We start from the raw sequence: 72,089 nt of genomic DNA, 5'->3' as shown, positions 1-72,089 counted from the left end.
ACTCTTCCTTTCATCTTGATAAGAAAGGCATGTCCCACAACCTCCAGCGTGCGGCAGTCCAGATGAAAAAACAAAAAAGTTTCTTATACAAGCTTTCCTTAATCTGCAATTGTACATTTTTGATTTAACATTTCTCATTTCTGAAAAAACTGTGATTAAAATAATAAAATATCATATAATGAAGTCTGTAGAGCTATTAGAAATTTTTCAGAGAAAGAAGCTTTGGAAATCAATTATACTCATACCAAGATTTAAATTTCCGAATCTTCGGGTACAAACCCTGTAGTTAAATCTCGATAAAAGATAGTTCTCACGAGTGTAGTGGTTTACTCATTAAGGTACCTGGGCTGCAAGGCCTTGCATCTAATCGAACATATTTACATTCCTAATTATACATCAAAGAACTTAGATATTGTTTTAAATAACAAAAATGAGTAAAAATGTTTCATAAATTAAAATATAAATTAATTTTTATAATAATTTATATGAGTTAAATATCAAATTAAAAACTGATCAAATGAAATAATCGTGAGAGGGGGCAATTCCAATTCGATCGTAGGGCGAGTGGTTTTCGAGCTGGTTACAGATAGCTGGAACATAAACTTGGAGCTTATAATATTTACATACATACAGTAAAAGAAATGCTAACTGGCAAAAAATGCATACGCATCCATAAAAATACAAAAGATACAAAGCAAGAAAAATAACAAAATTACATAATATAGGTTGTTAAAATTGCTATAGGCCTTTTGCTATTCGTGAGATTATTAACTTTTTCGAGACAGGTGGCTACTATATTGTTAGTTGTGTTCCCTGTTTGAAAGTCCTCAAAAGGTTAAAATCATAATTACACATTTTAATTCCTCCTTTGCCTTCATGAAAATTTATAGCCGAAATGTAATCTAGTTTAGCAAGTCCTTAGTTGAACAATTTTGAGTTCCTCGTGAATACGGTAATTTCTCACATACCAGAAAGAGTTTGTTATCTGACGCAGAAAACAATTCTAAACCATTTGTAATCTTTTCCGATTCATTTTGCAGGCATGCACCCAGCCTGGACATTATAATAAAGCATGGGAAGCAGAATAGATTTATAAATATGTAACATATTACCTGTAGATAGAACGCTGTTTCAAGTAATTATGCGGTAGAGTTTAGCTTTATGAACTCGGAACATCTGTGCAATAGATGTAACGTGCGGGGTATATACGTCAGAGACTAAGGATCACCGCAAGGTTAGGGACTAGAAACGATAGTGAGGAACATGAAAATTCCTTATATTTCTCTACACTTACAGTGTGAATGGAGAATACGAATGGAGAATACAAAATGCACCTAGTTTGGCAAATCTTGGAGGTCAGGAATTATAGTTCGCCACATTTTAATCGAGCGTTACTGTAAAATTTTGAGAATTTTTAGAAGCTGGGTAACGGAAGAAATAAGGTAATTTCTAACACTTGAAGACTAATCTTTGGCCGTTTACTCTTCTGCTTTGACAGCGGCTTCCCTTTTCAGCAAGCCAGCGGTGTAAAGGCATTTTCACTGAGCTGCCGGTTAAGATTCTCTCCTAGTTCTGACCTACTCTACTTGCCATACAATTTGCATGAACTTCTAGTCTGAATGAGTAATGTGACGAATCAAGGCATATAGGAAAGAAACTAACATAAAGTTTATATGTTAGTAAAACATACATCATAAATGTCACGAATTAAATAAACATTTGCACAAATCACACACAGATTTAGATGAGAGAAACGTAATTTACGTATAAGTAAGTTGGCATTCTTTTAATGAAATAATAATGGAATATGAAGAATTAAATATAAAAACGCTCAAATTCTTTGCATTTTGAGTATAGTTCATATTTTTTAACCTTTAAGGTATTTCTCCCACCTTCTTAGTGTGCGTGCGCGATGTAGTGATCTGCACGCTGGACGCAAATTCCAGAGGTCCGTGGTTCGATTCCCGGCGAAGGCGTTGCTAAATTTTCATCTTGCCTGCTTCCACAATCAACTTAATATCTCTACTCTGGCGCCCGAACTAAAAAGGGTGGTGGATGATGATTCTCCACCTCCATGATTTGGCGATTGGGTCCCCTAAACACCAGTCGTCCTTTAAAAGGGGGAATATATAAGGTATTTCTCCAGCCTTCTTGGCATGCCTTCGTGGTGTAGTGGTCTGCACGCTGGGCGCGTATTCCATAGGTCCGAGGTTCGATTCTCGGCGAAGGCGTTGCTCATATTTCATCACTCCTTCTTGAAAATAACCTAATGTCTCTACAAACTCTGAGAATTTCGCTGCCCGTCATCTTTCTTTTGGTTACCACATACCAGAATACCATGAAATATCAGTTTTCTTGTGCCGTAGCAATAGAACTCATCCAACACGTAAGCTGATGAAGCGGCATATTTTATGCACAATCATCAAGGGTGAAATATTGGTGGCGGACATGCAATAGGGTCATTTGTAGTTTATAGTGTTCTTTCAGGAGCAAGGAAGCGCTATTTAGTGGATAAATGCTATTAAATATATTAGCTTCATTGGATTTAAGCCCTATATTACAAATATACTCACTCTGATAAGAGGAATAATGGCATTAAGATACAACTTAAAAAAATACAAAGGATTCTAAAGCAAAGTTGGAGGGATATTTTGCGAAATATTAATCTGCTGGAAAAAGGTTCGCATTTAAGTTGTGCTACATGTAGTACATAACCTTATGGAAGTCATACTTTAATAATAAATACTCATATTTTTCTTTTCAAATAAGTGGAACCCATATTTAAAATAAAAAATTAATTTTTAGCTAATGAGCGGCAAACAAATATTAACTTTACAGCAAACCTGAACACTGTTTTGTAATATCACAAGCTGTGAGTCACACTGATCATGGCAAAATCTGCAGTCAGCACACCTGGCTAGCCAGAAATTTGTGATTGCCGTGGTATAAAAAAGGTTTTTCATGGAAACTTAGTAAAAGAAACCTCAACTGACGAGAAAAAATAAAAACAAGAAATGCCCCATTCCAAGTAAATGGGAAATGGCAAAATAAAAAGATGTTTCATTTTCCCTCCTCCCTGTTATTCGAATTGGGATATTGTTTCTTATATTTTTTGTCAATTAGCATTTCTTTTATTTGTTCTCCATGAAGGATGCAACTGACTTTAACAGAGCTGGTATAATTATTTCCTCATTTATGTTACTAAAACGCAAGTAGAGCGCGTTTAAAGGATTTTAATTTCTCCTCTCCTTTTTTTAATAAACTATACATATAATAATTTAGGAATGTGAGGTTAAATAATTTTAATCATGGCCGATGGTTGTAAATGATGCTGGCATATAGAATATGTAATTGCGTAGTAGAAAGATGAAACTGTAGACAAACATAGTCGCAGATTTTACACAGTTTATAACTACAAAAAATAACAAAATAATTCTTAAGACGCACATTCCGACTCACACATTTGGTTAATCTTTGGATTATGGTAACTTAACGATTTTTTTGGCGAAACTTTGGCGACCAACCCTGCTACAGCAACTTGCTAGTTTTAGTTTGGACGCTATTTTGTTTTTTTTTTTTCTTTGGATATCACGAAGTAAAGGCTTTTTTTTTTTTTTTTACTCAACATTTTTTTTCCAACATTCTACTAGCCGAATTACGCTTATGCTAGAACTTTTATGGAACAAAAGTGCTTAATCATGACGAAGATTAGGTGCGAAATCGGGAGAAAGTGCAGAATCGCAAACTGCTTGCCGCGTTTTTAAGAATTGCACATACACGGTATCCATGTACACGTCGACCTATTTTCACTTAAAAAAACATCCCAGAATTGCACAAAAATGGCATTGCGCACACTCTTGCTTTATCCATGTACACTGCTAAAGTCCTAGCTAGTAACCTTTATCGCCTTACCAAAATGTCGCCAAACTACCTGTTACCATATTCCAAAGATTATCCACACATTATTATGAGTACAATATGCAATCAGTCTTCCTCACATCTTTGGATATTTACTTCATCTTAAAACAAATACGATGAGAAGAGAGAAGATTTACAGACAGAAATGCTAGCATGCTGCTAGTGAGCAAGTGAGGAAGAGTCACATATTCAAGAAGAAAGCCTGGAAGAGAGTCAAAAGGTTTTGGTAGCCCAAAAAAGTTTTGATTTCAATTGAAATCTTATACGCTGACTGGCTGAAACATTCCTGCGACGCTGCGTATGGCTTATCAGGAAAGAATTTTGATGGTATATTGAAAAACATCATTGGGGGAGAAGGTAAATAAAGCTTATAAAAATACGGTTACTTAAAAGAAAAAATTCTAGGAAACTGCATAATATTCGTTTATCGTTCGCGCTTCAAAGAGGAGGAAATTAACATAAAGCTTAAATGTTAGCAAAACTTAAATCTTAAAAAGGTTTATGTTTTATAACCTTTGAAAATTTCAAATCCTTATAACACATATATTTTTGTTTGATATAATTTTAAAGTCCCATAAAAATATAACATTACGTATTATAATAAAACTAACAAAATCAAATTTTAAATGACAGTATTGGGGGAAAATGTATGCAAATTTATGAAATGGAAAAAATGAGAAATGACAAGTTACATTTCAGTGGATATAATTTTAAACAGTAATCAATTCTTGAACTCTGCTATTTTTTTAGACGAATGGAACGAATTGTTCATATAAAATGCACACACACACACACACATATATTTTAAAGAGAAACAGCATTAATGAAATGGCAGAGGACTTCATGTGTTGAGTGTGGTTTTGAAACAGGCAGGCAACCAGTTGATGTTTACCTCAATATGGTAAATCTAGGCTATTAGCTTTACATATACATAAGCGCAAAGTGCCGATGATTATGGCACCATAATCGAAAAATTATGCTCTAGGCAAGTTACGGTGGCTACCATGACATTTTACTCTGCGACTCCATCGATGAAGTAGACGCGAGTCCGAGCTGGTGATAAAGGCAGATAGAAGATTTACTATAGTGCGGTGCCAGCTAATGGCGATACGAAACATAAAATGGAGAGATCCAAAAGTCCTCAAAGTCCTTAATCAGCACAGCAAAAGAATAATAATACAAATGAAGTGCAATACAAATTAGATACCGAGAGAGAAGGTATAAAATGCATACAAATTTATACAGTAGCGAGAATATTCTCCTACCTCTGTAACTTTAAACGGACTCTTAGTTTGGCAACGTGGAGCATTGCTTGTAAAATGCTCTAAAATGTGCTTATAACTTTAATGCTTTGTTAAATATTTTCAAAATATTAGATCATTCTTGTGAATTCTGATGAATCTGAGATTTTAGAGAAGGAGATGCTCGCCATCTGCTGACGTGTTTACAGAAACGGTTGATGAAACCTCAAGGTGAGTATTTACCCTTCCTTTAATCAGAGCGAGATTTAGATAGGGCCCTAAACTATTTGAGATATGTCTAATCTAAATCAGAGCTATCCCTATCTAAATCAGAACCAGATTTAGATAGGGCCCTAAGCCTTTATAAGTCTTTTATAATATATTTTAAAACTATTTATACTATATTTAAATTGGGGGGGGGGCTAAGCTGTAGTTTTTGTAGCTTATACGTAAATCCAGCCCTGTCTTTATTGAGCATTTTGAAATGTACAGGTTCTGTCACTGTGCAGATTAATATGCAGTATTGTAATGAAATGTGAGTAAACGTTTAAAGGTTTTTTTCAATAGTAGGATGGTAGTCAACTAACTAAGCAATATGAGCACAATCAGAGTTCATAATTTTACTGAAGAAGTTATGAGAACTTGCAAGAATATAAGCTTGTGAATGCAAAATTTCAAGGTCTTGGTGGAATCGTTGATTTGGTATAAACTGTGGCAAAATGGCCCTAAAATAATAAAATTCCACTTCGCAGGGGTTTTAAATACTACGGTGTTAGGTAAATTAAAAAAGAAAACGGAGCTAGAACAGGCACACATCTTTATTCAATTGCGATGAAGGAATTCCAAAATAAAAGTCAAGGAGGTTAGAATAGATGGAGGGAAGGTTCAATTCAAACCGTGAATCTTGGCGGTCATGTTACTATTACTGTTGTGACTTGTGCAAGGAAGTCTGTAATTGCAACTTTTTATTATTATTATTATTATTATTTTGAAGCATAGGAACTTGTGTTACATATGGATGCACGAACCGATTTTCTAGAAAGATTCCTCAAATTATTTTTCACTCTTAAGCATTGATTTTTTTAAGTAATTTGATAAATATGTTGAAAAATATTACAATGGCACGTAATTTTCTTTCCAGATGTGAAAAAAAGAATTTAATCAAAATACTTTTAATATATTTTAATGTTTCTGTTTATAGCTGGTATCTTCCTGCCTTAATATACAGTGATATATGCTGGGATTTAAACTACATAATATGAACGTTTTAGGTAATTCGTTTAATAATTTTCATGAAAAGTAAGAAATCAATTGTTGCTATTGTTATGAATTGTAAAAGTATTAAATAAAGGAATGTTTCTTTTTATGTATTAATTATTATTCATTTTTAAGTTTTGTGAACTGTTATGAATATAATTTGTGCATTTGATCAAGATAAACTGTTCTGTTGTTAACAATTGTTTGCATAAACTTATAAATTTCTAGTCGATATAGCAATAAAAGTAAGTAAAATATTTACATAATTGAACATGTGAAAAGGCGTATCCAAAAATTTATACAGGTATATTTCGGTAATTCAGCTTAATTCAGGGCAATTTTTTTTAGATTCATAAATATGAAACACGCATAAAGTATGCCAATAAATGCTTTTAAAAAAGGAAAAAATGAAATACTATTTGCATCAAGTACTCTCCTGAAATTAGCCATTTCAACAACTGCTATAGCCAATAAAAAATGTGTGAATTTCGGTTTTAGTGTATTTCAATTAAACCTGAAGTATTAAGCATGCTAAAATAAAATAATTTTCTTTCCTACCTCTTAAACATTTGTATATGAAATGAATCTTTAATAAATTATGATAATATTATGAATAAATCCGAAATATCACTTTTTAAAGGAAAAATTGGACAGTACATCCAACAAGTTGTTAATAAAACCTACACAAACTCTTAAAATATGCAAAAATATCATTTTAAAGGCTTTAATGTTATACACATGCATTTAGATTTCGAACTATCTCTTAATAATTTTCTGTAATAGTAAATTACGGATATCATCTTTATTACTTTAAAGTAAAAATTTAAGAATAACGAGGCATTTCATTATAAATTTAACATATCTTTACTGGAAAATACATGCACGGAACAGGTTAGAAACACGTACGTTTCACTGCCGTATTGTAATGTTTTGAAGTTACAAACATGGACGCGGCTTGTTCAGTGGAGTTTCATTCCCCGATAATGGAGGAACTGCGAAACCTCCCTCCTTCTATTCTAACCTCCTTGATAAATGTAAAACTTTTGTTGCCATTCCACGAAAGATAATTTTAAGGAGATATCATTATTCATTTTCAACACAAACCACGATGTGTTAATAATTGTTCCCAGGATTTTGTTTTGAAACATCTTGGTTTTCTTTCTGTAAATCTTAAGCGCTGTTGGACTCAAGCGACGAGGATGGGGTAGTTCCTAAACATTTAATAGAACGAACAACTGGGACAGTTTAATTATTAATCCTGAGGTTCAGATTCACTAGTTGATTCTTCTAACGTCTAAACAAGATGACTCTGAATTTATGTGCGCTAAGTTAAAATTTCCATAAGTCAGGCTAAACAATGTGCAACAAGCTGCAAGTAATTATTTGCAACAAGACGGCTACCGGAATCACATCACGCGACAGATATCATTATGACGTTAACATCATAGCCTTGAAACTATGTTTCCCATCAGTGCCGAAGGAAGAAGCCGTTCTACAGAGGCTGTTCACACATTTTTTAGACGATGTATATTGTATTCACAAAACTAAATTACATAAAATTTTTGCATTTTAAATGTTCTGTTTGACATCCTTTATTCTGAACTATCTTTCGACACCGCAATTTCCAGGATAATAATGTCTTTTGAAATGGCAGAAGAGATATTCTATCCCATTTCTCCCGAACAGATTTCCAGAGTCCTGTTAGGGTTTTAGGACAACGTTTAGATAATGCAGTTTTTAAAAGTCCGAAAGCACAAAAATCCATAAGTGACAAATCGGGAGATTCAGTAGCGATATCAGGTAAGGGTATGGCCTTGATACCGGTTTTCTGTTCCATTTCTTTTAGGAAATTTACAGTGGATTTTGATGTGTGACTGCTAGCTTTGTCCTGACGGAGTCTCACAGATTGATGACAATGTGGGTAAAGCGATGGTATTTCATTCAGAAAAATTGGCGATAAAATATGTTCCTGATAGTATTTGGAGTTAATCTTGACATTTTTTTTGCACTCTCTTTATTTTTAACTTGCCATTATAAGAAAAACCATCAACAATCATGAATCCCTTAGAAAAACTTTCTTTCGATTCTTTGAACCATGTACTTAAATTTTTTCTTCCCTTTTTATAATAATAAATGGCTCTTTTTTTTTGTTTGTTTTTTTTTGTTTTTTTTTTGTTACAATCATTTAAATACACCCATGCTTCATTTATTGTGACAATTGTTTTCCATTTTTCTTTGGATAAGTGTTTCTCATATAGAATTCTGCAGCGTGTCCTGCGTTGAGCGATATGCTTTGGAAGAAGACGATGCACATTGCGTTTTTTCGCTTTCTTAAGATTTAAATCAACGTTTATCATTTTGTTTACAGTGGACACCGAGCATTTTAATGATTTTGCAACTGTCTTTTGACTAGGAGGATTTTCTTTTAACATTAAACAACGTACCTTTGCAATAGTCGAAGATGTTCGTTTTTTCCTTGGATACCTTTTTGGAATTTTTGTCCCACTTGAGTCTCCAATTTGACGTTTTTTTTTTTCCTTTCTTGTTGATGATATTACCTAACGACGCTTTAGATATCACAAAACCATAATTCTCACATCGTTTTTGGATAACGGAGTATGATGCATATTTCTCTTCGGAAAGAGCGTAAATGAAGCCTTCGAACCACTGCTTTGTTAAATTCGCCATTTAGAATAAAAACAAAACTTTCAAGCCACAGACGATAATTTTGATTTAATAAAAGCATAGTACAATTGCAATTACTTCTTTTGCAGCAAACGATTTTTTATTACCGCTTACCAAAATCGTATAAAAAATGTGCGAACAGCCTCTGTAGGTTTAATTTTAGTACCGGTACTCACGAGATTTGCAGAGATTCGGGAGGTGATAAAATTTATATTCTGTATCAGTGGTTTTTCCGAGATTTTGATAGGTTACTGATTTTTTTAACCATAACGGTAAAAATAATGGGTTACTCCTTTTTTATTGAGTTATTGATTGTATAGATATTTTGCAGTCATGAGAGGGAATGATTTCTTATACTAGGATTTTACCGCTCTTCTGTAAGCTACTCTGAGGATTAGCTTGTAGAAAAATGTAGAAAATCTCCCATTATATTTTTTTTTATCGTTCTTGTTTTGAACGAGAGAAATTTTAATATAATGAACGTAATATAGTCGAAAAAAATCGAACGTTTTCGAAAAGTCTTCAAATAATCAGAAATATTTAAAAAATGTGATACAAATTTTCTTTAAAAGATTTGTTTGCCTCCTCTTTCCGATAGTGCACATAGTAAATTCATTAAACGATGATAGGCACCAGAATTCCTTTAAACATAATAAAAATTATAAATCAAAGCGACAAAGAACGTATACAAAATTTGAACTCCAGAATTTATCAGAAAATAGGTTTAAAATCGGTGATAAACTTCCGACTTTAGCAAAAAATATTAAATAAAACTTTATTAAAAAAACAACAGATTACAGCAATACTTGAATTTCCAGGGATGAGCGATGACAGGCCATTAAAGGCAAAAAACACTGAAAGTTTTCGTAACGGTCGCCTGAAAGGATTTGAAGTTTGTACGCTCACGGTGAGCTCACGATCTACCTGTCTGCTATTACACTCACAGCTAGTTTTTTTTTTTTTTTTTTTTTTTAGCTTTATTATTAGCAACATTTTCTTCGTATACAATTCAACAGCAAAATTACAAAAAATTTAAAAAGAACATAGCAGTATATGTTTAGAATTCACGTGCAGCGTTAAGTGTTGGCATACATTTTTCTTTTTTTTCTCCCAGTCTTTTCTCAGTTCATCGTATCAACGTTCAGCTTTCTTACTAAAATGGCTTTACGAAAAAAAAAAAAAAAAAAAAAAAAAAAAAAAAATTACGAAAAAAATTTTTTTTGGTTTTTTATTATTAACAAATCAAGACACATTTAAAAACAACACAGATTTGGAACTTCCGATAGACAGTCTTTAGCAATCTTTAGCAATCTTGCTTTTGAGCAAGAAGAAAGGAGATGAGGACTTTGGCGAACGCCGTTTCCTCCAGTCCGTGAGGAGTTCAATTTCAAAACAAACCTAGACAGTCTTGCGTGGTGGAGATATAAATGTTTTATTCCATACAATGTTGCCGTTGGCCGTTTTGAAATCGCTGACTGTTAATCAAAAATTCATTAAAATCTGAAAGGAATAGGAATCTGAAAGGTTTCGGATTTTAAATTACGTCCAATTTTCTGTTACCTTTATTTATTAAATATCACGTTCTTCGCACTTAAACCATAAAATTCAGTTCAAAAGCAATATCGCAAAATGGTTTTAAATTAAGCATACCTTTAGAAGGTAGGGTGCGAACTGCGCCAAATTTGATCGAAAATCCCCGTCCCCCTCTTTTTTAATCCACGAACTGCGCGACGTTTCCTGTCCTCCATTTCTTTCCAAGAAGATTGGGTGCTACAAAAAGTCGTTTATCGCCATTAATGGGACATTCTATTGAGACTGCAAACCTTTATTTTCGTTTATCAGTATTGTAAAAATTGTGCATGTAAAACAAATATTAATTTAAAGTCTGGCGTGTGCTAAAAAATAAATTTCTTTTACACTCATTTTAAAGTTTTATGATGCTTAAAAGAATGATAAGCCAGATCTTTTTTATTCTCTGTAAGAATTAAAAACTTTCCAAATTGTAGATTTTAGTCACTGATATTAGTTTTGAATAGTAAAATTGATAGATTAATGACATACACAAAACTGATACATAATCAGCGTATCAAATATCGGATTCGTAGCTCACCTTAAATAAGTTTCTTGTCTAGATAAATATTAACAAATCTTCTTAGATAGCAGAATGGTTTTAACTTTCGAATTTACCATTTTAGGTAAACAGTTCTAATTTAATTATAAAAATTATCTTTATTAAATCTAAAAATTGGACTTCTTAAGTCGTTCTAAATTCACACTAATATTATTGCAATATATTCCCGTATTAAGCTTTCCATTTTTAATCACTGAAGTTATTTTAAGATTATTTAACTTTGTTACAAGTTCCATATTTTAATACTAGAAACGTTTAAATATTTATTCTGTTTTCCACCTCATGTACTTTGGCATGCATTTAATTTCTAATACACATTTAATTAATAAATTGATAATTATGAGCGCCATCAGAATTTTTGTAATTAACCAAAAAAAAAAAAAAAAAAAAAAAAAAAAAAAATCAAACTCCCTTATATTTATATCCTGGGATTTTCAGTCTCCCTTTTAATCCATTCCTTTTTCACATATTGTTGCACTGTACACAAGTTTTCATGTATGTAAAATTTATATAATTTGTATTGTATTTATGCCAATTTATAATTAAATGATAATTTTTACAAATTCTTGCTTCATAACTCTAGTTAATAGAAGATGTTTCTAACACCTTGACAAAGCTTAGTCTTCAGCATGTAGCTTATTTTCTAATCTAGTTTCAGGCTGAATTATTTGTAAAATTAGTTACTTGAAATTATTTGTTAACAAAGATGGTCGCTAAATCACGCTAATAATATTTTTAACTGTTGTAATTTATAATGCAACGAGTTCATACGATATATAATATAATTCATTTATAATTTTTTCAGCAGTATTGAAATTAATAGCAGATACTGATAATGTTATACATTTAGATTACAATGATTTAGATTGCTATTGCCTTCTTCACTCATGATTTTATGCTACTTCCTAATATTTCATAATGGCATACAGGTAAGTTTAACTTATTCATTAAACATGTAAATCTCTAATTCAGCCTACTTTTGTTCTTACGTGTGCTGTATCTTCTATTTTCTTTAATATATTGTTCAGCCTAATTTCAAAAGGTCTTATGATCAAGCGGAAAAGTCACTAAACATTGGTAGTTCGACCCGAGTTTCTAGTCCCAGTGATCCCCTAGCTCTTTCTTTTTTTGTACTTATTTACTGTGTAAAAATGTATAGTAAAAATTTCAGTTCATGAAGTAAAAATACTTTTAAAATTTATTCTTTAAAAATATTGCAAAATTTTTCACCTTAGCGTATCTTTTTACAAATCCCTCTGATAAGAAAAAGTAAGGAAAGAAATTAACTTGGTTTCGGTGATTGATACCTCAGTGCAAATTATGTGTAATTTTTTCCAAAAGCATAGAGTTTAGTATATGGATATCAATAAATTATGGATTATTTCTCATCTAATTTTCTTAACATTTTTATTCCAGAATTTTCCTTTCACACTTTAGTGTTTAACTTTATACCTTTTGTATAATAATTTACATTTGTTTATAATTTTACTCGAATGAAAGTGATTATTTAATTTTATAAGCTTTGCTGAAAGCTAAACGAGAAAACAAAATTCTATCACTTGCGGTCAAGAGAGTATTTGATGTAATAATTCTTATATATTTTCTTTGATAGTTTTTATTTAATTTCTTTCAGTTATGCATTACTACATAGTTCTTTTCAAAAAATATTTTTCTGTGCCGCTATGTCCGTATTTCAGTTTCAAGGAATGCGTGCTCCGTGTAGGGTATATAATGCTTAATAAACTTATGATATGAAAGATATCTAAATTCTCTTCTCATTTCTACGGTATTTTTTAAATTTCAACCCCTAAGAAATTTACTCTAGAAATCGTTTTCATGATTTAATATTTTATACTTATTTATTTTATTCATACTTTAGCATTTTCTTTAAGTTTATCCTTTATCATGCTAACCTGTTTTTAAATATTTTTCTCAGCAAATATTCAGAAGCAAATATATTTTTCACCAAGATAGTCAAAGAATCGTTCGGAACTGATTGAAAATTTAGTTATTTAAGTAATATACACTGACTTCCGGTTGTAGGGGTGAAAAAGGTCAGAGCCAATAGTTGTGCTCATGAAGAATGCCTTGTAGCCCCACATGTTGTTACAAAGATGAATTTAATGCCTGAAAGAGTATTACGAAAGTCCTCTGAAAATTTCTTTTGTGTTACAGAGCAATTAACAAAAGTAAATCTAAAGTGATGTATAAAAGAAATTAAACAAACAAAAAAGAAACGATTTTTCACAGACAATTCAGTGTTTCTCATCATTTAATTCAGTTCTTACTTCACGACAAGGCAAAAATACATAAAAACTCAAAATATCTGTATTAATTACGAAGTAAATTTTAAACACTTAGTTCCTGGAATAAATTCCAGAAAAAATTAAGCATGACTTAATTCGCAATAATAATAAAAGAAGGCGTTATCTTTGTTGTTGTCAAAGCATAGTTTCCCTAGATGGGCAACAAATCCACTGTTCATTTATATAAAATATATTTCTTTATTTTTATTTTCCTCTTGGCTACAGTTGGCTTCGAAAAATAAAATTGTAACCCTGTAGGCAACGGGGGAAAGAAATTTTGATCGGCGCAGTTGGACTATAGCAGGACGAGGGGGGGATTTTCATCAGCGCAGTTGGAGTACACACCTTTAGAATTTCCGATACAGAGTCTCGCGCGTTGAAGATAAAAATGTTTTTTCTGTACAGCGTTGCCATTGCTCGCTTTGAAATCCCTGAGTTTGTTAATAAAAAATTCGTTAAAGTTTTACAAAATAAGGAATCGCTAATAAAACAAATTCCAAATTTGGGCTTCCACATGCCCATATTCGCAGTAGGATTACGTCATTCAAAATTCGATGGCTCTATGTACCGTTGTTTTATCACAATGCGAGAAATATACATACATTTACGCAGATTTTTCTTTATTTAATTTCTTCAAATGTAATGCAGGATTCTAACATTTGGTGGCAACAGTTTGAAGAGGGAAGCGGACATATAGCGAACCAACGCAAAACGAAAACAATAGTTCTTCAGGGACAAAGTCCCTTTGGACTAATAATAAATTCGAAATTCAAAATTCGGACTTCTAGGTGCCCATATTCAAATGGAGGACTATATTGTTTAAAACCTGATTGCTCTAGGTACCGTTGTTTTTTCACACTGAGAGAAATATGCATACATTCATGCAGATTCTTCATCACTGAATTTCTTTAAACATAATACAGGGCGATAATATTTGGTGGCAACAATTTGAAAAGCGATACTCCGTTTATAGTGATTCAACGCAAAATACTGTTTCGAGACTAATATCCCCTTACTCCTAAACCATTTCTTGTTGTCTTTTTAACTTTATTATTAAGCACCATTTTCTTCGCGCTTATGCCATATACAATTCAACAACAAAATTACGAACATTTTAAAAGCAGCACAGCAGGATAAGTTTTGAATTTCCGATGTTTTACAGTTTCGCTTAGAGCTTGCCAGTGGAACGCGCACGCGTACGCGAACACACAAACGAACAAAAAAGAAAAAAAAAAAAAAGTTTTACAGATAAATGTTGACATGCACTTTTATATTTTTTTCAGTCTTTTCTCTATTAATGTGATATTCAGTTTTCTTAGTAAGATGGCTTGCAAAACCTTTCTTTATCTTTTTATTATTAACGTTTTGTGCTTGAATTTTATTGATTAAATATCACGTTCTTCACACTTACCCGATAAACAATTCAAATCAACAGCAAAATCCAAAAATATTTAAAAACAGCACACTACCAGAATATCCGATCGACAGTCTCGCTGAAGTTTAAAATGTTTATTAATCAAAAATTCGTTAAAGGTTTACAAAATTTGAAGTTTATAATTCGACATTCAAAATTTGACTTCCAGGTGCACACGTTCGGGTGGAGGATTACGTTATTTAAAATTAGATGGCCCTAGGAACCGTAGTTTTCTCATAATTTTTTCATCAATTCAAATCAACAGCAAAATTCATTATTTAATTTCTTTAAAAATAATACAAGATGATAATATTTCGTGGCAACAACTTGAGAAGCGATTCGTTGTTTATAGTGGATGACGAAAAATCTCATTTCAAGACTAATGGCCCCTTCGGAATAACGCTCTTTTAGAATGAATAAGTTAATTTATAATCAACAGCAGTTTCAGGCTATTAACTGAAATGGTAAAATATGTATGTAGCTCCACTTACAAAATTTCAAGAGAAAACCTGACAAGAACTCATGTTGACCAAGATCCATTTACGTAAAGTAAAAAAGTCTTGATACTGATCCACTTATTATATTTGAGATTTTGGCAGCATTAGGGAAAAGTTCCAAAAAACAGTTTCTTTCTTTATTATTATTATTATTTTTGTTTGCAGTTTTTAATATGATTTCATTTATCTGCATAAATGTTTTTTTTTTTTTCCATCTCAAAACAAAATGATAATTATTCTTGGTTTTGAACAGAATAAAGACTCTCAGCTGGACAATACGATCATCCCGGAAGCATTATATTAATCAAAGCTCCATTGCATTATTCAGGGAAAAAGTTCTTTATATCGTTCATAGAAACCTTCAAAAATCATGTAACCTCCAGAATATTGCAGCAACCAGATGTTGACGCTTCAAAGCAGGGTGACGTGGAACTAGGAACGTTGCTAAGTGCGACGAAAGACTGACGAAACGGGAACTCAATATTTCATCAGCCAATAAGAAAACGCCACGCGTTCTCAATTTCTGTCATTCTGGTGTTTATCGTTGTCGATGCAGGTTGTGTGTTTGCGAAGGCGCCTGTAATTTAACGATATTTTAAAAAACTAATGTCAAGATGCCACAGTTAAGAAAGTTAACAGCACTGTCGGGTAGTATATTACCAAAAATTGAATTTCATTCGAAAAATACGTTTAATTCATATCCAGTAGATCAACATCTGCTATCCCCATCTTATTTATCGATGCTTGTAGATCGAGACAGATCTTTAATAACTACTAGCGAACCAGAAAGTGATGGATCTGAACCCACACAAACTCGACCAAGAAAAAGACAACGGTTGGATCATTTATCTCAAGAAGAGAAAATTTTGCGCAGGTATATATATTTATTTTCAAGCATTTTTATTACGCAATCTTGGTACGGATATATAACAATTGAATTACGTGTGTGTTAGTTAGGCATTCATAGTTATGTACATGTTTGTGGGTATATTTTGCATTATGTAAGGTTTTGTACTAATTGTATGACATTTTCATAACGTATATACTATTCATTTGGTGGACGTGTTGAAACTGAAATTTTTAAATCACGCCTGTTTGAAAGTGTACCGGAAGTTTGTATACTCGAGCAAACCTGATAGCTGCCGCTTGTTATCGGCTAAAATTAATGAAGGATTTCCTTCCAAATATAATAATCTGTCCTTTATAACCAAGAAACATGCTTATAATATTCCAAACTGCCGTTTATGTATTTTAGTTGAATTAAATGCTTTACTTTGCATTATTAATAAACTGAAATAGTTATGTGATTATTTTAAATTTTCTAGCTTCTTAGTAAATTTTTAAAGAAATTGTGATTTCATTTCGAATTTTAGTACATTTTAATGACATTTTGTCTGTTTTTGATTGACCGTATGTTATACTTTTGCAGTAGTACAGATAAGGTACCCTCCTTTAACTACAGTATTGCAGCCGTATTTACACTGGGTGCAATTTCAGATGGATTAAGAGTTTGAGCTTTTTTTGGGGGGGGGGGCATAGGGGCCGTGTATATATGTACTAGTGTTGAAAAACGTGAATTTCTGAGAGAATACAGTTTTTTACTGACATATTGTGTTTGTTGGGGAAGACTCAGATAACCGGCACTTGGCGCAATTTTTTCCGCCATCTTGAATCGGCGAAAATCGCCAAATCCTCGGAAGGATTTTTTTGACGCCAAGAGGGAAATGACGTCAAAAGACGCTTTCCAAAATTTCCCTCCTGAGCCGGACATAGGGGAGAAACCGGTGCTAGGCGAAAATCGCCTGAGGCTAAATACAATAACGCGTTTGCGTTAAAAAGGTAAACAATGTACATAAAATTAATTTAGTTGTTGATATGTTAAAGTTAATCTACATACATGTTTTCACCTTAGTATTTTAGATGAAGATATATATAACTCCAACATTATTAACTTACTTAATACTTTTCTTTTTAAATTCTGACCATTAATTTCTACACTTATCTATAATAATAGTTAAATATGTTTGAAAACATGTTCTTCATATAAATGCAGTAAAGATTATGCAAATGGAATATTTATCACGTAAGTAACGTTAAAAATTTTAAAAGATAAAATATACATGAGTATATTATTTGGAGATACTCAGATAACTCGGATGACATTTTATTTTGATGAACTAAACCGTTCATTATAGATTTACTTTTACTCTCTATATTAAAATAAACTTATGTTAGCATTTTATATAGAATAAATATCTTATATAAAATTATCCATTCATATTATATTACCAACAAATTTATAATAAAATATATGAATGAATGAATGCAAAAATAGGTACAAGAATTTTAACTTACCCCATTGCAGTTGTGCATAACGTATTGTATATCCTTTTATTATATTCTTGTTGATATTTGCAGTTCTTCTAAAAAACAGTTTCTTGAAATATTAACATCTGAGGTTCGTGTTTTGAAATAATTAATCCAAATCACTTTGTTGTACACTTATGAAATGTTCACACTGCATGCAACACAAATCTAGTAGTTATAATCCCTGTCTTGCACTATCCTCCTCATATCAGGTCACACACTCAGAGTCATACTTAACATTCTTAAAAACTGACTGGCTTCAGCATCTGTTTAAAATATTCCATAATTAAAAAGGTGGAGATAAATAGATTCCATTTCCACATCACCTTAGAAGTAGGTTTGCACTTGCTTTAAAAAAACAGAAACTGTAAAATACTCTTAAAGAAGCATGCTAAATATTTCAATTGTTACTTTTAAGTATTAATTTCAGTTTTAAGGAAATGAAAGTTGAATTATAATCATGAAGAAATTGGTTATTACGAAGCATGACATGCATAACAAATTAAGCAATATGATACGTTAAATATTTAAAAATTTTGAAAGTAATTATGTCTGTACATCAAGTGCAAACCTACATCAGGAGGTAGGAATCGTGATGCGTTTTTTTTTTTTTACGGAGGTGTCGCCAAGAGCCATAATCCTCCGAACCTGAAAAATTCAAAAACCAAGGGAGGCAAAAAATGTTTTTTTAAGTATAACAGTCAAGATATTATAAAAATGAAATCACTGTTACAAGAAAAATAAGATACATAATAAAGAAATAATATACAAATAGGGTGTTTACATATTTTTAGAATAATTTTGATCAGAATTTTAAAAAAAATCACACGTGGACTGTTGTGCCTTTAATCTCATAAAGAGCTAAGCTTCCTAAGTGCAAAGCCATCACAACAGATGGAATCTGGAAAGTTATGGACGAGGAATAAAAATCAATACCCATGGAAATATTATGAAAAGCCCTTCTTTCGGAGAAATCATGGGCATTTTCTGGGCAGGCTTGCCGTAAAAAAAGCTATCATATTGAACATATAAAAAAATACTCTTTACATTTTAAACATAATTAAATGGCCCCCAAATTGTTCTAAAAATGTGTAAATGCCTTCTTTAGTATATATTTACATTTAGTACTTACCAAAAATACTTAGGAAATAAATTACATTTTCGAACCTGTAATTCTACTGTATTTATTTATGAAAGGGCTGCAGGATTTTTAATTTCCATACTCTGAAATGCAATTGAGAAACATGCACTTATTACTTTTTTTGCAAAGCTCTTTCTATATATATATACAGGGCGTAACAGAATTTATATCACAAGTTTAAGGGATGACAGAACATGGCAAACTTAATTTTCAGTATACATTGTCAAATGTCATCACAGGAACACAATAGTATGGAGGATGAGATTTTCTTATTGATGGTTATTTACAAGAATTGTTAAAATTAAAAATGGTCAACTGCAATATATAAATCACAACACTGAAGAACCATGGCATAGACTTTAAAAGATGCCCACATCAAGTATTCTTGAATTAACACCAATTGTGCTGATACATTTTTCAAGAGAATCAATATATGTCTCTTAAAAGAAATCCGTCATAGTTGTGGTGCATGTATCACCGTGCAGTTGCTACTTGTACTTTTGAACAGCTGTTGTTAATACCAAATGCTATTTTTAGTAATTATCTGCTTTTAAAAAGCTGTCTGACTTCTGCATTTACATTGCATTGTTTTATGCAAACTGTCTTTTTTGCCATGGTTTATCAGCCTTTAAAGCTGTCATATTTATTGCTAAATGTAAGCAGATAATAATAAAAATGCTATATCTCATTGTTTACTTTTTATGATGCATTTTAGAAAAAGAATCAAGTTCTTAAAATAAATTAAAATGAAAAATTGCTTATTCTTACCCCACATATCATCACCATCTTCAATAAACTGCATTTCATCATCTTGACGGGCAGCTTTTTTTGGTGGCATTAAATCTTCAATATCCTCACTTTGTACTGTTGGCTCATTTATAAATTTCAACTCTAAACCATTTTTTCCATAGCCAGGATATACAGTTTTAATATCTTGTAGGAACTGGTAAATTTTTTCGCCCGGATATTGAAATTGCTTCAAACGAAAACGCTTGTAATAATGAAGGGCCATATACTGTATCAGACTTTGATCATTGCGTCTATTAACAATTGTTCTTTTAAAAATTTTGTTTTCATTTTCTAACTGATTTATCGTATTGAATTTATCCTTTTTAGCTACAAATTCACCTGTAATGGAAATATGTCAATAAGCTTTTGTGTATTCTTGAGGAAATTATTTAACATTAGAAAATTTCTTCATAAACATATTTTTTTAACAAGCTGACTGTAACCGATTAACCAATCATGACCTGTAAAATATTTATTCACAAATTGTTAACTTATTAATATATTCAGATATGAAAACAAAGTGATTTAATTACCTCTGCTGTGATTTGTTGTCTTGTGAACAGCTCCAGAGAACATGCTTTCTACATTTTTATACTGTTTAGCTGAATCAGTACAAGTGACTGAAGTTTCTGGATGAACATGACGCTTTATATATGGCCATATATCTCGCTTGCTTTTCCCATTAACTCTAAAAAACAGCCCTTCTTTGTCTTCTCGACAATATATTCCTAAAACAGTTATTGTCATGTTTTTGGTAACCCGCCCTCTGTTATACTTACGCTTGGTAAGAAATGTCTCATCAACTAAAATGGTTTTACCTGCAAGGCAAATAAAAGGTAAATGAAACATATTATCACAATTTTGCAATAAAATGGCGTCTACCAGGCGAGCAAACTATTTTCATAATCTTCACCATGTGTAAATTGATTATAAGCCAGTTTCCCTCAAAACGTCCTTCACAATGGCATTCCTCCTTTTACACAGATAGCCCTTTTGACTTTAATATGTTAAAATGTCCTAACGTAACTTAACCTGCAGCTTTCGTCCACACGAATTTTCCTGCATAACTAGGCAAGCAACTTTCCACCAACCAATTCCCAGCTCAATTACATCTTGAACAGTCGATAACATTTCCATTATATGATTTCTATCATCTGCAATTTGAAGCATTGCAACTGGAATATTTGCCGTTCTTCAGCAAACTGAAAATTAAATAAAAATGTTTATTATATTTTAACAATTGGCATCTTTCTGGAACTATTATTTCGGATCATCTGCAGTATTATAAAGAAAGCATCACTGCAGTGTATTGTTAGCAGTGCATCTGTAAGTATTGGCTAATACATAAGTACCCTGAAATATAACTAATTATTATTTACATTATAGGAATGCAATAAAGGGCTATTTGCCTAAAAGGAGAGGTGCCTTCATGGAGTACTTTTTAGGGGAACTTACTTGTATTCATGTTACACATGGTGAAAACTGTGAATACTCTTGGGAGCGAAGCCAGCCGGTTTGCTAGGATCTTCATTACGGTTAAACTAAGAGTATTCAGTCATTTTATCACTCGACTGGTAAGGGACTTAAAATATAAGGTAATGCATATCTCATTAAAAGTTGAATTAAATACATGGCTCAGTTAATTTGTGAGACAAAATAAATACAGAAAAAAATTAAGAATCCTTTACCTGCTCCACCAAGTTGTGTACTGTGATGAGAGGCAAATACCTCACAGATTTCTCTACAATAGGACATAAAGTCGCATATTGTTTCGTCGCGTATTTCTGGCAACTTCTGCTCTTTCCTCCATGACATAAAATTCATCTTTATAAATGTGAAATTCATCTCCAGTACAAAGAGGAATATGAAGACCATGCACTCCCTGACTGGAACTTTGGTCCCCTCAAAAAATGTGCCTGCAACGGGTTAACCATTCCTGGACACTTGCCTCTATTCCTGTTGCTGCAAATCCATCTCCAGCCAAGTTTTGCTTCTTTCCTGGAATTGGCATTCATCTTATGACCACATTTTGGGCAAGGTGGGGCCTCCTCTTTTTTCGGAAGCAAGCCAGCTTCTGTTGCTAAAATAACTGCCTTTTCTTCATCATTAATCAATGACATTCCTGTCATCATGTTGAAGTATTTCAATTTCTGCATTAATGATGAAGTAGCCATAGCAAAGAAAAAATAGAACCTAACAAAATGAAATTAAATAAATCAAATCAAATATTAAATTAAATGTATTATTTTTAAATTAAAAGAGATGTTAAATTTAAGCTAACAATATATCAAACTAAAACACTGATAACATACAGGAATAAAGGCTTAGTAGTACAGGGAAAAAATGCAGAAATAAATATTAATAACTTCTGAAATATGAAGAAATTACAAATATTCCTAAGTTACAGAAATAAAAATTTTAATATAAATAAAAATTAGTAATTCAAATATGCAAATATATCAATAGATGCAAAGAGATAAAAATTTAATTGAAAAAATACTTGCTTTGGCAGGTGATTCCTTTTGAAGCGATACACACAGGGCACTCAACCAAAATGACAAGTGTCTACGGAGAGAAGGCAACTTTTGAGATCATGAATCTGATCCTCCCGTCTTACGCGCATCTCAGTTTGCGCATCATGTGACGTTAACAGATACGTCAAAAATGTGTCTGTTTACATTTTGCATTTGACTTCGTGCGTTTTATGCTTCGTTAGTATGTGAATTTTGCTTTCACATATTTATAATGAACTGAAGAATCTCTCAATAAAAGACCCTTCTCACTGCCAAATACTTAGGAATATTGTGAGGATTCTGCTTCAGAATATTAGAATATATAGCACCAATTTAAATGAGCTGGGTGGTGATATCAATGATCATTCAAGACAATAGATCTGAAATTCACATTTCCGCTTTGATTACGATTGGTAACATCTTTCAGAAAACTGTAATTTCAAAATCTTACAACTGTTCTATTTGCAAAAAGTGTATTTTAAATGCCAGCAATTTATAGCATCATTTGAAGAACATTCATTCCAATAAAAAGCATATTTCTACTGCTGAAATATTTAATTCCAATTCAGATCATGCATTTTATAAAGTCGTCAATGGTAATTCGATTTCATATACTTTTGCTTCAAAATCCAGTATAACTTCAAAAAAGTTTTAGCTGCCCTGATTCCAAAAAAATGTTTCTCAAGTAACAGCAATCTAAAATGTCACTGCATGAAATTGCATATATCACAACAAACAACATTACTCAAAGCAAGTAAAAATAAAGTTTTCCAATTTAAATGCAGTTTATATAGTCGTCAGTTCAACAATAATAAAAATTTATTATTTTCACAATCAGATAGTGCATTTACTGCCCTTGAGTGTTCATCGTTAAAAAATTATATAAATGCACATTATGTAATGAAGGTTTTCCAAAGGAAAACTTTTCATTACATTTGCAAATGGAACATGAAATAGTCATTGAAAAAGAAGAGAGATTTCTCTGTGTTTAATGATTTCATGTTGTGAAAGGAGAATTTTGAAATGGAAACATAATCTAAATTTTTTTAATTTACAAAGAAACATGACCCATTACATGTAAAAGATATTTATTTTGTATGCCATCATTCAGGACATTATTTTATATCTAAAGTGCAAGGCATGGGACATTTAAAAATACAAGGGAGTAACAAAATTAATGCTTATTGCTCAGTAAGCCAGTTTAATAATGGAAAATGTACTGCTTATATAAAAAAACCCATTGTAAGTCATAGAAAGGGTATAGGGCATCTGTCTCTTACAAAATTAGAATGGCAGTTATACCATTCTAATGTTAATTTATGTAACTTAAATTGCTGGAAAAGTATCTTTTGATGAAATTTTAGATAAAATTCAAGATTCTGTATATGATACTGCATCTTTTGACAAAGAATGATTTATGGAATATTGAAAATTCGGTACTCTTCCGTTATCAGAACCAGAATCAGAAATGTATGCATGTATGGCTGGATGGATGTGTTCATGTATGCATATATATATGTGTACATATGAATGTATACATTTCTGAATCTGGTCCCAGTAACAGAAGTGTACCGAAAATTCTTATAATCCACAATCAAATGCTGTAAGGCATAAAAATGATTGTATAAATGTTAATGAAATTACTAGTGAGGATAACAACTCTATTTTATTTTATAAGCCTTAAAATATATTTTAAAAAGTTATCCTGAATTTTAAAATGATGATTTCACATTAATGAAAATGAATGACTCCCAGAGGCACTTTCTTCAGAAGTTGGGATCAGACTATATATGTATAAATGGTACACATAGGTTGAACGGTTACAGAATTGAATTAATCACACTGCTTTTACTTGATGCTTTGCTTCACGGCTTTCCCTGTGCATTTATTATTACAAACAGAACTGAGCAGGAAGTTTTGTCTGTTTTCTTTGCACATCTGAAAGATAAAGTATGTCAGTTAACACCCGAAGTATTTATGAATATGAATACAAGCTAGTTTTGGCTCACCAGCGGCCGAACGGACGCTGGTAGTTTGTCACTGAACTCTGGTAGTTTGGTCCGAGGTTCAAGTCCCTCAAACGGGCTGTCTGCATGGGCATTTCCATGTTTTTCCCCATGTGTAATGTGTATACGAGCCAGTTTCCCTTAGAATGTCCTCCACAAAGGCATCCCTCCCCTTAGGCAGATGGCCGTCAAGTGCTTTGCCATAATAAAATAAACCAAACCAACAAACTAGTTTTGATTAAAAAGTCTTCCATGAAGGTATTTCTTCCCCCACATGATCTTTGCCATATTCCAGTTCCAACAATCAAATCAACACATTGTTATTTAACTACTTAATTTGAAGATTTTTGGGCCCACCAGCGGCCGAGCGAGCGATAAAGTCGCTGAACACTAGTAGTTCGGTCTGAAGTTCGAATCCCGTGAACGGGCTGGCTGCATGGGCGTTTTCGTGGTTTTCCCCATGTGTAACGTGTATAGGAGCCAGTTTTCCATAGAAAGTCCTTCACGAAGGCATCCCTCCTCTTAGGCAGATAGCCCTCGAGACTTTGCCATAATCACACGCACACATTTTGAAGATTTTATAGCAGATTATGAAATATACAATATTATATTGATGCAAAAATATATTTTTTACTCAATTCTGGAGGAGCGGCAAGTGTTCATTTTCCCGTTTCTGCAGATTCCTACAGTCTAGCATTTTCAAACCTAAAACATGATAACCCTAAGTAACATATCACCATCATTGGTACGCATTAGAGCAAACAGATCACTAGAATTTGCATATCTTCTATGTCTATTTGCTTCAATATTAAACCAAAGTCTGTAATAGTTAATGTGAAAGGCTTGAAATAAAGCAGTATGCATGATTGTTTAGAGCTCATATTCGCAATATCATTATTGTTTAGAGCCTGTTCTCTGGAAGTAATTTACAGACTTGCTGGGAATTTTATTAAAAATGATATACTTTTCTGTAGTTGCTGCATAAAAAGTAAAAGCCATGTGTTGGCCATCCCTGGTGTAGGACGGTAAAGATAAAAATTGCCTTTCTCTCGACATGTTGCAATGCAGTGAATATAACTGAGCTTTAACTTCAAATATCTTGAGTTTGTGCAGCAAATGAATGACATATGTGTTATCCCTGTTTCATTCTTACTTTTAAGCAATTCTACTGCAGAACGTAGCTTGAGAGTTATACACCAGAAATATGAAATACTTGTCAGCTGGACTAACACCACAGATTTACACCAGTGGACAGGGCCGTCCCTAGGCCATTGGCTGCCTGTGTACTTTCCTAAGAATATTTCCTAAGAATTTAAAAAAAAAAAATTCTTAATGATTAGTTGAATTTTTATTTCATACTCACTAAGTACTTATATGTGACAAATTGTATAAAAAGTATTTACATGTGACAAGTACATTGAATTAAAAATATTTAGTCGTGGTATCGCGAGTGTTCAGCTGTTGCATAATTTTACAGCTGCACCGCGCTAGGAACGGCCCCGACAGTGGAAGATAACCATATTCAAATCATGACAAAATTACTTTGGCAACAACACAATCAACTGGCTATTAAATTGCTGGTGAAGGTTACTTATCAAGTTCCTATAATTAATAAATATCCTTATTCAGGACTTAATTTCTAAACTTAGAAGTGCCAGAACCCTATGCTAAACTGTCAGCAAAGGGGAAGAAAAGTAAATAAATAAATAAAATGACTGTTACAATCATTAATAATTTAAAAATTAAATAGTTAATTAATACCAAATTAATTCATTATTGTTTAATTAATATTAATAATTATCAATTATTTTTAATTAATGATTGTTATTTAATTAAATAAATTATTATTAAAAAAGCTAAATTATTAAAGTAATTAAAATTAAGTAAAATGTAAAGAGATAAATTAAAATTTAATAAGCGATTTGTAATACAGTTTTACTGCAAAAAATAAAATTTTTGAGATCAAATTTTTGTTCAGTTGCATAAAAGAAGTGCCGGAGCCTTTTTATTTAGGCCTCCAGCTATATTTATGATTTATTCCAAAAACTAAGAAGTACCGGAGCCAGGCTCCGGTGCAATTTAAGCTCTGTCTCTATTAACTTTTTAATAAACTTACACATTTAGTCATTATGAATATCTTAAACTTCCATTAAGTTATAAGGTTATTCTTGGTCTAATAATGGAATTTTAGTCTTATAACCCTAATATAATTATCACTTAGGATATTATGACAAAAGCTTTATGAAAGATTTTAAAACAACCTTTTTATTTAAACTGAACTTTTAACAAAACAGAGCATGGCCTGAACTTAGAGCATAACCACGGCTAGTGGCGATGCAAATAAATGCGAACAATCAAATAAATGAAAAATGTTGATCAGTAGTCTAAGACTACATAGTTAATTATTAAGCTAGCCACTAATTTACTGGCACATCAGATTAAAGTATCGGTGGCATGAGAACACAAAGCTGATACTTTTAATTATACTAGAGCTGGAAGAATCTGACCATCCAACACAGATGCCAGAAACACTCTCTAAAGATCCAAAATCCTCAATTTAAATAATGGAAGTAGAAATAAGAGGAGAGGTCTTAACTGGTTTTCCTCGTGTACTGCCCTGAAGCAGTAGTGCACCTCTCGTGGAAACCAAACTATTCAGTGACTATCCATTAAGATCAATAGGTTTTAACATAATCGGTGGTAAACATTTTGTAATTACATCGTAAATATACATATAAATATATATATTTTCTTTTTCCATAATACTTCAAAGTCATAAGTATGTAAAAAGAAAATATTTTAAAACAATGTTTTATTCTGAGCGGAATTAAATGCTATACTTTCCCAGAAAAGTTTAATTTCAATGAAATTTTTTCACAAGTTCTTGTTAATTACATTACAAAGAAATTTTAAGTTAATTTGATTTTATTTGGTTAATGATTACAAAAATTAAGATCAAAGTTTATTATAATACTAAAATCAAAATTATGCATTATTTCTTTCCTATTTACAGAGCTTCTTCCTGAAATACCTTCTCAAATGCAGAATGATTTTTTAGCTTCTGAGGCATCCTTTAAAAATCAGAGTTACTTTATAATTAATGCTCAATTCGGTTAATTTCAAATTAGAGCAGTTGTTATTTCCATAGTAAAATACGTTAAATATTGCTACTGATTTCCATGTACTTAACTTTCTATGAGTATTTTTGAAATGGATTAAAAAAGTTTATTTTTAATATTGTTAAAAACTTGTAACTGATTTATTACAAAATGTAAGGAAAGAATTCTTTTGATACTTACAGTCAAAAGTCTTTAATCTGGACGTCCATAATCCGGAAGGATCTATAATCCGGACCTCAAAGCTACAAACTTTCTGCGCATGCGTCAACACAGAAATTATGGTTTCATATTTTTAATTGTATAATTTCTGCATGCCATCTTACCAGATTTAAATTTATGATCTATAATCTGGAAAAACCCCTAATCCGGAATCACTGAAGTTCCGACGAGTCCGGATTAAAGACTTTTAACTGTATTATATTTTTTTTATATCCTTAATTTCAACAATGCATATTCTAAAATTTATTTTTTACTAATTCCTTAAGTACACATCTGTCTACCTCACTTTTATGTACTTTGTGTGTTTCTGGACAAGTCATGGACACTGCTCATCTGGACATGTGCTCTGCACTTTAATGGTCAATAGCCAGGCATTTGATAGATAAAATTAAGTACACATCTTGTAGACTGTGCTTTACAGCACTTTTTAACAGATTGCTTTCCAGTATGAATAATTCTTGCTGAAATAGCAAATAAAAAATTCCTGCTAAAAATTTCAATTTATGTTTACAATTAAATGTTAAGGTTATTATATATTTAAATAATGTTTATAATCATTATAAATTCAGATATATTTAATAACTAGATTTCTTCACAATAATGTTAACAGGAGTTTATGAAAGAATAAATCCTTCATTTCCAAATACATTTATAATAATTTAATAAATATTTATGTATTTTATGCTTTTTACAAGGATAATGTATACTCATATATTTAATATTTTTCGAAATGTGCAAATCTTAAATTTCTGTGTATTTACTATATTTTTCAAGTAAAGTAATTAACAGTAATGTAGCATATATCAGAATTTTTTACATATGAAATATGTATAAATTGAATGAAAATTAGATGTATTATTTTTTAATATGCACTCAAACGTCAGTTTTGCCTTGAAATTCCTCCATGAAGGCATATTTTCCTTTAGGCATATAGCTCTTGCATTCCTTACCTTATTTAAAAAGATTAACCTGACCTATGTGCCTAATTACAAAGTATTTAAACATCCATAATTTTATATTTACATTCAGCCATCATCAAGTTTCAAACTTTTGACTCAAAACATGTGTTTGGATACATTCATTATGAAATTCAAATTTTTTAGTAAACATATTTTCGCGTAGCATTCAATACCTTCCTTGGCGATTATGCCCAGTTTAATAATTCTCTGATAATATAATAAATAACAACTTTCCATTTCACATTTAAACATTAATCTCATTGTCATCGGATCACAATCTTGATTTCCTTACTCTGCATAATATTGCTTCATTTTTTAAAACAGTTAAAACAACTAATTGATCTGAATTCACAAATGCATACATTATACAAGTAATTAAAAATATATAAATTATACAAATTTTCACACTTAATACTATTTAGATGTAAGGAAACTGAGGTTTAAAGAGTGTTATATTTTTCCGAAATTTTGACATTTTAAATGTATCTTAAGGTATTTTTCATTCTTTACGCATAACATGAACATTTTGCTAAAATCTATATTTTTGTTATCCAGTAGCTTAGAATTTCCTAAAACAAATTTATAATCAAAATCACTGTTGCAAGTTATTGAAAAATAACCAACACATAATTTTTACATAAATGCCACCAAACTGTACAAAGTACTATTATCCATCCAACAATTGAATGTTTCTTTTATGTAGAAGTGTCCCCCTTTTCGATTTGTGTTGAACTGTCATGTGTAGAAAAAACACTATCAAAGAGCTCTGGATGTAAAAACAAAAAATACTGCCTCTGGAGACAGTAAGTGAAAATACATGAAAGATCGAAGTATTGTAGGCAGTTTAGGTAGAATGTTATAGCTAACATTCAACCTGAAATGGTCTTTACTAATATCTCAACTATGAACTAGCAATAAAAATGTTGCAAATTTACTAACTGTAGTCTACTACTATACTGTTATGTTATATAATCCTTAGCCATTGAAAGGCTCCTCAATGATAAAATCACAAAAACTGCGGCTATGGCTCTTACAGTTATTTTAAAATTAGATACTTCTATTTAAGCTTCATGTCTATTAATTTCATTTTAAAATCCAGGTTGATGTATGTTTTTTAAGACAAAACACAGAGCATCAATGATAATTCTGAGCACCTTGTTCTCCAGCTGTTACACAGACAGTCAATTCATTGGCAGCAACCATCCAGTAAGATGATGTACATAAAAACACGTTATTCATGGATTGATAAACCTCTTTATTTTAGTACTGAGTAGTGAATCATGTTTAGTTACAGAAAGAATTCTTATACTTTCTTTGTCAACCTTGTCCTTGACATATAATATACCTCTTTTAAAATGATAAATTATCACAAATAATACTTAGGTATTATTAGCTTGACATTGTAAATATATTGAGAATAACATGATGAATATGAATGTCTAAAGTATTTATTTTTTCCAAAAAGTAACAGTTTTTTCAAAGACATTGACTTTAATTTTCTTGTTTTCACACTATTGTAATAACAATTTAATGCATTTGTCTCACATGCACGACTTAATGATATAATTAAAATACAGTACAGTCAGGATATATCGAAAAACAGTGCACTTCATTGCTCTTGTACAGATGATGAAATGTCAATAGTTTAATTCATAGTTGAAATGCCAGTTGTAACACCAACTTATCACATAGCTGATGCAACAGAATGTGCTCATATGTGTCGTAAATAAGCTTTTTAATACACTTTAACGCATAAGCTTAGTATAGGCAATAAAGAAATTTCAGGAACAAACAATAGACACTCTCTATCATGGTCCTGTGATTACCTGCTAAGAAATAAACTAGCATAACGTATATTTCCTTATTATTTGCACATGTTTTAGCTATAATTTACAGAAGATAGGCATGCTTAATTAACAACAATCATAGGTAATATTTCATTATTATTTAATGTATATAATTAATTTAATGTTTAATGTATAAAAAGAAATAAAATTTTTTAATGAAAAGTGCACTACTTAATAACTTTCATTAGCAAAAATTTTATTTTTTTATCTCCAAGCATAAATTAATTTTTTTAACAAACACCGATTTATTAATTGAACTGTATTTCACTGTAGATCAAATACAGATGTAATACGAGGGCTATCCAGAAAGTAGATTACGTTTTGGAATAAAAAAATAAACAAAGTATAGGAAACAAATTTTATTATATACAGATGAAAGCCACACTCAAATACTACTTTTCTACATAGTCACCATACAAATTAAGGCATTTATCGTAGCGATGTACGAGCTTGGAAATTCCTTCGTCGAAAAATTCGGCCGCCTGCGCCTTCAACCACTTCGTTACCTCTTCTTGCAGCTGTGCGTCGTCATCAAAACGCTGCATAGCCAGCCACTTCTTCATTGCAGGGAATAGGTGGAAGTCGCTCGGTGCCAGGTCGGGACTGTACGGCGGATGAGGAAACAACTCCCACTTAAAAGATTCAAGAACTTTACGAGTGACATTTGCCATGTGGGGCCGGGCGTTGTCGTGAATCAACAAGATCTTAGAGCTCAACATTCCTCTGCGCTTGTTTTGAATTGCTCTTCTGAGTTTTTGGAGAGTTTGGCAATACCTTTGAGAGTTTATTGTAGTGCCTCTGTCCAGGAAGTCCACCAAAATTACACCTTTTCTGTCCCAAAAAACAGTCGCCATCATCTTCCTTGCCGACATTGTTTGCATGCATTTCTTGGGTTTTTGGGGAGAACTTGCGTGCCCCCACTGCATTGATTGCAATTTCGTTTCACAGTTCACATGTTTCACCCATGTTTCGTCACCAGTAACGATGCGATCGAGTAAAGAGTCACCATCCTTATGGTAAGCGTCCAAAAAGTTCAACGCTGCAGCCATTCGCTGATTTTTGTGGTCCTCTGTCAAGATTTTTGGAATCCATCTTGCACAAAACTTGTGGTAACCAAGCTTTTCGCTGATGATTTCGTGCAACAAACTTCGCGAAATTTGTGGAAAACTCAAAGAAAGTTCCGTTATTGTGAAATTTCGATTTTCACGGACTTTAGCATCGACTTTTTCGAGAAGTTCGGCGGTCACTATGCTGGGTCTCCCACTTCGATCTTCGTCGTGAACATTGGTTCGGCCATTTTGAAATCTTATGACCCACTGACGCACTCCACCTTCAGTGATAATGTTGTCCCCATACACTTCACGAAGCTGCCGATAGATTTCTATCGGTTTACAGTTTTTTGCAGTCAGAAACCTTATTACTGAGCGCACCTCGCAGCTCGCGGGATTTTCAATTAACGCAGACATTTCAAACCGTCACAGTATCTGAACGGAGCACAGCACGAACCTCTCACTAGCACGGCTAGATGCAGACTGAGCTGTGCAACGCTCTGACCCAAGGTTCTTTAATATACTAAGGTTAGGCCAGGAACGGAAAAAGCGTGCCATTGGTTGCTGGTAGTGACGTCACCCGGGAGACAAGACGCATCGGCCGACGCGTCTGCTACATGATTTTGGTAATGGAAAAAATGTAAACTAAAGCAAAATGATCATTTTATATGTGGTAGATACACCGTAAATACCGGGTATATACTTTCTGATTAAGTATTTTGTTAAAGAAAATGTTTATTTTATGCACAGAATTCGTACGAATGCTGAAAATAATTGTAAACATTAAATTCTTTTCATAAAGGAAAGCATTAGAAAATGAAAAACGTTATTTAAGTTAATTAAGGGAAATAAATATTGTAAAACAAGGTATTTTTCAATATATTTTCGTAGTATTGTTTGCACTAAATAAATCTTGTTGAACAGAACGCATGATGGCATAACTGCTAAGACCATGGCAAAAACATAATCAAAAAGTATTATTCTATTTATTTTCATTGCTCATGCACTTTTTTTAATACAAATGAACTTTGACATTCCATGAGAAATATATGATCGTGATTTTCAGTTTAAATTACTAATCTGAAGCAAAAATATATATAAAGAGATTTGACTTAACAAATTCATATTTAAATACCATAAAATTCTACAAATGTCTTAATATCCGTCATTATACTTTTAAATAGTATACTTATCACATTCTGGAATGGAACAATTAAAATACATTTTCTTATACATATACGCACAATAATAATAAACTTGCCGTACATCTTAGTTTCGGCCCACCAGCGGCCGAGCGGTAAAGTCGCTGAACACTGGTAGTTCGGTTCGAATCCCGCGAACGGGCTGGCTGCATGGGTGTTTTCGTGGTTTTCCTCATGTGTAACGTGTATACGAGCCAGTTTCCCTGAGAAAGTCCTCCACGAAGGCATCACAAAGCAGATAGCCCTAGTGTGCTTTGCCATAATTAAATACACCACCACATCTTAATTTCAATTCAGCCTGTACATAAATTAAATATGTTTAATTACTAATGTATTTTTATCAGGTTGTTTCTTAAAATACTTTTGTTATACTCGAAATATGCGTTCAATATTGAATTATTTTTCTTTCTCTTATAATTAAAAACAAGTTATATGGAATCAAAATTAAAACATATGCAGCAGTTAAATAACACTGAACAGAATATCTTACTTACTCTTTCGCTATTTGTATTGTAGCATTATACACAGATTTGTTTTCCTTCAGGTTCAAGCATGTGTAAGTTATATCAATTAAATTACATCACACATACCTGTATGCATCAGTTAAATAACACTGAAGGAAATATGTCACTTACTCATTCGATGTTTGCATCATAGTGTGGTCGAGAAATTGTTCTTTCCTCACGGTGAGGCATGTATCAGTTTACTTAGTTCGCAAAGCTTAACCCAGACGCTGCTTCAATACATAGAATTACGTTTGGGATGTAAAGAAAGTAACCAAAACATGTGAATGAAGTTGGATACGCGAATTTATTAACTAATCATTCAGGTACTCAGTATTGGTAAACATGACACTGAGTTTAAATATCTCACTACGATGTAAGTCTCATACACAAAATGAAGATTATGATAAAAAATGATTTAAAATGAGAAATTTTTCAATTTAAATGTAAAATAGGAGTAAAATAAAAAATAAATGTAAAATTACATCACAGTTATGTATGAAAACTACATAACTTCATTAAAAAATAGTTATTTTATCTGGTTGTAAAGAGCGTTTTCCGCTAAAAAACGTATTAACGTGTATAATTCTGACACAACGCTATAGCACAATTTGCCACTTCCGCCTAGGTATAATAGCAAATTAACAACACAAATCAAATCAAACTGTTAAACGTTGTTAATGCAACGAAAGTAAACAAACGCCAAGAGCTATCGCTGTCACCCACATGACGTCATGCGTTTGTGGCTTAACTTTGTCCCTGCACTGCGCATCGCTCTTGGGCCCCCCCTGGCTCTGACCCCAAGATGGCCGCGCTAGCCCCGCCCCTAGCGGACACAGACGGAAACGTAATCTACTTCCTGGATGGCCCTCGTACAATTTCATCCATTCTCAACACATGACGCAAATTTCAAAACCACATTGTACTTCACGTAAATAAACAAAATTTCACGAAGTGCACGGCAGCATATGCGCAAATTGAGATGCGCACGGGAGGATCAGATCACGATCCCAAAAGTTGCCTTCTCTCCGTAGACGCTAGTACCAAAATGATGTAGGTTCAGAGTTGAGAGGTCAAAGTTCGCGGAGTTTTGCGCCTACGTCATTTCGCAAAAAATCGATTCCATGTAAATAATCAAAATTTCGTAGAAAAATTTGTTTGATCAAAATTACTTGCATAAACAGTAAAAATGTATATAAACGTATTTTATATTTTTATTTGTTAACATAATTTTGCATTAATAAGTAGCAGATATTTTTTCAATAATAAAAGTTTTTGCAAAAATTAAATTTGATAGACGACTGTGTGAAGAAAAAGTGTTCCTTTTTTAATATGTGTGTCTTTAATGTTGTTTATAAATGAACTGAATGAAAAGGTTATCTGAATTTTGTAAGTAAATCGGCAATAAATTGGATACCACTGTGGCGACATCATTCGTGTTAATGAAGCCTTAATGCAAATACTGTACCAACCCGATGACTGATTTTTTGTCTGTGTGATTCTATATCTAAAAAATGTAAACAAATATTAATCTTATTGGAGTAAGAGCAATGTTTAACATTTCCTATGTTCAAGACATGCACAACCACAAAGCGAATCCAGTGCAGCTTAACCGTAACCGTTCATTGAAATAATCTTGACTTAAACAAAAGACTTTGTCTGTCTGTCTGTCGTGACATCTGTCTCTCTCTCCCCCTCCTTTTTTTTAATTTTCGCGTTTTTTTTACAGGTTTTTCAAAAACCAGCATCTTTTGAATTTATTAGCACGGAAGCAGAATTTTTTCCCCTTCGTCTTGAAACAAGAAAATAGTTTTAATGTAGGTAAACAAAGAAATGTAATCCTGAATTGCATACTGCAGGGAAACAAGATTTCTAACAATATATTTCGGTTATGTATTTGTTGCAAATACGGTGATGCAAAACTTTCAATATGTATATTCATTACCATTAAAAACTAACATGAGTAACAACACAGCAGAAAAAACTATGAAGATAAATCGTATTCAAAGGTGTGAAGATATAAATTTAATTAACTTTTATTTGTTTATCTAAGAAAGAATTTTGCTCATGTTTTGTTTAATAGTTTAAATTTTTTACTCATACACCGAATTTTAATCCGCAAAATCCTCTATGTATAGAAGTCAGTGAAATATCCTTGACATAGAAAAGTAGCAGAATATTGTTTCTTTAATATTTTACATTAACTTATTAGCATTTCAAAGTCTTATAAGTTTTTTTATTTTGATATAAACTTGATGAGAAGGGATTAAAAAATTGCTTGTATGATACAGAGTGTCTGTCAGCGAGATAGCGGTAAAACTGTTGCACCCTAGTAGTTCGTCTTGGAGTTAAGTTCCGACAAACGGATTTCCGCCATCTTGTGCAAATAACCCGCGAGTGCTTTTCTTATTCTAAATAATTCGTGTTAGGAGTACAATTAATTTATTTAGAAATTAATTCCAGTTTGTTATAGCTAGATAAATAACATATACTTAAATATTAAGTAAATAATTTTAAAAAATGTGTCAATGCGAACGATAAGTTAGGAAAAGACCATATGTTATCTACTTTGTTTTATTAGGATAATTAATTTATAAGGTCATTAAGTTGTTTAGAAAATAATTTATAAGGTAATTAAACGACAACTGGGAGCCCGTCTCCTGAACTTCTTAGTTTCTGGGATAAACCACAATTCATATTTAATTTAATAATAATTATTAATGAAATATAAATAATTAATCATATTTAATTTCTTAATTATTAATGAAATCTAATTAATTAATCATATTAAATTTATTAATTATTAATGAAATATAATTAAATAATCATTTTAATTTGATAATTATTAACATATTTAATTTGATTGATTATTTAATTTTTAAGTAATTAATAATTTTAATAGTAATCTAAAAATACAACAAACAGCTTATGAGCGTATTTAATAGTAATCTAATGAGCGTATTCACCACGTCTACTGACAAAGTCACGTGATCAGCACGAAGATTCATATGCAGAGTCGCATGACAGCCGAAGTAAGGCGTAAGAAAATATCCCTTCCCTTTTCCCTTTCTCCCTAGCTTAGTGAAGGTTTAAACTTGCAACCTGAACTGTCCTCCCACTGTTTGGCGCCTATCGCTCAAGTAGATGAACGCGATTTCTGGAAGTTCGCCAAGTGCCTGTTATCTGAGTACCCCCGATTGGGGTCTTAAACTGTCTTATATGAAGAAAAGTGATGTAATGGTAAAAGTCATTTTTTAAGATTTTAAATTCCAGCTGGTGATATGATCTAAAGCAATTTCCCGAATCCGTCATCAAGATAAAAGGAAAGCTATTTTTTTCAAAGCAGCTTTGAATGGAACTATTTCTGTATGGACCACACAATAAATAAAGATTTAAAGACCTTTTCCAAAAGGCATTGTAAATATTTAGTGATAATTTAGTTTCCTTAAACCTGTTAAAAAAATTCTGTATCTGAAATTTTAGCAAATTATTGATATCCAGTTTAGTCATGTCTGAGGTTGACCTCTTTATGTGTCCGAATTTTTTATTACTGTGGCTTTGATGAGGAGTTTTTTTTTTTTTTTTTTTGATCAGATTGGGCATTTTAGACTCAGTGGGCTTATTCGCATAACTATTACGTAGTTGATTTGTAATAGTATAGAAAATGTCACGTAATTTATCTTCCAAGGAAGAAATATTGCCAAGGTTCTTAGATGCATCAACTGGCCTAGAATATTATTGAAGAAAATGAGGATGGAAGTGATCATGAATGTTTAGTTCATATGATAAAGTTTCTCAGAAACTGATATAGATTTTGAAAGGGAGAGTGAGAATGACATAAATTGCTTTATTGGAAAAAAAATCATCGGGAACGAAAAAAAGATTTTGCCTAGTGAAAAAGCATAAAAAAAAAAAATGAAAACGGGCTGCGCATAATGTGAAAAATATTTGTATGTGGAACACACAGCACTTAGTATAAAATACTGCTATCATTTGTTGTTGCATTTTTTCTCGGTGTCTGTAGTACTAATAACGAAAATAAAGAATTTATGCGGAGTAAATAACAGAGCTAATAAAGAAATGACACAGTATTTTTTTCCTATGCTAATATAGAATACAGTTGTCTATTCTTTTAAGAATTTTAATTTGTAAAAGCATTTGCAGAAATTAAAAATTTTAATGAGCATATTTTTTTTTATTTTTTAAGTTCGACCCTAAAATTTACTATTGGCACAAATTTTTCTGAAGATTTTTCTGCACAGATTTTGCTACCCAGTACGCACGCTCGTGTAACTCATATGAGCGTGTGCGCTCGCATGTTAAGTGTAAATATGTGTGAGCAAGGAAGAGTACTTCTGGCGCTTTTTACAAGGGTACATTTACAATTGGATTTTTGTCAATTTTCTTTTACTTTTTAAGTGAAAATGGTCGATGTGTACATAGATAAAGTCAAGGGAGTGTGCAGTGCCATTTTTGTGCAATTCAGGGATTTTTTTTTTAAGTGACAATAAGTCGATGTGTACATGGATACCAAGTATGGGCAATTCTTAAAAAACGTGCCAAGCAGTGTGGGAGTTCCCAGAGTACTTGAAGCAGAAGTATTGGAAGGCAGGTAAGAGGCCTTCAGCAAGCAAAGAAATTATTTGGAATTTTCTTAATAATATCACTTCAAAAGTGCTCTTTTTCTAACCAAAAAATATTACTGTGTTAATAACATAAAAAATATCACTGTGGTTAAGGAAGTGATCAAATGTTAAAGATTTGCAATGTTTATCAGATAGGCTACTTGGCAAACTTTCTGGCAACCTCCTGTAAAGTTAGCTAACTTAATCACCTTCTGATAGTTAAATTAGTTATAGCTAACTTAATCACCTTCTGATAGTTAAATTAGTTAAACAGTGTTAGTTTGAATTCTGGTGAATGGGCTGGTTGCAAGAGTGTTTTTATTATATGTGATGTAAAGATGAACTATTTTCTTAGAAAGCCCTCCATAAAGACATCCTTCCTTTGATAATATATTTTGCTGCATTCAGTGAAACATTTTAGCATCTTTTATCCTTCTTTCTTTTGAATGTATCTATGAAAATTAAATCTGATAGTAAGTAGCTCTTCAAATCAAAATAAATATAAACAAGATATGATACTTTTGCATTCTTCAATCAGTGCTCCCGTAAATTTGCCATTCGTTTGGTGTCAACTTTTTTGCCAACTTAAAACTAGCCATTTATAAAATAAGTCGGGATTCTGAAAATTGCATGGAACAGCAACAAATTAACGAAATTAAAAAGGCAAGTAACACCCATAATGAAATGCCCAAAATTTCATAAAACAATTACAGATTTACTAAATTAAAAATGCAGCTAACATTCACAATCTTAACTTTCTATATTCTTGGTTTGTGTGCACAATAACCTGTCTTAGCTTAAAAAAAATTCGGAGAATTGCAGAATTCTTGACACTGTAGGGCAAACTGTCACTGCTCTCCATGTATACATCAACCTGTTTTAAAAAAAGATTGTTTTGATTCAGAAAAAGTTATTTTGACTTTTTTCCGTACTAGATATGCGTATTTCTCATAGATAACTGCATCAATCATTAGTTGTATTCAGACGCATATTGAGACAATAAGAACTGTAAGAATGATGAAACTTATCAAATGTATAGAATTTAAAACAGCAATAAATAAAAGGAAAGCTGTTATAAATTATATTCGGTTATTCTCAAACAAGTTACCGCCTTGCATTCGAATGATTTGCTGGCAATCTTTAACCCCTTCAGGACAGATGTATCATATATGCATCAGCAGCTAATCATCTTACCAGATGGCATGTTGCTTAGCGCACTGTGATTCACCAGTGTATCACCTGCCTGCTATCGATATTTGGGTCTGATGCATTTATGACATACCCTTCTGCAGAGGTTTTTTTAATTCAGCAACGGGCCGCCACAAAGGGGTTAACAGTACATTTTCATATGGTTCTATTATTTGCTTCATAAAAATTCCAAAAAGGTGCTTATTACATGCTAGCACATAAGAAGTGTGATCTGTAAGTTGTTACATATTTGTTATGTTCCAAGTTGCCTACTTTTGTGTGATAGTGCTTTGCCCAGTGATTTTTCTTATCGCTAGGTGGATAACGAGAAAGTACCTAAAGTATAATTATTTTGAGATTTTCAAGTTCAAAGATTTTTAATGATAATTTTATGGGGGGTGTTAAGAGAAAATATCTTTTTTTGGAAATTGTTTTAGAAAGGTCTTATAGAATTTAATGTGATGTCCAAATTAATGAATGATTATTGAATAAAGTATATTTTTTATGCAGGAAGATGAAAAATCGGGTTGCAGCACAAACCGCCAGGGACAGAAAAAAGGCAAGAATGGCAGAACTTGAAGAACAGGTGTCAGAACTTCAAACAGAAGTAGGTGTAAATAGATTTTTTAAAGAATATCAGAAAATGTGTACTGATAACTTTTCATAATAACTATTGATACAGCTATGTTGTATATAATGAGTTTAATATTTCTACATGACAATACTGTGTAATTTTATGTGTTGAAGAGTTTGGATAAAAGATTCTGGGAAATCTCAGATAAGCGGCACTTGGCGCAATTTTTTCCGCCATCTTGAATTGCGAAAAACTGCCATATCCTCAGGAGGATTTTTTTCATGCCAAGAGGGAAATGACATCAAAAGGCACTTTCTAAAAATTCTCTCTTTAGCTTAATATCGTTGAGGAGAAGCTCTGCTGGGGGAAAATCGTATAATTGTAGTGTAAACCGTACACTATAACAAATTCTAAACGATCATTATTGTTGTGATTAAGTAAATGTGCGTACTTTTTTTCATCTTAGTATTTTAGATTGTGATATATAATTCATTATTTTAGGTTATGATATGTATAACTTTTATACTTCTCTTTCTTTAATTCTTACCATTAATTTGAACAACTATCCGTAATAATGGTTATATATGTTTGAAAACACGTTCTTTATATAAATGCAGGGCTAATCTTTATAATATGGTAACAGGTAGTTTGGCGACATTTTGGTAAGGCGATAAAGGTTACTAGCCAGGACTTTAGTAATAATCTGAGAAGTACACAGTTCGAATCACAGATTATTTTGTCTCGGAGAAATGAGAGATCATGAGACATGTAATGTGACATTTTCCGGAAAATTCCGATCATGATTTTAGCTAATAAGCACTTAGAAACAATTTCGCTGCTAAAGTGCAGAATTGCCCACTTATTTGTTTGGTGCTTTTTACAAGAGTAAGAAGAATTGTATTTTTGTAAATTTTCTTTGACTTTTCAAGTGAAAATAGGTCGATGTGACGTAGATAAAGTCAAGAGTGTGCGCAATGCCATTTTTGTGCGAATTGCACATGTGATTTTTTTTAAGTGAAAATAGGTCGACGTGTACATGGATACCGTGTATGTGCAATTCTTAAAAATGCGTCAAGCAGTTTGCGATTCTGCACTTTCTCTCAATTTTGCACCTAATCTTCATCATGATTAACCATTTTTGTTCCATTAAAGTTCTAGTATAAGCGTAATTCAGCTAGCAGATTGTTGGAAAAAATTTTGAGTAAAAAAAAAAAAAAAAATACCTTTACTTCATGAAAACAAAATGACATCTAAAACAAAACTAGCAGGTTGCTGTAGCAGGGTTGGTCGCCAAAAAATCGCCAAGTTACCATAATGTAAAGATTACCAAGTGCAGTAACGATCACATAAATGCAATACAGTCAAAAGTCGTTAATCCGGACTTGTCGGGACTTCGGCGATTCCGGATTATCGATTTTTCCGTATTATAGATCATCAGTTTAAATCTGGTAAAATGGCATGCAGAAATTATAAAATTAAAAATATGAAACCGTAATTTACGAAATAAAGAACAATTATGATCTAAAGGGTATCAAAATTTACAAAAAAAAGTTCAATATTTATTTGTTTACTTTATTAAACATTTCTCTCAATGTAAGTTGTTTAAGTTGCTTCGTTTTTTATGTGATAATACATTCTCTTTAATTCCATAAAGAGACATAATTTCTTGTTCAGTTACAAAGTTCCACTGTTCAAGTCCTATAATTCCTGTGTCGAGAATACCGACTAATTTGTCAATCGAAATTTTTTCGTTTTCAATAACCTCTGTCACTTTCTTCGCTATCCGAAGCGAATTATAATGACGAGGCATTTGATTTAAATCATATCAAAGCCAGAGTACATCAAGAGGAAATACCACATTTAGTAAGCAATTATAAGCCAAATAAAATAGAAACATCTGCCCTTAAGATAAGGATAGTGTTGACAGATCAACTTCCAATTCATTGTGCTCCGCAGCGTTAAAGATAAACAAAAGATATGCCTTTATCCATTTTTTGCAGCAATTCCACTTTTTGTTTAATGGACTCCGAAAGATACTTTCTCTTTCTTTGTATATCCTTTACATATTAGTAAATATATATCGGAAATTTTATTTGAAATAATCGAAAGTTCAAGCTTACTTTTATAAAATTGCTCTAACAGTCTGCAAAAAATAATAAGTCGGATCCAATTCGAAGATTAAGGAACAACGCAATCTGCAACATTAACTGAAATAGATAATTAGACAATTTTAGCTTAGCTTATCTCGTCCGTTATACATTAAACGCGCATTCGTAAACGTATTTTGCGCACACGCAAATTCGCAGAAAGTTTATAGCTTTGAAGTCCGGATTATAGATCATTCCGGATTATGGGTGTCCGAATTAACGACTTTTGACTGTATATATCATAGTTAAAGATGAAAGTTTTAAATAAAATATGCATGTATTTCTACAATAATATTACATCCTCGAAATGTATTCCAGACTATTTAATCATCCAATTCGGTTTATATTGGACATTTCAAATTCTTTCATGCAGATAATTTCACTTAATAAGGTTAAGAGAGTTAGTTATTTTTATTCCTTTTTCTTGTTTAACTACAAAAAGTTTTTACAAAGAAATGTAATCCTGAATTGAATAACTGTAGGGTAACTAGATTTGTAACAAGCGCTTCTATGGCTTTTCATGACATTATGCAGTTGTTTAAATTTCGAAAAAATACCAATGAAACAGAAATGAATTCGTCTGCATTTATTCCATGAAAAGTTTAATCATAAAACATTATTTTTGTGCAATTTAAGCATTGTCTACAACAGTGGTTTCAAACATGAGTAACACATCAGAAAAATCTATAAATATAAATTTTATTCAAAGATTTGAAGATACAAATTTCATTAACTTTTATTTTATTTTTTTAAATTTATTTTATTTTGTCTGGGAAAAAAATAAAGAAACTTTAGCTCATGTTTTGGCTAACGGTTTAGATTTTTTACTGATATACCCAACTTTTAATCTATAAAATCCTCTATATAAAGAAATTGGTGAAATATGCTTGACGTAGAAAAATAGCAGAATAATGTTTGTTTAATATTTTATACTAACTTATTAGCAAGGCAGATTATCATTTTATTGTATTTTTAATAATTTTATTTGAATATAAATTTGATTATGAGGGTTAAAAAACTGCTTTAAGTCTATAATTAAAAATTGTTATTTAGAAATGAATTATATGTAAATAAATATGGGATAATGCAAGCCATAAGTACAGTAAAAGAGCATATTTTGTAATTTTCTTGTATAAAAATAAAATTATCTTACTCTAATTACAGGTGTAATTAATTTGGTATTTTTCCGTTTTGCCAGCACAAATCTCACCAAGCATACTTTGTTGGCGACAATATACAGTATATGCATAAAAAATGTTAACGAATGTTAGTTCTAAGAATTTTTTATTTTGAAGGCATAGACATTTTAGTATGGTTTATAATTGGTAAAAAACCAATAAACAAACATAATAAATTTGTAAAAAGACATTAATTTAAGAATTTACTATGCTATCATGGTTCAACAGTCTGATTCGCCGGTTTGTATCACGTGACCCCAAGTGATCTCATCTACGCTACAAAAATATAATTCTCTTAATAATTATCTACATTAATTTCAAGTTAAATCTTAGTTTGGAATACAAGTTTAAATGCAAGAATAATTTCAATTTGTACGAATAGCTTACTCAGAAATTATGTAAAACCATAGTGCTTTACTTCGCTAGTGCACTCTCATTAGAATTGATGAATTTAGCCCTTGATTTTGCCTTTTCTATATTTTCACCTTCGGGTTAGCGGTGTGGGTTGATCTTTACATTATGGTAACTTGGCGTTTTTTTGGCGACCAACTCTCCTACAGCAACCCTCTATTTTTTTTTCCCGCCGCCATTTTGTCTTCACGAAGTAAAGACATGTTTCTTTTCTTTTTATCTACTGAACACTTCTTCCAACAATCTACTAGTCGAATTACACTTATGCTAGAAATTATCTAACAAAACTGCTTAATCATGACAAATATTCACTGCAAAATTGGGAAAAAGTGCACAATACCATACTCCTTACGCGTTTTTCAAAATAACACATACACATAAACCATGTACACGCCGACTTATTTTTACTTAAAAAAACATCCGAGAATTGCACAAAAATGGCATTGCGCACACTCTTCACTATATCCATGTACACTGCTTTTTTCTCATAAATTAGAAAAATTTCACGAAAATACATGACAATTTTCTCAATCTTTAAACCCGGTAAAAAGAACATATATGAAATTACCTGATCGCGAAAAAGTATTTACCCTTTCCAAATATGAACATTTCCACATATAAAATAAATAAAATATCCAAAAACTTTTACCTCTAAATCATCTATTACATTATACACGTCACCAATTCATACCGCAACCATTACAAATACTTAGTGTCGGATATTTAAATTATTTCCATGCACGTTTACTTCAACTAAAACGTATACCAAATTCCTACAAACATAAAATTCACAAAATAACTATCATTTAATTAAAATATAATTAAATTCAAAAACACTACTTAAAATATAAATGAGCACATACATTAAATAAATAAAAATTACCTTACAATCCTAATTACTTTAAACTAAATCATTGCTAATAACAATTTTCCCAATAATACCAAATTCCTTTACTTCCACCTTACATTTAGAACAATGCATAAAAATAATATCCTCAAATAATTAAAAATACTAACTTACCTAATCTTCTTCAGAATCTTGATTACGTGTCCGATAAACTTTTCTTCTTTCTGTTTCAGGATCTTTAAAATCATACTTATATTTCACAGCAAGGTACCAGGTAAAATAAATAACTTAATAAAACATCTTTATTTCTATCTCGCACAACCTTAAAGAAACATTTATTACTACCCTTTTCAATACCACTAAATACCCATTTCGAATTCACTTTAGTTACTGCCATGGGATCCAAACACAACACAGAATAAAGCCAAATACAAAATTTCTAGATTTTTTTCCCGATTTCCCCCCTTTTCCGATTAAAGAACCGTAATTCGTCCATTAATATCACATGACATCCCATGATCTCTCATTTCCCTCACACAAAATAATGCGTAATCGGAACTGAGTACTGCTCACATTCATTATTACCAAAGTCCCAGGTAGTAACCTTTATTGCCTCCAAAATGTCGCCAAACTACCAGTTACCATATTGTAAAGATCAACCGCGGTGTGATTGCGTCCTCATTGACTTATTTACCGCGAATGGTCTTAGGGCATAACATTTAATTAGCTTTGTAAATATTCTATGCAATTGTTTGCAAGTACTGAAAGAAAAAATCAATCTGCTTAGAAATGGCTGCGACTTGTTTTGAAAACGATGTGTAAAGGGTTACCAGTGAAGATATTCCATTTGACATCATTTGTACCATTTTTTTTTTTATTGTTTGTGCCGGCAAAATATAAAAGTACCATTAATTTATGTAGAAAATAATTAAATAATGAATTCAAAATGTCTACTGACCAAAGTCATGTGATCATCAGCACAAAGATTTATCTGCAGAGTCATGACACCCAGCGCAAAATATCTACGTATAGAAAGAAAATATCCCTTTCTTTTTCCCTATCTTAATTAACATTTGAGCTAGCAACTTAAACACTCTTCCCACTGCTTGGTATCTGTCACCCAAGTTGGCGAACACAATTTCAAGAACCTCGCTAAGTGCTGATAATCTGAGTATCATTAAGCACACGCACAACTGTTTCAAGGTTTTGAAATCTATTGGAGCCCCAATACTTCTGAAATTTTTAAATGAAGTTCTGGTTTCATTTGGAGGTCACCAGTGCCCAAATAAGACAAGTTTCAATTTTTAGTTACATAACAAAGTCACAGTGTTAACAGAAATGTCAAGTATTAACATTCAAAATTCTCTTAAGATAATTGTTAGGATGTTGTACTAGAATTGTATACAGTACAAAGTCCAAAATCCGGAATGATCTAAAATCCAGACCTCAAAGCCACAATGCTTTATGCATGCACATTTAATTTTTCCTTCCATAATAAACATGTGGAGATTTTTACTTAAAAATCCCGATTCTTAATTTCACTTAAGCACTAAATAAAATACCTCATTATGGAAAAACAATCATGTAAGCGTAAATTTGTGAGATTAATAATTTGGCTCCGTAGCTGAGTGTCTCCTTGGCATACATCTCAAACCGAAACATTCACCTATTTTATATCTGTGACGCCGACCTGTCGAGTCATTACTTATTAGATTTCACTTTCGTCACTGCATGTTTATCAATACATGACAGCTTCAGTAATAACTCATGATGTGATGTCTACTTTTTTTATATTAATAATTGAATAACAAGAGTTGGGCAACCTTTTATGCTAACATCAAGCTTGGTGATTATTATAGATTTTTAAATGCTCTTAAGAAATGTTGACGAGGAAAAATTCAACAAAAATTTCTTTTCATATGCTAAAAATAGATTTTGTTAATGAAACTCAGAGGCCAAAAAATACATTTAGTGCTATTTTAATTAAGAATAACTGGTATGTTATTCAGCGTAAACCCAGGAGCAGCGGCAGAATATGTCGGCCCTGGATGGCAAATTTAGGGAAGACTAAATTTTTGGAATTTGAGGAGGCACAGAGCGACAAAATTAAGGGATGAGAAGTTTTTATGATTTAGGGAAAGCATTGGGATCCAAAGTTTAGGTACGGTGAAAATTTAGAACTTAGGAAAGCACTTTGTAGCAGAACTCAGGACCCGTAGAGACTAGCTCAGGTGGTATCGATCCGTCGGCCCTAGATAAAGCCTTAAGTATATGTGGGAGTTTATTTTATTCAGGACTCTGATTAGTTTGAAGCATTTCCGAAAAATAAATGTAGGTATAGTAAATAACTATTACAATTCAGTCTTAATTCAGTATGCAATAGGAGCAAGACAAAATTTAGTGAAACAACTTGGCTTTCATTGACAATCTTGTGATACACAGCCAATAATGTGTAATGGATGCTATTAAGCTAGGTTAAAATTATCTTTACTGATGCTAAGGCATTTCAATTACAGTAGCAGACTGTGCTGCTCCCTGATCTCCTAATTTGATCCAGCTTATTATTACTGCAATTTTATAAAAACTAAACTTGAACTTTCGATTATGTCGAAAAGAGTTTCCAATTCTGGAGTTGCCAGAGGATCTACAAAGCGAAACCATGTTTCAATGTGCTTTAAACAAAAAGTGGAATTGTGTCAAAAAATGGATAAAGGCATATTTGTCTCAAAATTATGTGAGGAGTATGGCATTGGAAAGTCCACTGTATATGACACAAGAAAAAAGAAAAAGAAACTTTTTGAATTTTTTATGGAAGCATCTTCAAACAACTTGCATTGAAAGAAATGTTTAATAAAGTAAACAAATAAATATTAAGCTTTTTTTAAAATTTTGATACCCTTTAGATCATTTGTTCTTAATTGTTCTTGATTCAACAATTGTTCTTAATTTCATAAATTACGATTTCATATTTTTAATTGTATAATTTCTGCATGCCATCTTACCGGATTTAAATTGATCATCTATTATCCGGAAAAATCCCAAATCCGGAATCGCCAAAGTCCCAACCAGTCCGGATTTCGGACTTTGTACTGTATTTAATAAGTGTCAACATCCAGTTTAACAGATCGTGAAATACTGGTTACTGGATATATAGTACTTCATTTTCTTTGTGTTATACATGTAAGTGTATCTATCATGATTATTAATCATAACTAGCAATGTAGAATCAATCATCATTGAGCACTTATCCAACATATAAAAATAATAAATGATGCAATCAGCGGTAGATTAAAAAAGAAAAATCTTTTTTGAAGAACAATGCAGTGTCACTTGTGAATAATCCTAAAGACATTCTAAATTAAAACATCATGGGAAGTTGTTTATAGTGAAATCCAAACTTCCATCCCTGGTAAGTGTGTAGTTAATTTTTACTTGAAGTGACTAAAGATGTTCTAAACAGAAGAACAGATAAAGATGATCTGAAGTCTTCTATTCAAAAGATGAAACTAATTTTAATTCACTATTTTTGTAGGAGTAATTAAAATGGATTTAGATGAATTGAAATGAAGATAGCTTAATATCTCTGTATCATGTAGAGAAGTAAATAGGCTGTTTGTTAAAAGCACATAATTTCAGAAAGAAGTTAGTTATAATATCATTATAAAACATTTTTATTTTATAGATGTTATCTAATAAATTTCTGGTAATAAGTCCTTAGAATGCAAATTGAAAACTCGTTAAATTTTTAATTCCATGCATTATTATACAGTTTGCTTATCATATTTAAATTATATTTCACTGTCAAATAAATAAGAGATCTGTGCTTTATATTGTTAAAATAATTAAGAATTTTTTTATAGAAAAAAGTGTTATTGCTGACTAATATTGAACTAAGGAATAAGAATGCTATCTTAGAAAAAGAAAATGCAGAATTAAAGCTCCGGCTTGGCATACAGAATGCTGATGAAACTTTGAAAGAGGTGAGATTTGACGTATATATCAAAGGAAAATTTACGTATTCATTCAGATTTTGAAAACCAAATCAAAAATGTAACATTGCTACATTAAAAATTTTTTTGCCTTAATATGAGAGGATAAGTGATCTAAATATATTACTATTTTAAAAGAAACTTAATGGTATTTGTTATTATACAAGTTGCAAAATCCCTTGATGGAATCTTCTGAAAAAAAGGAAGATTTTTATAAAATCTATTTTAAACTTGGAATTCTATTAATTTGATAAAAGTAATTTTAAATTGCATATGAATAACAAGAGTTTACTTTTGTCAATTTTGTAAATATAACTTTTTTTTGTAGTATCTTAATTATTTTGATATGTCAAAAACTGTATGTATGATTAGTATAGATTTTGAATAAAACTGTATTGATTAGAAAAGCATTAAAACTTAGGTCTCTTTTTGGTAAAAGTCACAAATCAGCAAACTTTATGAACGTGTCAAAAGAGAACTTAAAGTAAATATTTTTAATTATTAAATAAGGACTATATGATGCATTAAAAAATAAAACACTTCACCTTTTTTGAGAAATTCGTCAGTAATGTTTTTGGCGATCCCTATTTTGTAGCAATCCTTTTTTTGCTTTAGAGGAGGGGGCATGCAGAATTGCACAAACTTGGGATTGCAGACTGGTTAAATACAATCATCCAAGAAACTTAATGTGCATTCCAGTATAATGAAAATAAGAGTATCGGGTTTACTTCTATTTTTATTCTAGTCTTTGTACAGTCTTTAGATTTTTTCGAATTGATTTTTGGTTCTTAAAAGTCCTTAATTTTGATCAAATTCGGCAGGAGGTCCTTAATTCTAATCTTTTGAAATTTCTGTCTGTTTTTATGACTGCCTGTTTGGATGAGAATTAGCATTCTGGACAAATACTTTTGACGATTCATTGACAAATATAGTTATTTTTTGAATAAGTGAATAAGTTCATGCATTTTAATTTGTTACTATTTCTAATACAAACAGTGAGATATTCAAGTTTCTGAGCAAGAAGTCAAACATAAGCATTTCATTTTTTTTTAATGAAGCAATCTTAAATGACTTTTCGCTTTTGAGAATGTGAATTCTTTGTTAAATGGTTCCAAATTTGGTGACTTATCAACATTTTGGCGATTTTAAGATCAGTTTCTCTAAAAAAAAAAAAAAAAAAAATTAGTATGGAAATCTGGGAATTTTTCGACGTTATTTTTTTTAAACATTATAACATTGATCATTTTCATTAAAATAATGCTAATATATTGCAATTGTATTCAAGAAATAACATTAAAATGAAACATATTTTTCGCCATCATATTATAAAGTGACATTGCTTTCCATTTTGGTGACTTGTACAATATTTTGATTCTGAAAAATAAATAAGGTAATAAATGCTTTAATTGCACTTTAGCACAATTTATCAAACAATTCTTAGCAAAAGCAAAATAGCTATGTATTTAATTTAAAATGCCTTCATTTTAATTTTTTTTTTTCATGGTAAGAGTTTTTCCCCATGTAATTGTCTCGATATGCATCACTTTTCTCAGCAAAATTAATTTTACACTTTTTTCTTCTGATTTTTTTTCAACTTATTTCTGGTTTTTTGCTCTTACAGAATTGTAGGGGTAATTTTTCTGTAGGATTTTAGACATTGCAACTTGTAAAGTTTAGAAAGATTTGAAGGCAAAATTTATAGAATCGCGAATCTAGTAGATTCCAGAAAAATGTCTTCATGGTATTATTACGTAATGGATGTATTTTACAGAAAGTTTATGATGAACTTTTACTTTTTGGAGAATTTTTGGAAGAACAATGAAAACATATTATTTGAATGTTTTACTTCTGATACTAGAAGTCCATTTTCTTATCATGTTTATCTTTTCTTTGTTTTCTCAATGTACCATGTTTCCAAGCATGGAAAGATATCAAAAATGCTTCTAATCTTATCACATGGACAGGCATTTATAAAAAGGAATTTTTCTATTAATAAAGAAATTGAAAACTGACAATTTAAAAGATTCATCTTATGGGTTTAAGTGGCATAGCTAGGTTGGGGCAGTTTCCCCACCTGATGCAATCTCTGTGGATCCTAAATTCTAAATTTTGTTGCTCGATGTGTTACTAAATTCTGCTGTGTGGGCTTTGTAACAGCCTCTTTCCATATATCATTTCATATTTATTCTGAATGTTCATATTACTAAAGAAATAAAATTACCACCTTTTCGTAAAATGCATTTAATTTTTTTTTTTTTTAAATGACAGAAATCTTTAATTAAATACAAAAATTTTTAAATGGAGAGGAAATGTATTGAAGAAAGAAACCAAATACATAAAGAGAAAGAAAAGTATTCTTCAAAGGTAATATGTACAGTTATTATATAAATTGAGCAATTGTTTATAATTTCAGCCTTTCAGCCTATAATTTTCCTTTTCTGTTTCCTCACCAGAATGGAAATCAAGTTTTTAAACTAAGGTTTTGGGATTCTAAGACAGAATTTCTGGCATTCGCTTGCATGCTGCATTAGTTCCTAGTAGTTCTGGTAATTTGTAATTATTCGTGTGTGTTAATGTTGTCGATATTTGACTTTGTTACACGATAACTGTGTTAAATGAGTCACAAGGTTGTTATGACATATTACTGGGCCAGCTTAGATTAAAATTAAAGCGTGTAGTCTTTAACTACTACTCCACATTTTTAGTTTGAATTTACTGTTCCTGTTTAAATGGATCACTATAAGATGTAGTTAATTTTGCTAGCGTAAGAACATGTATTTGTGTTTTAAGGTCTTTTTAAATAAGAGGTTTATTTAAACCTTTATCTGACTTTCAGACCTGCCGATAATTTGCTTCATGCCTGTCAGGGATTTTGGACTATTTAACTTTTATATCATATCAAGTAAAATCTCATTGGTACATAGTCAGAGATTGACAAGTTAGGAGATAAATGGTATCTAACTAGCTAATTTAATTATTTGTAACTAACTGGTCACCCTTAAAAGTTGTCTGCATATTAAAGTGAGTTGCTGCCTTTCATTAATCTTTCTTTGTGGTCACAAGCTGCAGCACGAAAATATAAAACTTAATTGTTTGCATCTAGTGAGACAAAATAATACAGACAACTTATCATCTCTGATGCTTGAGGGGTTTATTAGCCTACATGGCTTTCAGGTTTGTTCTGATCAGCATGCACTTTCTAGGCAAGCAGCAGCAGTGTCAACAGCCAGTCTGCTGTAATGAATTATGATTTTGCTTCTCATTTTAACCTATGCCGTTGACATAAAATCTACATGCTATTTATCAAACCTCTAAACTGAACAAGTACGTGACAAAATGAGGCATAAAAGAAAAATCAATTTGGTAAATAATGCTACCTGATAAATTTTATAAAGTTGATTTTATTCTCACCTTTGTTTTATAGTTATATTTATTAAATTATGTTTAATAATAATGTATTCTACTTGTGGATCTATTTTATTCTTATTATACACTGGTGGGCACAACTTAAGCAACAGGTGTTCTTTTTGACATAACTCCACGAGATATTATCTGAGAGACATGATATTCAGAATTAAGAGAGAGCATTTTGTATTTAAACGATGACGAAAACATAATCGCTCTAAAAATGAATACAATGCATACAGTATGGAATCAAACAAAAATAGGCTTTATTGAACTCGTGGTATCGTTACACATGATTGTCTGTATACGAGGAAGAACAACAAGCAGATGTTTCTTAGTATGGGATATGCTCTCCCCTTACTGCAATGGTTGCTTCTCACTGTCTCCCCATACTCAACATCAGATTGTCCAACAGATCTTGAGGTGAGAGTGCTCATTCTTCAATCAGCATCTGTTGTTGGGTGTTCGCCGGAGAATTTAATTGTGCCTCAAGGCGTCTCCTCAAAGCATCCCACACATGTTCTATGGGATTTAAATCAGGGGAGTACGCTGGCCAATCCATTCGAGTGATATCTTCCATTTTCAGTAGCTTCTGAACAGCAGGAGTCCGGTGTGGCTGTGCATTGTCATCCATAAAAACGAAGTCTGCTTCAATTGCACCTTGGAACAGACGCACATAGGGAAGGATCACCTCCTGCCAATAGCGATCTCTGGTTACAGAACTTCTGTCGAAAACGTGGAGCTCTGTCCGCCCGTTCAGCATAATGCCTCCCCATACGAGATCCCCAGGACACCATAATGGTCTCTTTCCTTGATGTTACTGAGATTAAACCGTGTCCTTACCTCTCTCCAAATAAGTTGGCGTTGAGAATCGCTTGGGGCACTAAAACGACAGATGCTGATAAAGAGGACACGACTCCATTGATGAGATGCCTAGGTTTTGCACTCCTGGCACCAATTTAAATGGTGGCACCGATGGCCAGCTTTCAAAGAGATGCAGCGTTCAGGACGGCAGATGAATAGGCCATCTTTGTGAAGGTGTCTGGAACAGTAAACCAGGACAATTGTCGCTGGTTACTGTACACAGCTGCTGAGTTGTGGAGCTTGCTGACTGGTTTGGGGCTCTTTCCGCCTGTAGGATGATATATCGGTTATCTGCTGCAGTTGTTGTCCTGGAGCGGCTGCCACCAACCTTTCTAATAGCTGTACCTATTAGGAAGCTTTCCAAGCCCGCAAAACGACACTTTTGTTGACTTCGAAATCTTCGGCCACACTGGTCACACTATGCCCCTCCTCCAGCTTTCCGATCATTCTTCCACTCGTGAAGTCATCCAGATGATTTCTTGTAGCCATATTTCACGAAAGATTTCATTTGTACTTTCAGCGAGTGTCTTTAATTGTGTCTTTGTCCTTCCTTTTATGGTAGTCTCAAGTGGAGCGCACGCATTTTGCGTACGATCACGTAGCTGTGATGTTTTTTTTTTTTTTTTTTTTCCCCGGACAATTGCATATGCATGACCTTTCTACTGAATTGCGTGTTCATTGTACCGATAGCAAGAACCTCTTTTCTGCAACTGCATGGTTATCTGATTGAAATTTGCAATGTTGCTTAAGTTTTGCACACCAGTGTAATATCACAAAAGTGAAATTCAGGCAGAACTAATATCTTTAATTAAATGTATTCATTCCTATTTGTTGATGGGTCCTTTTTTTTTTTTTTTTTTTTTTTTTGCTAATGGTCCTTAAAAATCCTTAATTTCTATGAGCAGAAATGTGTATGAACCCTGAATAAGTTATATTGTAAATCACAGATAGCAATAAAGAACAGCGAACATGTTTCTAAAAGATGAATATCTCTCAATCCCACCGATTCCATCTGTTGGGGGGGGGGGTGGAATAAGGCTGTCAGAGTAATATTAGCTAACAACAAAAGTAATATTACTAGAATGAAATAATTATCTGATGGGGCAAATTTGGCAAGTACCTGATGCTTAAACTTTAGTCTTCTTTTTCCAAGAGCAGTAATTTTTTTTAAATGTTTCTTCCTGAAGATGAAAAAAACTTGTTTCTGATTATTCTGGAATAGTTTTATTCAAATTATCTCAGTTTAAGGATAGCTGTTTGCATGCTTAAAAATTCTACATGATTATTTCTTTTTCAGTTAGGTTTGCATTCTTTTAAACTTTTCTTAAAAGTGGCGAAGACTAACATGTGTGTTAATTAGTTGAGTAATCTGTTTTCAACTCTTCCTTTACTGCATTTACTTTTATTTCATGTAATCATAATATACTTTTTTAAATGTTAACTACTTGTATTTAATCTAAAATTAATAAGTATTTTTCCCCTTCTTAATTTAGTTATTATTCTGATCATTTGTTTATTAATTCTGTATGATGATTTATTTTCTGTTGACTTTTTTAATGGATTTCTTTGCTAATTACCAGGCCAAGAAGGAAAAGGACGAAGCATCTGATTGTGCACATCCCAGAGTGTCTGACTGCAAGTCTCTTGAGTATGCATCACTCATTAATGAACCTCTGCAGAAGGGACAGGACATGCAGATTCTTACTCTCTGGATGATGCAATACGTTTACTTACCAGCTGTAGCGAGGTAATTATTTTTTTTTAAATACATAATCTGAAAGTGAAGTTTTATTTTATTGAAGAAATATATGCATAATGTCAAGACAGTTTAATCCTTATTTATTCATTATAGTAAAATTCTATTGCTTGAATTTTTGCAGAAGTTAAATAAAAAAAAAAAAAAATCTGTGCTGCATTTATTGGGTTGGAGGGAAAGTTCTGTCTATTTTAAATAGGCAGGTGATTTTTCTTGTAAATAAAAAAAAAAAAACATCTGGCTAGTGAGTCAATCGGATTTTTTTTTTTTTTGTTTTGTTTTTTTAGCTGCTGTATAATATAAAAGGTGCCCTTTTTTACCCTTGACACTGCATTTTATATGAATTCCAAAAAAGAAGCAAGGCATCTGTTGCATGTAAAAATTTATGTGGGGTATTTGGAAAAGATATTGTAAATGTTCGTACTTGTCAAAGATGGTTTAGCAAATTTCGTTCCGGGGACCTGAGCCTCAAAGAAAGTGTTCGATCTGGACGACCATCCAAGATGGATAATGATGTTTTGTGATCCATGTTGGAAAATAATCCACATTTAACAAGTCGAGAAATTGCAGAAGAGTTTGGCATTCATCAAACAACTTTTGGAGATCACATTAAATCTCTTGGGTTTGTGTTAAAGCAAAGTGTTTGGGTTCCACATGAATTAACGGAAAAGAATTTGTCTGATCGTGTAAGAATATGTTTTTCACATCTGATTAGACACAATGTGGAGCCGTTTTTGGACAGGCTGGTTACTGGAGATGAAAAGTGGATTCTTTACGAGAATATTAAAAGAAAAAAATCTTACTGCAAACCAGAAACATCATCAGCAACAGTTCCAAAACCAAGTATCCATCAATGAAAAGTACTGCTTTGTTTGTGGTGGGACAGGAAAGGTCCAGTGTATTACGAGTTGCTGAAACAGGGAAAAGACATCAATGCGTATCTGTACTGCAATCAGCTGGATAAATTGAATGCAGCTATCAAAGAAAAAAGGCCAGCATTAGCGTCCAGAAAAGGAATAGTGTTCCATCACGATAATGCTCGTCCGCATACTGCAGTGGTGACACTACAAAAACTGAATGCGTTAGGATGGGAAATCCTTAGTCACCCCCCGTATTCACCTGACATTGCACCCTCTGATTATTACCTGTTCAAATCTCTGCAAAATTATCTAACGGGAAAAAAATTCAAGTCTTTTGAAAGTGTTTCTAAGGCAGTTGCTGACTATTTTAACTCCATGGATGAGAACTTCTGCAAAACAGGAATTTACAGGTTACCTGGAAGATTGCAACAGGTTGTAACAAATAACGGAGCATATATAATTGATTAATATTAAACACATATTTTTATAAATGAATTCAAATATTTTCTTTAAAATACGACAGAACTTTCCCTCCAACCCAATATATTTTTTCAGGCAAGCCTTTTGCAAAATATACTCAAATTACAGTGTTTAAATTGGGATATGATTAATTCGGGTTTATGCCCTTAATTTTACAGTTGAGAAAAATTCCTTGTCTGTTGGGAAAATCTTTGTATTCTCATAAATTTTTCATTAAAAAAGTTGCTGTTTTAGTATTTATGTTATCACAGCATCCAGGAAAGAAAATTGCCATTGAAAGTATATAACAAGAAAACAAAAAGTGGCAAGCATAAAAATACGCAGAACTAGCAAAAATATTGCACCAAGAAGTCTCATTAACACCATGCCATGTGTTTTCAGTACCATATTGCTATATTTGGCTTTATTTCTTTCCATATGCAATTGGCCTAGTTCTACACATGCTTGGAAACAAGCAGAAAATATTCTCTTAATTTCTATAAATACCTATTGTTTGGGGAAAATGTCAACCTATATTATTTTCTCTCTTTTCATGAATAAGCTTTCATCAGTTTCCACTATTCTGTAATGATTGTTGAATTTAATATTAAGGTGAGGTATACTGAATTGTTATGTAATATAATTATTCCTAACAACCTGTATATTATGATTCTTAAGACTCAGCAAACAACCTTGTACTATAAGTAATGGTAGTACTGAAAGGAATTCTCAGCCTAACAAATTGTGTTTGTACAGCATTTTTCTTCCGGTAGGAAGAAAGATGAGAGACTCATTTAAATTTCATTAGGTGGTTATTTGAGCACAATCTTTATGCAGAATATTTTTTTATAAGGCACCAGCAGCAGAGAAGTAAAGTGGCTGAACACTGGTAGCTCACTCAGTTTGAATTTCAGTGAATGTGCTGGATTTATGGGCATTTTTGCGTTTTTTGCCATAAGTAGCATGGATACAAGCCAGCTTCCCTAATAAAGTTCTTGACGAAGGCATCTTTCTCCTTATATATATATATATATAGCTTTCGTATGCTTTGGTGTAAACCAATAAACAAATCGGGGTACTCGAACCCCGGAGAAAGAGCTGATTATTTGTGGAAATTAGAACGTAAATTCAAGTAGTTTTTTCTAAAAAAAAGGGGGGGATTCTGCAAAAGCATCCATTCCCTTAAGCAGACAGCATTCACGTTCTTTAATGTAATCCAGTTGTAATTTTTAATAAATTTAGTAATGACTTGGAATATATCTTATTACAGAGAAAGTAGCATTCTTTTTTGAAGAAAATTTTTTTTTATTAATCAGCTTACGCGAGTTCTCTGTACCTCTTGAATTATATAAGATTACAGACATTTTATCTCAAGTGCACGAGACTCTGAATCTGAAAGCTTTTTTTTGGTGTGTGTGCGTAAATGATTTTTAGCTTTAAGAATAGATTTTAGAAGGCACACACGCACAAAAGATACTTCCCTGTTATGCACACACACACTGTACTTTTCCATTAATGGTGTTGGATGATTTTATTTGAGTAGTTATAATACTATTAAATAACAAATCAGAGTTATTACTTATATGAGAAATGCAATCCATTATCCACAGTTGCATTTGAAAATATTTTTTTTAATATAGAAATTTAGGTCAGCATCAAAATGAATAACATGCAAAATTATTTCTTTTTTCCAGACTGATGCTCTTCTTGATCTACTACAGCAGTGTAGCGAAGATCTTATGCAGTATGAGGATTCCAGCAGCAACCTGTGTCAAAATGGAGAAGACAGAAAGGTTAGTTTGATTGCATAAACATCTTAAAATATTACAGTATGCAGTAAATGTATATCAGCTTTTTTTTTTTTTTTTTCAAATGATTAGTTTTGAAATATTCATCTGTATTTTTCGCATGAAAAATTCATACTGTATGCTGCATTTGTATAATAAACAGTGCATTTCATTTAAACTTATTTCCACGAATTATTCTAACATAATTTATCAATTCTTCAAGGCAAGTTGAAAAAACGTCAAAAACTGAAAAATTTGAAAATAACATGAGTGAATTTTCATAACGAATGTAAAACTTTCTCAAATATACGTATAGGAACTGGGAGACCATATTAAAAGTTAAATTTCTTTATATGTCTGAAATATATACAGTCAAAAATGTCTGAAATATATACAGTCAAAAGTCGTTAATTCAGACACCCATAATCCGGAATGATCTATAATCCAGACCTCAAAGCTGCAAACTATCTGCGAATGCGTCGTGTTGACGCATGCACGTAAGACCTTTACGGCTGCGAATATGCTTGTGCACGTGCTCAAAATACGTTTACGAGTGCGCGTTTAATATATAATGGACGGTATAAGCTAAGCTAAAATTATCTATTTCAGTTAATGTTGCAGATTGTGTTGTTCCTTAATCTTCGAATTGGATCCGGCTTATTATTTTTTGCAGACTGTTAGAGCAATTTTATAAAAGTAAGCTTGAACTTTCGATTATGTCAAATAGAATTTCTTATATATATTTATTAATATGTAAAGGATCTACAAAGCGAAAGTATATTTTGAAGTTCATTAAAGAAAAAGTGGAATTGCTGGAAAAAATGGATAAAGGCATATCCTTTGTTTATCTAAACTTTAACATTTGTTTATCTTTAACGCCACAGCAGCGTGCAATGAATTGGAAGTTGATCTGTCAGCACTATCCTTATCTTCAGGGCAGATGTTTTTATTTTATTTGGCTTATAATTCCTTACTAAATGTAGTATTTCATCTCGATGTACTCCATCTTTGATATGATTTAAATTAAATTCCTCGTCATTATAATTCGCTTCCAATAGTGAAGAAAGTGACACAGAGTTTATTGAAAACAAAAAAATTTCGATTGACAAATTAGTCGGTATTCTCGACACAGCAATTATAGAACTTAAACAGCGGAACTTTGTAACTGAACAAGAAATTATGTCTGTTTATATAATTAAAGAGAAAGTACTGTCACATAAAAAAACGAAGCAACTTAAACAACTTGCATTGAAAGAAATGTTAAATAAAGTAAACAAATAAATATTAAGCTTTTTTTTTTTTTTTTGTAAATTTTGATACCCTTTAGATCATAATTGTTCTTTATTTCATAAATTACGGTTTCATGTTTTTAATTTCATAATTTCTGCATGCCATCTTACCAGATTTAAACTAATGATCTATAATCTGGAAACGCCGAAGTCCCGACGAGTCCGGATTAACGACTTTCGACTGTGTGTATATATATATATATTTATATTTATATTTGTCTTTGGCAGTGTGTGAATATTTTCAGCATTTAAAACACTTTTATAATTGACTGTGACCAATGATTTTAAAAATATAGACCATGTAAAGGCGGTGGGTATATATATATATATATATATATATATATATATATATAATTACAGAATTTTTTTTTGAGATGGGGTATTGATTGTTGTTTAAAGGATTTGGTTTTTACATTTATTAAATTCTTTGTTGCATGTATAGGATTATTTGAAATTTATTAAATTTCAAAATTTTCTTCTTTGGGAAGCATTAGTTTCTATATATATACACACACAGGAGATTTAAGTAAACAATTTAATTAACTGCAATAAATTACCTAATATTTTCACCAAAGCTGCAAAGTAATAAAATAGTAATTTATTTTCTAATAGATTTATTTAATCTTTATTTAGTATATTTAATATTATATATTAAGTATATTAATTTATTTAGTAATTTAATTTTAGTATAATAATTTATTTAGTATATTTTAAGTATATTTAATTTATTTAATATAATTTATTTAGTATATTTAATCTTTATTTAGTATATGATCTCTCCACTGACAAAAGTAGCTAGAATTCTGTTGAAATTAAGTAACTCATTAGTATATGTAAAATTAGATCTTGAATAAATTTAAATCGAAACATTAAAAAAGTATGAATAAAAGTGAAAATACAATCAATAAACCAAGTAATTATTGTCATTGATTGAAAATTAGTTGACTTCTCAAGGAGAACAAACTAACTTCTGATCAATTAACAATAATTAGTAAATGCATTTTGTCATTTTCTCAAGTAATAATTACTATGACAAAAAAGCTTTTTTTGTAAGATGAATTAAGTTAAATGAGATGAGTTAAAGTAAAATTCATAATTAGAATTCAGTAAGAAATTGGCGGTACAGTCAAGTTTTAAAATTGGAATATATTCTTATAAGAGAGTTTTATTTTCCTTAACATATTAATCATATTCACTCCTTTAACTCAGTTCAAACTTTGTAAAAATTATCAACACAGTGCAATCTTTGTAAAAAAAAATTAAACAAGGAAGAAAAGGTGAATTAAAATATATTCACATAAAAGGAAATATTAGCTTTTTTTATAATAATTCTTGAGAAAAAGACTAAACACTTCCACATTTTTTAAATTATTGTTAATTGATAAGAAGTTTGTTCCCCTTGAAAAGTCAACTAATTTCCAGTCAATGATGATAATTACTTGGTTTATTGATTGTATTTTCACTTTTAATTATACCTTTTTAATGTTTCCATTTTTTAAAGTTTATTCAAGATTCAATTTTTAAATATTCTAATGAGTTACTTAATTTCAATAGAATTCTAAGTACTTTTTGTCAAAGGTGATAATGTACTAAAAAATCTATTAGAATTATATATATATATATGCATAATACAGAGACTTGGATATAATTATGTAAAAGCACTGATAGCATATAATGTTGAATCTGTAATTAACAGCAGACTTGGCAATCGAAGCAGATTAAATATTCATTTTTATTTCAATTGACATTTGTAGCCACAATTCACTTAGTACTCTAATTGTGCCCATTAAAAAATATTTACATTTCTGATATTGATGCAATAGGAATAGAGCAGGTAGGCAGCATCTTAGCAAAAAAAGAGAAGGGAAAAATGCATAATTATTCCAGTATGGCAACTTAGTAAGAAAAAATTTTGGTTCAGGCTCTGAGTTATCTATATCTACACCATCAGTGTTATGCAAGTCATATGATAAAGATTGATCTAGAAATGCAACAGTCCAAAAATAATTATTACTATTTTTAGAATAGAGAGGAAAAAACCCAAATTAAAAATTGCCAATTAAGGAGCTATTTCTCGCTAATTTAAATTATAATTTTGATTTGAAATTTATCTTGCATATTCGTCCCCCCTTCAAAGAGAAAAAAGGCGAGAAGAAAACCTTTTCAAGAGATAAAGCACGAGCATTAGCAAATGAAGAGAAATAATTTGAAAAATACAAATAATAAAATTTTGTCTTAAAATTACTGTTTGAATAATTGAAAAATATAACCTTTGATAATGTTTTACTATCCTGAAAATTTTCATTCAAAACTTTTCATATTATATCGCAATTATAAAAATTTTTCACACTGATTACTTATTTTTGGTAATTGTTACAAATTTCAAAATTTCATAACTAATTTTCATGACTTTAACATTTTAACATCATAAATTTCATTATTTTAAATTATTCATTATTTTATTATTTTTAAATTATTCAATAATAATATTAAAATAATAGTTTCTTGTTTTTATTACATTTCCAATTTTCTTATCCTTACACAAAACTGGAAGGCCCCAGTTTTCTCCAAATACACTAGCGTGAAAAAATTAAGCAACAATGTAAATTTTAATCAGATAGCTATGAAATTGTAGAAAAGGGTGCTTGCGTTCAGTATAATGAACACGCAATTCAGTAGAAAGGTTATCTGCAAATGTCAAGAAAAAAAAGGTCACAGGCTACGTGAGCGTACACAAAATGTGTACGGTTGGTACGCTCAACTTGAGATTACCATAAAAGGAAGGATGGAGATGCAATTAAAGACATTCGATGCAAGTACGTGCGAGTTCTTTCGTGAAATATGGCTAGAAGAAATGATCTGGATGACTTCACACGTGGAAGAATGATCGAAAATCTGGAGTAGGGGCGAAGTGTGACCAGTATAGCTGAAGAGTTTGGAATCAACAAAAGTGTCGTTTCACGCATTTAGAACGCCTTCTATACCATAGGTACAGCTATTAGAAAGCTTGGTGGTGGCCATCCCAGGAAAACAACTGCAGCAAATAACCGATGTATAGTCCTGCAGACGAAAAGAGTCCGAAACCAGTCAGCAAGCGCCACAGCTCAACAACTGTGAACAGCAACAGGCTACAATTGTCGTGGTTTACTGTGTCCAAACACCTTTACAAAGGTGGCCTTTGCGCCTGCTGCCTGAATGCTGCATCCCTTTGAAAGTTGGCCATCAGCATCACCATTTACAGTGGTGCAAGGAGTGCAAAACCTGGGCATCTCATCAATGGAGTCGTGTCCTCCTGACGGACGAGAATCGTTTTAGTGCCACAAGCGATTCTCAACACAAATTGATTTGGAGAGAGGTCGGGACACGGTTTAATCTCAGTAACATTATGGAAAGAGACTGTTACGGTGTCCTGAAGATCTCGCCTAGAGAGGCATTATGCTGAATGGGCGGACAGAGCTCCACGTTTTCGACAGAAGTTCTGTAACCAGAGATCTCTATCGTCAGGAGGTGATCCTTCCCCATGTGCGTGTGTTCCAAGGTGCCATTGGAGCAGACTTCGTTTTTATGGATGATAATGCACGGCAACACCGGACTGTTGCTGTTCAGAAGCTACTGAAAAGTGAAGATATCACTCGAATGGATTGGCCAGCATGCTTCCTTGATTTAAACCCCATAGAGCATGTGTGGGATGCTTTGGGGAGATGCTTGTGACACGATTACATCCTCCCGGGAATACCCAGCAACTGAAACAGATGCTGATTGAGGAATGGGCACTTTTACCTCAAGATCTGTTGGACAATCTGGTGCTGAGTATGGAGAGACCGTTCGAAGCAACCATTGCAGTAAGGGGAGGGCATATCCCACACTAAGGAAGACCTGCTTGTTGTTCTTCCTCTTGTACAGACAATCATGTGTAATGACACTATGAGTTCAATAAAGCCTATTTTTGTTTGATTCCATACTGTATGCATTGTATTCATTTTTAGAGCAATTATGTTTTCGTCATCGTTTAAATACAAAATGCTCTCTCTTAATTCTGAATATCATGTCTCTCAGATGATTTCTTGTGGAGTTATGTCAAAAAGAACACCTGTTGCTTAAGTTGTGCACACCAGTGTACAAACATATCCATCTATTAGGCAAGTCCTTTAAACTGACTCTTGTATTAATTCATTAGCGGTTAACGGCTGCTCTAGCAGTTACTTATAAAGGCTTCCGTTCTTTATGTAAGGTAACTGCCCTTTTTGAACTGCACATTCCATTATAAACATAAAAAAAAATTTAACCTAACTCTCTCATGTATAAAATAAATAAACAAAAATAAAAATAATAATAATGTAATAAAAATTATAAAGGTTTGGAGCCTCCAAAGTTTATATTGTATGCTGAGGGTAAAAGGAACAATTATGCGCAGGTAGAAATAGACCTATTTCTAAACCAGTACTTTCTCAACGTACTCTACATTCAGTTATTCATTTCATGATTATAACATTGATTCACTATAAATTACTTTTGTCATTTCACTTTTTAATTACTTACACATAAATTTTATTACAATTATTCAAAATTAAAATTCTTGATGTTTTTAATATTCATTATGATAATTCTGAAAGTTATATTTTCTATATTATTACTCAAAATCCATTTCTTTATCATTTTGTATGCTAATATTCAAAATTTAATTTGTATTTTGTCTACTTCATTCTCAGAATAATAATAAAATGTTTTAACATTAATTCAAGTAGTTTTAAAACAATTCATAAACATGATTAATCATTAAGAGAAGAAAATCTTGTTGCATTTTACTTATTTTTAAACAGTAATTAATATGCTTTTCTTAAATTGCTAAATTAAAGCTTTAAAATTTTAATTTAAATCGAAGGTATGCTAAGCTGAAAATTCATAGTCGTTTGGATGACATTTCTGTTAATTTTCATCTGAAATTGGAATAGACCAAAAACATCTGGCCTGATCCTTGAAATCACTTTAAAACATTTAGATTGAATTTTTAAGTACTAATATATCCCAGTAAACGATGATAGAATATTTTCTTTCTAGTTTTAGATATTGCCATTGAGCAAGCATCCTATATAAGCGAAAATTTGAATAGATGGTTAAAATATTATGCAGGCACAAAAGAAATATTTATCACAATGAATAGATATTAACTAATCGCATTACTTTGAAGATCCATAAATTCATTTTGTAGATATACATCTGTGGAGCATTAATTTCATCTTGATACACTGGAAACTTTTTACTGAGACAAATTAATTTTTCCATTGCTGTACCGCACTTAACAATGTCCTGTCTGATTCATTGTAATGTAATGATGTAGGAACTTTGATTACATAGATACTGAGGAAGGTATATCCATTATGAAGAGCAACTTTGTCAACAGAGGCAGATTACATATTCATCTCTATTTTAAGAAACATGTTGCGACCACAAACAACTTAGCACACTACTTGTGCCTATTTCAAAACATTTGCATTTTGATAACTTTGCAGTAAGAAGAGAGCAACAAAAAGCGGTTGTAGTTAGTGTAGAAGTTAATAGTTAAGTGTAGAAGCAAGCAAGTTGTGCTCAAGATGAAATCTTAATTCAGAATGAGTTAGTTTCAATTTGTGATGCATTTGGTTGGCTAATTAATGCTGTAAATTATTATTGGCTGTTTGAGTTTTAGTTCTGTTTATATCACCAGCATTATGTAAGAGTCATATGGCATGGTGACAAACAAAATGCAGAAAATTGCAGAAATTGAGTCTTGATCGAGATATCTCAGCAGGAATTGGTTTGTCGTTGGTAGCTGTGCAGCCACATATTATTAAAGTAGCTCCTCTCTTAGATGTATAAAATGCCCATGGAGGAGTGGAAGCTCCTTCCAGTATAATCAAGATATGATGAAGCTGAAACAGTGTATTATCAAAGCATACTATAATGTGGAGGACAAGGCAATGGCAAAGCAAGTAGCAAGTTTCAGTAATGTATAATTTTGCCTAGCTGTAGTTCTGTTTTGCAATAGTTTTTAGAGTTCCAAGGCCTTTTCTGATGATGTACATTTTGCCACACTCCTAACCATTAATTTGCATATTGTTATGTATTTCTATATGAACTAGAAAATCAAATTTAAATTTGAAAAGTCGCCTGCAGATCCCGACTGTACACACTTGGACACTTATTCTTGAATTACATTTTTAAGAATTGCTTATATATGATGTATAGTTTTACTACAGCTGTACATGGAAATGCATTATACCTCAGTTTTGATTAAATTCGTAGAGAGTGTGCAAAATATGTAATAGAAACTAGCTTTAAAAAAGAATTAGCATTTAAAAGATGTAAAGTTTATCATTCAGACTAATTGAATGTCTTTAAAAATAAGTGATGTGATTGGGAGGAGGTAATCTTCCCATCGTTAATATTGAAACTAAATATAAGTTATAAAGATGTTGAATTTTGTATTGCTTTGTACTTGGTTGTATCAGCTATAAAAATATATATAATTATTTAATAAAGTAACACATATAATTTAGTGCAGTGTAGTGTCTTTCTGCAGTATTCAAAGGACTACTATAATTTTATAAAATAAGTTATCTGTAATGCATTGATAGCAAATCAAAAAGTATGAATTCCAGAATAATGTCACTCATTGTTTACTGAAGTATATCCGTAGAACAACTTGTATTTCTATGGAAATATTGTGGAAGTCTCAGCTGCTTTATCTCTTTATGAGTCATATTTAATCATTAACAGTAAATATATTTGCTTCTCATACCACATACTTAGAACAATAAATCAATAATTGTTCCCATTTTAAATAAATTTATGAGTGCATAAATTTATGCTGTAATTCTTTTTTGCAGTGCATACAAAAGGAAGTAATTTTTCTTATCAGTATGTAACTTTATAACGTTAAAGTTTCTAATTGTAGGATTCTGTAGCATAGTGAAATTAAATATCGACTTTATATATCAGTTTTTCTGTTAATGCGCATACTTGTTGTTTTGGAGTGAATATTTCTAATTTTTTCCCTTCTTTTCCTGTTTTCTCTTCATTAAGTATATATATATTAACTATCAAATTTTTTTTATTGTAATTGTTTACTGCACATATTTTCCTTTTAAATGCAGTGTGTTTTCATGAATACTTGTTGTTCATTTTCTTGCAATTAGACTGTTTTTCATTGAAAATAATAAATACTTTATATTTTAATGGATGACAAATATATGCATTTAATATTTTGACTTTGAATTATAGAACATCTCAGATCCAAAAGTGGTGGGGACCTCATCAAAAAGCGTGGAATCCCACAAAGAACTGATTCATTTCGACCACATTTATTATAAGCAGGAAGAAGCTGATGCCTGTCCAGATGTCAGTACTGCTTTGTCTTTACCAGAAAGTGAATTATCCACAAAGGAAATAAATTTGGACCAATCTCATATTAGTGAATCAGATTGTGTTGAAATTACAGATTCTACAGACATTCCAACTATTCACATTACTTCTGAATCTGATTCCTTCAATCCTGTTTTGCATTTTGAAAGTGAAGTGTTTCCTGTGGATGATTTCAATAGTCAGTTGCTGTATCCTGCTGATACCACCCGGTGTGTTAGTCCAACATCTAGTGATGCAGGGTATGATTCTTCATTTTCAGCGTCTTCACCTTCCAGTGCAAGCACGTCGTGGGATGAAACGCTAACAGAACTTTTTCCTTCTTTGGTGTAACATGGTGTGGTGATGGACATTTGAAATCCTTTAAAGAATTAATATATTTAAAAAATTTTATATATTGTATATATATGGTGCCTTTGTGAATAAAATCACTTACTGTGTAAATTGCAAGATATTTTTTTCTTATTAGCAATAATAAATGCAAAAATTTCTGAAGCTAACTTTGGGAAATACACTGGTGAAATAAAGTAAGAGAATTTGCATATTTTATTGAATTGCTTGAAAAGAACTGAACTGAAGGAAAAACCACTGCTTTTAGATAAAAATGCAAATCTTGTATGGCAAATACGTAAGCGCACATGTGTGTGTAGGCGGAGCCAGCAGAAAAGCAGGCTTTATAAGTGCATAGAGGGTAAGATGAATTGCGCTCGCTACCACACCTTGGCAAATTTCTTGATGTTATCTTGCAGCAATTGGTTAAATTCACATTGGAACAGTAAAAATGAGTAACCACCAACGTTTAGCTGATGGAATGAGGAAGCGATTTGTGGGGAGGCAGGCCAATCGCAAGTCTAGATATGCAGAGAGTTTAATTTAATGCCCAGCGTCGTGTGTAATCTATGGAAACAGTTCTAGGATACTGGATCCATAGAGAGAAAGCCTGGGCTAAGGTCGTCCAAGAGCCATGACGGCCAGAGAAGATCGCTATTTGTCCATTTTAGCGAGGTGTAACAGAGGGGCTACAGCTTTCCAGCTCTCTCGGGACCTGTATGCAGCCACAGAAACCCGCGTAACAAGGGTGACTGTTTCCAAAAGACTGAATGAGAGAGGTTTGTTTGTGTCCCACTCGCGTCTAGGGATAGGAGAATCTGATTAGCATGGTGCAGGCAGCATAGTGCTTGTAGTACGGGGCAATGGGCGATCATTCTGTTCACTGATGAGTCCCGTTTTAACCTAAAAACTGCTTCTCACCGTACTTTCATATGGAGAGAGCCAGGGACCTGCTACCTACCCTTCAATGTCTACGAAATCAACAGTTATGGCAGTGGCGGTGTAGTGTTATGGGCAGGCATCATGTTGGATGGCCGCAAACCTCTCCACATGTTTGACAAAGGGCTCTGTGACTGGTGGGAGGTATAAGGATGAGGTCTCAGAGCCCTATGTTTGCCATTTCTGGTGTGCAGTTTTATTTGTATTATTCAACCTATGCTCACACCAAATTTTATTAAAATCTGTCCAGTAGTTCTGGAGATCATAGATCAAATATGAAAATTCTCTTAATTTCTTTGCAGAATGTATGTAGTGTGTACATATCTCAGTTTTTGAATACTGATACTTTTTTCAAAAATCTCGGCATTTAAAAAAATGTATATTTTTTAGAGTAATCTGCATACAGAAAACAATTTGCTCCTTCGTGAGAGATGGTAAAAATTTTTACTTGGCTTATTGAATGGAATTGAACATACAGAACGTAATGAATGGCACTTAAATATGTATGTAATAATGTAAAATATAAATGTGTTTTATATTTTACAAGTTGTTCACCTACTATCCAGTAACGACCAAATACTAAACACATAGTTAAGATTTGTTAATTTCCTGCATGTTACCAGTAATTTTAATAATTATTTCATGCATGTTTAATTAACTGAATGCATCTGAATAGTAACCAGTGTAGGACTTGCGTATAAGCTACACAAGCTATACCCCAAAAATTTTAAATATAGTATAGCAGGGCTCCATATTTCAGGTCCACATCAAGTATAAATCCAGCCCTGATAGTAACCCTTAAACAGGACAAGTTTTGAACAGCATGGCTTCATTTATCTATTTTTTAATAAATCCATTGGGGAATCATGTTTGGAGATAAGCAAATATAAAAGGTGAGGTATGTCATACATAGTCTTGTTAATTGTTACTTAAGGTGAATTTAAAAGTTGTATCCATTAAATATTTTTAACATTTTCATGTTAATTTACTGTATAAAATATTTAAGAAACATTATACAACTAAATATCTGTATATTGGTTATAAACCTGTTTCCAGGTTAAGAAATGCATACTGTAGGTTGGCGATGGTGATCATATGATACAATTATAGTAAATTTGCACAAAATTTATAAAGTTCTGATTAGTAAGTTATTTTTTAATTATTTTAATATAAGAAATAGGTCTGTAACATGTAGATTTTACTCTAAAACAAGCTGTCAGAATCATGATGGGACCTACTTTCACCTTCCCCCCAAAAATGGGAGGTAAGGGATTGCATAAAATTGAATTTTATTAAGAATAAAATTTTGAAAATAACACATTTCTTTAAATTGTAATTCAGAGGCATTTTTTTAATCAAAGTTTTTAAGCCTTAAAGTACCTTTTAAAAGTATGTATTTTTAAACGTTTTATGTTGTGAACTCGATTTTATGAACTTGTATTCTTTTAACACCAATAATCTGTAACTGAAAATGTAATTTGCATTCAGTCTCTTTGCTAGATATTAAAGTTACCCCATGCTTTAACTAATAATTACTAGTTTCTTCTTACTTGACATAGTTAGAAAATCGAAATTTACCATCAAACAACATACTGTGTAAGAATTTTTTTGGGCACATTTTTATATAAATGGAAAGTATTGAACTCTAGATTATTTTGCTGCAGAGGTGTAAATAATTTGGCTCCAACTGCATGAATGAAAATCCCCCCCCCCCCCGTCTTTCTATAGTCCAACTGCGCAAATCAAAATTTCTTTCCCCCGTTGCCTACAGGGTTACAATTTAACTTTTCAAATCCAACTGTAGCCAAGAGGAAACTAAAAATAAAGAAATAGAATTACATATCTCAAGAACAAGTAAAGAATATCAAATAAGCAGGCTAATTACTTGAATTACAGTAATATAAATGGGAGAGCTAACAAAGAAAATAAAAGGTATTGGTAAACATATACATATTTCATTAATTACAATATTAGAGCAAAGAGTATTATAATAATATCATAAATTAAATAATTATAAAGCATATCTATTATATTTTTTATAAGTTGCATCAATAATAGTCAAGATGTCTGAACTAGACTGAAAAATTTAATATGGTTAACTGGCGTGCAAAAGATTATTCTGAATCAAAGTGTGCTAGAAATTTTTTTGTTTTTGTTTGTTAATTAAGTAATCATGTAAAAGTTAGCAGAAATTAATAGTTAAATTAAAAAAAAAAGCTTAGCATGATATCTATTATAACAACATTACTATGCATTTGGAACACTGACGTATAAATTGTAAATAAATTTAAATTATTATGCTGAGAAGCTTTTTCTAAAATTTATCTAGAAGAAAAGAATTATACTAGATAAACAGTACTGCAAATTAATATTGTCAGTCAGGCCTCTCAATAATTAAAAGCTTACTTTTTTAACCAAAAACAAAAAATTAGATGCAAAAGTTTGTGTAGTTTGGAAATATCTGAACATATACTTAATTAGAACATTAAATTAAATTAATAACAAGCTAATTAATTAATGGTAACATTAAGCTTAATTTCATTCAATCTAAAACAAGCAATTGATCAGGAGCTCCTCATAAGTGAAGTTTCATTGCTAATTTACGTACTAAATAGTATTTGCACTTGTGAAACAAGTGATTAATGTATTGATAGTCAACAGGAACTCGTGAAGTTAAGTGGTACAGTGCGAAAAGAAAATTCTGGAATAAACGTGTTAAGAAAACTAGATGAAGAAATAATCCTTAACTTATTGATATCCATATAAACTCTATGCTTTTGGAAAAGGTTTCATATAATTTGAACCAAGGTATCGATCATCAAATTCAAGTTAATTTCTTTCCTTATTTTTTTTTATTAAAGGGATTTTGTAAAAAGCTATGCTAAGATGAACATTTTTGCAATATTTTTAAAGAATAAATTAAAAAAAATATTTTTGCTTCATGAACTGAAATTTTTACGATACATTTTTATGTAGTAAATAAGTACAAAAAAAAGAAAGACCTTGGGAATTTCTGGGATTAGAAACTCGAGTAAAACTACAAATGTTTAGTGACTTTTTTCCGCTTGATCATAAGACCTTTTGAAAATTGGGCAGGAGATACAGCACACGTAAGAACAAAAGTGGGCTGAATTAGAGATTTACATGTTTCGTAAATGAGGTAAACTTATCTGTATGCCATTATGAAATATTTGGAATGTAGCATAAAAGCATCAGCGAAAAAGGCAATGGGCAATCTAAATCATGGTAACGTAAATGTATAACATTATAAATATCAGTTATTAATTTCAATACTGCTGAAAAAATTATAAATGAATTCTATTATAAATCTCATGAACTTGTTGCATTATAAATTTCAACAGTTAGAAATAATATTAGCGTGATTTTGCGACCATCTTTGTTAACAAAATATCTCAAATAAGTAATTTTACAAGTAATTCAGCCTGAAACTAGGTTAGAAAATAAGCTACGTGCTGAAGATTAAGCTTTACCAAGGCGTTAGAAATATTTTCTGTTAACTAGAGTTATGGTGCAAGAATTTGTAAAAATTATCATTTAAATATAAGTTGGCATAAATACAATACAAAGTATATGAATTCGACAGAAACATCTTCTGTTAACTAGAGTTGTGATGCAAGAATTTGTAAAATTATCATTTAAGTATAAATTGGCATAAATACAATACAAAATATATAAATTCTACATACACGAAAACTTGAATATAGTGCAACAATATGTGAAAAAGGAATGGATAAAAAGGGAACTCAAAATCCCAAGATATGAATATAAGGAAGTTTGAATTTTTTTGCTAATTATGAAAATTCTGCAGATGCTCATAATTATCGATTTATTAATTAAATGTGTATTAGAAATTAAATATATACCAAAGTACACCAGGTAGAGTAACTGGAAAACAGAATAAATATTTAAACGCTTCTAGTATTAAAATATACTTTGTAAGAAATAACCTTGAAATAATTTCAGTGACTAAAAATGGAAAGCTTAATACGGAAATATATTGCAAAATATTAGTGTGAATTTAGAACGACTTAAGAAATCCAATTTTTAGATTTAATAAAGAGAATTGTTTAAATTAAATTTGAACTGTTTACCTAAAATGGTAAACTTGAAAGTTAAACCAATCTGCTATCTAAGAAGATCTGTTAATATACTCATGTCCATAAATTAAGGATAATGCAAAATCAGGCAAAGGAAGAGTTAGAAGAAAACAAATTTGACTTATTTGTAAAGCTTATTTATTAAACAAAAGGTAAAGAGCAAAAAAAGATGCTATATGTTTGATATTATTAAAAAAGTTAGCGATTTTTTCTCCCTGGAGCAAATTACCAAAAAAAAAAAAAAAAAAACCTATTTACAAAAACCCAATAATACATAGTCGGTATGATTTTTAATACATTGTATGTCTCCCAGATGATACAATACAGTCCATACAACGCCTAGGCATGCTGAGTATCAAATTATCGATCTGATCTTGGGGGAAGTTACACCACTCAAAAAGCAATGCTCTCCGAAGTTCTGGTAGACATGTAGGAGGAGTTTGATGGGCTGCAACTCGTCGGGCAAGCATGTCCCACACGTGCTCTACTGGATTCAAGTCTGGTGAGAATGCTGGCCAGTCCATACGGGTGATATCCTCCGATTGAAGGCATTCGCTTACGATGTTTGCACGGTGAGGACGGGCGTTGTCATCCATAAACACAAATTGTGGGCCCATGGCGCCCCGAAACAAACATACATGTTGTTCCAGAATGACGTCCCGATAGATTTGGCTTGTCATGGTTCCAATTTGAACATGCAGGTCAGTTCTGGAACCCAGAATAATTCCACTCCAAACGAGCACTCCTGCACCACCATAATGG

General features: G+C 31.7%; 1 protein-coding gene across 1 annotated transcript; it reads left to right on the top strand.

Moving 5' to 3' along the window:
- Positions 1-15,967: 15,967 nt before the first annotated feature.
- LOC118203137 (uncharacterized) lies at positions 15,968-66,114 on the top strand. The gene is made up of 6 exons (XM_085813203.1): positions 15,968-16,323; positions 39,487-39,583; positions 47,994-48,113; positions 53,972-54,138; positions 57,161-57,259; positions 65,803-66,114. Exons 1-6 carry the CDS (start codon positions 16,064-16,066, stop codon positions 65,864-65,866), a joined length of 807 nt encoding a protein of 268 aa, XP_085669329.1. The 5' UTR covers positions 15,968-16,063; the 3' UTR covers positions 65,867-66,114.
- The last annotated feature ends 5,975 nt before the right edge of the window (positions 66,115-72,089 follow it).

Source organism: Stegodyphus dumicola, chromosome 3 (genome assembly GCF_044657685.1).
Source record: "Stegodyphus dumicola isolate Sdum_Otavi_A_Nest chromosome 3, ASM4465768v1".
Taxonomy (NCBI): domain Eukaryota; kingdom Metazoa; phylum Arthropoda; class Arachnida; order Araneae; family Eresidae; genus Stegodyphus; species Stegodyphus dumicola.
This window is presented reverse-complemented; position numbering and strand designations above follow the sequence as displayed.

Excerpts from the sequence above, each read along its gene's own strand:
- LOC118203137 (XM_085813203.1), top strand. The coding sequence starts at position 16,064 with ATGCCACAGTTAAGAAAGTTAACAGCACTGTCGGGTAGTATATTACCA. Across the intron at positions 16,324-39,486 it reads GAAGAGAAAATTTTGCGCAG|GAAGATGAAAAATCGGGTTG; the intron begins GTATATATATTT and ends TTTTTTATGCAG. Across the intron at positions 48,114-53,971 it reads CTGATGAAACTTTGAAAGAG|GCCAAGAAGGAAAAGGACGA; the intron begins GTGAGATTTGAC and ends GCTAATTACCAG.